Consider the following 72,089-nt stretch of genomic DNA (forward strand, 5'->3'; position numbering starts at 1 on the left):
GCCTCTCCCGCTTGCAAATGACAGCCCAGACACACACCGCTGCAGATTATCACCAGATTCCAACTAAAGTGTTTCAACTGCAGCGGTACAGCCATTCCATTTCCAGCCAGCACAAGCGAGCCTAGCTGCGCTGATGCCCTCCAGCCCTTTGGCAAGCGAGGAAGATTTGCGCCCTTACAGTTCAGTGCAATCAAAGCAAGTGCCCTGGGAGTTATGGCCAGCAACTACCTCAATAGAATAACTACCAGTAACCGCCTAACTGCCCAGCAGTTGGAACTGCCCAACAACTGATTGCAACTGTCCCGTTTCACCTGCTATAAATAGGGCCAGATATCTTTATGTAGAAAAGGGATCGATACTTCGATTGAAACACTCTTAGCAAGTACTTCTCAGCAATTCGTCTTCCTATTTTTGAGAGCTCCAACCCTGTAAGAGAGTTCTCCACAGGAATGGCCAAGTGAGTAGGAGTTTTCCTTCTCCCTTGGCCAAGTCTTTACAGCTTTCTTAGATTAGAATTACCGCTTTCATTTACAGCTTTGTAGCGTTAGTCTTTTCATGCTTTCGTAGTAGATAATGAAATATCATTCAGTTCTTCATCCTAAATCTTCCACCATTTTTACACACTTATATAAAGTTTGAATTTAGAGAATTCCATTTCACTGGTTTAGAGCTAAAGAAGAATTGATTATTTGAGCCTTGTTATGTGCCAAAAGCGGTCTCAAGGTAGTTCAATGTAGTTAAGTACGCGATAGCCTTGTCGACCTGCTTAACTGCTGTTCTGAATTCAATTTTGATTAAAAAGAGGTAACAGAAGGGTAAAGCCACTAATGAGGCAGATTTTGGAAAAATTAACGGGACATAGGCGGTGGTCTATTAGGTCGCAGAGATTCCTAGTGACAGTAGGGTTTCTTTCTTATAATATCTTGAATCTGGGTGTCATTGAAGTCTTGTTGTAAATCCCTTAAGGTCAAAAATTCCAGTGTTATGAATTCTTTATATTCAGTTTATATAATTACACTACTTTCTTCTCACCGCTTCCGTAAAATACATATATTTCTGATAACACAACTGCATCGCTCGTTCATTGCCTCCAGGGAAATCTATCCATTTAGTAACGCACAGTTTAGACACAACATCTCTCCTTCACTCTCGGTCGCTCATTTATATATATAAATATATGTATACATATAATGTGCCGCTCACTCATGTCCCGTTCACTCGGTAACCGCCATTCATCCATGTCCCGTTCATCTGGTCCCCACTTCCGCTCATGTCCCGATCATCTGGTTACCGCTGGCACTTCATTTTCCACCTTCGCTTTGCTCACTTCCGCTCACTCCATCTTTATCGCTTTATTTACCGCTTTTTTATAGATCTTCATCGATGAAATTCATGACTTAAAATCCTTGTGTTCGACCTGGAAACTCACCAGTAAAAAGAGTATAAATAATTGTGATGACTACTCAGGGTCTACAACCACAAAAATTGCTATATCTGATCGTTTTCTATAAACTCCACTCACTGATTTTCAAATATAAATTCCCTGTGAATTGTGCAAACACGTACACATTTTTAGACTCATCATAATTTGGCGCCGTTGCGGGGGAATGCCTGCAAACTGAAAAAGATAAAGTTGTGACTTTCATGGCTAGTGTTGAAGAATACAGTAAAGAAAAAGATATCTTTGTTTCAAAAATTGCTAAAGAGTCAAGAGAATTGGATACAAATGAGTTGATTGAAGCCTATGAGGAAATGGTGGTAGAGCAAAAGAAATCTGTGGTAAAGAACAAAGAGCTACTAGACACCATCTACCGACTGGAAACTCAGAATGAGAAACTGGATGATGAGATCAAAAATTTGAAGAATGATGTTGCTGATAAATCAAATGAATCTGATACTTTGAGGAATGAAAATTTGAAGCTAAAAGATGAGAATGATCTTCTTCGAAAGGGAAAAGAGAAATTGGATGAAGTTCTTTTGATTGGAAAACCTTTCGGAGATTACAAAGGAATAGGTTTTTGTGAATCCTCTAAAAGCAAACCAACAACATTTGTTCATGGTGGACTTATTGCTGATGTCGAAATTCCAGAAAAGAAATATATCCCAGTTGTGAACAAGAACTCGAAAAGAAACATAAATAGAAATTGGGAGAAAATTCGTAGGACACAGGGTGTTAGACAGATGTCTTTACGACATAATAACTGCAGATACTGCATATGTCTTGGACATACGGCTGAAAATTTTTTCAGATTGGCGAAAGATGTAATGAATGGAAGAAATATTCGATGGCCTACAGAAGGATTGAAGCAGATTGTTAAAGTCAGATTGATGTGGATGCCCAAGGAAAATCAAAAGGCGTTGGATGCGAATCGGTTTGAAACATTTCGACGTCATTTGGGTATGCATTCCTAACCCTACTTGATTTTGCATGCATGAACTTAATAAATTCTCCAATATATTTATGGTAGCTGAAACATTCGTGGTGAATATTGCAGAATGAAAATAATTTGGAAATATTTTTTTTGAAAATCCAAAATGAAGTAATATTGAAAGAAAATTGATTGAGCAATGGCGGGAACTAGATTTGGTGCTCATTTTAATGAAGGGGTAAGTGTTCATTGCACAATCCATTGTTGATGTTGTTGCTTGAAGAGTTACTGGTGTGCAACCATTTCTCAGCAAATTGAGGATGTTTTGAAGGATATTGATCTTTTTTGCATATGTTCTTCGAGGGGGAGAGATGTGCACAGTAAGGGAGAGCCCTGGTGATTTGTTGTTGCTGCTGTTAATTAACTTTTATGTGGTTGTGTGCACGATGTTATCACAACCATCTCATTCGAAAAGGCTGTATGTAGCTTTATTTTTTTCGGCCTATAACAAATTGATGAACTTACTGCTGAATTATTGGATTGATTGGTTCGGTGTGGGAGTGATTCTCCTGCACATTGGGCGAAGTCTCATATGCCAAAAATGGGGAGAATGTTGGAACCCCAATTTATTTTGGCATATGGTCTTCCTGCTTTCCTACTGTTGTGTTTTACAGTTTTCATTTGGAGTAATTTGTCTTATCAGGTTACTGCAATAAGTTGATAACAACATTGCTTGTCTTACACTCTCTTGATTGGTGAGCACACAAGACAAAAGAATGGATGTTTTGGGTAGTCAAATTGCATTAGAATTATGTGGGAATACATCATTTCATTTATGTACAAAGGGTTTTAATTGGTTTTGTCTTACATGCAAAGCAAGATGACTTTATAGATAATTGTGATGAGAGAGTGTGGTTGGTGTGGTGGTTTTTTAGAGTGTGTGTAGTGAGAGAAAAAGTGAGTTAAATCCTCTCAACCCCAACATTTCTCTTCTCCATGTATTGAGTGAGTGCTAGACACTTATCTTCGCCGGAGACCTCATCGGAAGAAGGAGAAAATGGAGTTCCGATCAGGGGAGACATCCAAATTCTGAGCAGCTTTGCTCCGTGGTCATTGTCAGCACGAGTTTGTGACAACAAAAGCCCGTTGAGAGAATTTCTAAAGTAAACCATGTTAGGAGGTTGAGTTGAAGGAGTTGTGGTTGTCTTTGTTCTTAATCAGCACTGATTAGTGAACTTCTCTTGGATTGGTATATCCGAACCGGGTAAACAAATCCTTGTCTCATTTACTGCTTTGTATTTTCCACATACATTCAGTTGGCAGTAGGGTGTTACAACTGTTATATAACCACGCTTCGAGAGTTGACCGTTTGAATAAATGTACGAGAATTTATTGGTGCAGTACTTATTCTCTCCCAACATATATATATATACAACGGGTTCAATCATCTATACAAATTTTAGTTAAATAACATTAATTTTTATTTTTTTTATATTATTGCACTATATGTATACATATTTAGTATTTTTAATTTACATAAGTTGTACTTCCTCTGCTAATTAAATATTTTCATTAGTGATATCATTTTTAAAATAATGATGTTTAATTAGTTAATAATAGAAACTTATGATATTATTTTTTATTTTTTCTTACTTAATAATATTAGTAGTTTTAAAATTAATTAAATATATATATGATTAAAAAATAGAATATGTGTTTAAATATTTTTAAAATTATATTGTAATAAAAATATATGCAATATGAATATCATTTTGTAGATAATAAAATTTTCTAAATTAAATAAAAAAATATTTATTTATTTATTTATAATTAATATAAATTAATTTTATAAAAGGGTAGAGTTTTAACTATAAATAAAAATATTTTTTTTTAAGACATAGAAATATAAAGATTTTGAGTGGATGTTATATGATTTATGATATTATATATTATATAGTTAATTAAGTTCATTTATAATTGTTAAATATTTTTTGATTTGGTAAATTTTACCCTAAATAGAGATGTGTCAATTGTCATGGGACCGATAAAAGTAAAAAATATGTCTATTAAAATAGGACGGAGTCAATACATATTAAATTAAAATATAATCGAATTTAATAATTTTATTTGTTTCAATCTTTAAAATTATTCATATTATATAATTTGTATTCATAAATATACTAACACTATAGTTTTCCCACAAGTAATTATCAATTGGAATTTGAATTTAAAATCATCAACATTGTATATTTACTAACGCATAAAGTTTCCATCGTTCAGAACAACTGTGTGGTCACGGCAACGTTGCAAGTTTCTGGTTCTGACAATCAGCCTTTGGAAATTGAATATAGCAGCGTTGATCGATATTGTCATCAATCATGGGAGTTTTAATGTCTGCAAAGCAATTGACACTAAGACTGGAGAAATAGTAGCGATGAAGTATGAATTGGGAGGGATGTCGAAGACGTTTATCAGAGAAATTCGCATTCTTAAGTTTCTTCGCGGTCATCCTTCTTTCGTCGAACTAAAAGGGATCGTCAGAGATAGGAAGGATGGACTTTTTATGGTGATGGAGTTTGTAGAATGTAATCAATAAAACGCACATGACATCTATGATAAGGCCGATATCTACTTGCGAAGTAAAACATTTGATGCAGTTGTTGCTGGTAGGCGTCAAGTTCCTTCACGACAATGGTATAATGCATCGGGACCTAAAACTTTCGAACATTCTAGTTTAAAAAAAAGGCTTGCTGAAAATATGTGACTTTGTGCTTTCCCGACTCTATGATAATAAGAATGGAATGTACACATTGCGAGTCAGAACCGTATACTACACAACACTAGAGATGTTACTCGGACTGAAAAAATAATACGTGCGCAATAGACATATGGTCTATAGGATGCATAATGGCCGAGCTATTTTTTAATTAAATCATATTTGAAGTCCATTTGAGGCTAAACAGTTGATCCAAATCTTCAATATTCTTGGGATGATAAATTTCAATATCCAAGTATAGATGTTTTAAAAATATCAAATTTAATAAATATATTTCATTATAATTTATTTGATTGGTTTTTCTTTTTTAAAAAAAATTCAAACGTAATAAGAAAAAATAAATATACAAATACTCCCTCCGTCCCACTCAATTATGTCACCTTTCATTTCTCAGCCGTCTCATTCAATTATAATTTGTTTTTAGCTGATCACGATGATTCCTCCAAATATGAAGTCGGCTATGCTCCTGGGCTTAACTAAAATGATTCTTCTAAATATGGAGTCGGTTGCGTTATACTTTAACTAAGATTTAACTGGCTCAATGATTTTGTAAGTATTTCAAAGTGGTTGAGTTATTCCTTCACATTGGGTTTAGTAATTTATCCCAATGAATTATGTCTTTCGTGCATTGACCAATCACCTTCCGCATGTATATTTTTAAAATAAACAATTAGTAAAAATAAATAATTTAAATAAAAATAGCAGAAAATGATTTATCGGTACACAAAAAACATAATTCATTGGGAGTAAAACAACTAAATTTTACATCCCAAAAAGTTTCAACTGCCATTGAGTACAATAATATCAAACAATAATATATATACATATATATAACGCGGTTCAATCATCTCTACAAATTTTAGTGAAATAACATTAATAATTTTTTTTTATTATTATTGCACTATATGTATATATAGTTAATATTTTAATTTACATAAGTAGTACTTCCTCCGTTCAATTGAGTATTTTCATTAGTGATACCGTTTTTAAAATAATAATATTTAATTAGTTAATAATATAAACTTATGATATTATTTTTATATTTTTTCACTTAATAATATTAGTAGTTTAAAAATTAATTAAATATATATGATTAAAAAATAGAATACATATTTAAATATTTTAAAAATTATATTGTAATAAAAATATATGCAATATAAATATCATTTTGTAGATAATAAAATTTTTTAAGGTAAATAAAAAAATTATTTATTTATAATTAATATAAACTAATTTTATAAAAAGGGTGGTGCTTTAACTATAAATAAAAATATAATTTTTTAAGAGATAGAAATAAAAAGATTTTGATTGGATCTTATATTATGTATGATATTATATGTTATGTAGTTAATTAAGTTAATTTATATTTGTTAAATATATTTTGATTTAGTAAATTTTACCTTAAATAAAAATGTATCAATTGTCATGGAACCGATAAAAATAGAAAATATATCTATTAAAATGGGACGGAATCAATACATATTAAATATAAAATATAATCGAATTTAATAATTTTATTTGTTTCAATCTTTGAAATTATTCATATTATATAATTTGAATTCATAAATATACTAACACTATAGTTTTCCCACCAATAATTATCATTCAAATTTGAATTTAAAATCATCAACATCATATATTTACTAACACATAAAGTTTCCATTGTTCTGAACAACTATGTGGTCATGGCAACATTGCAAGTTTATGGTTCTCACAATACTTGAACTTGAATATAACAGTGTCGATCAATATCATAGAGTATACGTCATCAATCGTGGGAGTTTTAATGTCTGCAAAAGCAATTAACAATAAGACTGGAGAAATAGTAGCGATGAAGTATGAATTATGAGGGATTTCGAAGACGTCTATTAGAGAAATTCGCATTCTTGAGTTTCTTTGCGGTCATCCTTCTTTCGTCGAACTAAAAGGAATCGTCAGAGATAGGAATGATGGACTTTTGATGGTGATGGAGTTTGTAGAATGTAATCATAAAACGCATTTGACATCTATGACAAGGCCGATATCTACTTGCAAGTAAAAGATTTAATGTAGCTGTTGCTGGTAGGCGTCAAATTCCTTTACGACAATAAAATGATGCATCGGGAACTAAAACCTTCGAACATTCTAGTTTCAAAAGAAGGTTTGCGAAAAATATGCGACTTTGTGTTGTCTCGACTTTATGATTATAAGAATGGAATGCACATATTGCAAGTCAAAACTGTATACTACACAACACTAGAAATGTTCCTCGAACTGAAAAAAATTATACCTGCACAATATTCCTATGGTCCATAAAATGCATAATGAAAGAGCTATTTTTGAATCAAGTCATATTTGAAGTACATCTCAGACTAAACAATTATCCAAATCTTCAATATTCTTGGGATGATAAATTTCAATATTAAGATGTTTTAAAATATCAAATTTAATAGGGTAAATTATATAACACCCCATTGTGTTTTAGTAAAAATGCACAAAACACTATGTATTTTATTTATTGCGTGAAACCCCATTGTATTAATGTAAAATTTGCACGAAACATCTTTCTTGTCAAAATTTGATATTTAGTTCTAAATAAATACCTAAATTAAGCAAGTTTTATAAAAATAAAAAGCGCAAAATATCTTGAATAATTTTTTTTGCATTAAATAAATAAATAAATAATTTATTAATCCTTCATTTTATAGTTTTTGGAGACAAATTGTTGTCTGATTTTTATAAAAATTATAAAAATAAATAACAAAAAAAATTATTTAAAATATTTTACGTTTTTTATTTGTATAAAACTTAAGTAATTTAGGTCTTTATTTCGAACCAAACATCAGTTTTGGACAAAGAATGTGTTTCATACAAATTTTTCATTAACACAAGGGGTTTCACGCAATAAAACATAATGTTTTGTACATTTTTATTAAAACATAAGGATGTGTTATATAATTTACTCAATTTAATAAATGTATTTCATTATAATTTATTTTAGGGAGACTTGGACTAAAATCCTGTCAGTGTATTTTGCTTGCAATTCAGTCCCCATTGTAAATTAATTGATCTGCAGTCCCTACTTTATTGATTAGATATGTTATAACTCCCTTCTTGTATTTTCTACTCAATCACAATTGTATATGCAACATGTACTTACGATTGATTAATAAATACTCCCAATTTTATAATATATACCTACATTACCTCCCGCTCTACCCCCAGTATACGATTAGATAATTCCATTTAAATACTGCGTACCTTATTATTTTGTGATTTTTTTTTAAAAAAAATCACAGAAAATATGCACGATTTAAAAACTGAAACATTCCCTAACTCCCCTCACTCACTCTCCGTTCAAGCCCTAGTTCTTCGAGAAGGAAATCGTCCCTCGCGAACTCGACGATCAGCAGTAAGACATTTTGTTCAGCGAAATGGTGAGAAAAACCGCGAATCCGCCGCGATCCCCCACGAGGAGTTCAAAAAAGTAAGTGTCTGGTCGAAACCCTTTTCGTTTTATGATTTTGTTGACAATCGAATTTTATATCGTAGTTTACTCGATTGTTTGGGGTAGAAGCCTTGGTCCCGTGTTTGTATGCCTCGGTTTAGTGATGAGGAGCCCTGGGTGTTCGGTGTTGTGTTAGTTCAACGGGTGGTTTGAAATTGTTCGAATTTTTGGCCAGGAAACCCGGTTCGGCCGATTTTGGGTGATTTTATCTGTTTTTATCTTTGATTTTGTTAATTTTGGAGATGTATATTTTGTTTAGTTACTCGAAGTTGCATATTTTAGGTTTTTTGGTGGATTGTTCGGTAAATAGTCATATTTGTGGGTTGATAAATGCTGTAATATTAGGCACCAGGAGTTTCATTTGTTTGGTCTAATTTGCCAATTAATATACCTGAACGGCACTGTTGTATACTCGGAATGCGTTTTTACTCCTGCTAAATTGTGAAAAACTTTTAACTAAATTAGAGATTTGGATAACGTGGACTTATGGTTTTTACTTACAGGCCAGGCAAGGAGCACAAATCGGTGATCAGCCGATTTGCATTACCTTTTTTTCATAATGAGCTGGCCAAACTGAAGCAACACATGAGAGACCAACACATCGCAGCTATAAACATGACACCATTCGGGCATTTTCTGGATTGCCCGAAAATGAAGTTTCCATGGCACCGACTTGTTGCCCTCGTCAATAGCTTCAGTTCGGAATCTATGTCCTTCAAGATTGGAAGTGACATTGAGCTTCCGTTTGAAGTTGAAGAATATTCTTTAGTCTTAGGACTACACGCGAAAGGAGTCTACGTGACCGAAAATACATCGGTCGAAAGCGAATGGTTTGTTCGAATTTTTGGGAGCAAGCCACGTTCTGTAACCCGCGGGCAGGTGTTGCAGAAGCTGCGTGAGGCTCTGTTGCAGGGGCTGGAGCCTCTTTCTGTTGCGGATGTTGCTCGTCTTTTTATTTTGTTTGTTTTTGCAAATATTTTATTTTGTTCTGCGAATTATTCTGTACCCCTTTTTTTGTTACCGTATGTGGAAGACCTGAGTGCGATTGGTGACTACGCGTGGGGACCCGCGAGTCACCGTTATCTGTTGAAGTCTATAAGCGACTTCAAGTCCGGGAAAAAATATTTGACAGGCTGCACCGCGGGTTTGTTGGTAAGCAATGTAATATCGGATTTGTTAATTTTTTCTACTTATTTTGGTATATTGCACAATATGTATTATTGTTGGCAGTAATGTCTATTACAATATGTGCAAGCGTGGTTCAATGAGAGGGTCCCAACTCTGGACAAGGCACGGTGCCTTCCGAAGGTACCGCGTCTCTTTCGGTGGCTGAATAGCCTCGGTCCAATGTCCAGGGTTCATGCAGTTGGTGAATTGACATCCCTAAAGCGGTCAGATGTTCAGGAATTCTATCGGATAGGCACGGAAGAAAAGTTCGTTCGTGCAATTTGTCATGCTTCAGAGGTAAATGCATTATTCAATGTTGCTACCGTTGTAAATGGATAAAATAATTTATTATATGACATTATTAACATATGTTGCAGGAAGCAGCGCAGCAAATTGCGGCATTGAAGGTGGAGCTGCGGAAGAAAGACACTGCAATTGCCAGACTTGCTCATAAATTACAAAGATCTAGAGCCGGTGTTGTCGATGACGACAGTGAAGGTGAGGGTGAGGACGAGAGCGATGGCGAGGAGGGTGATGCAAACTATGGGGATGAAGAGACAGCAGACCGGATGGCTGTGGAGTCTGAGAGGAAAGAGAAGCAGGCCGACATGGAGGAGAAGCAAGGTCAGGAGGAGGAGAGTCAGGGTGAAGAGGAGGAGGAGGAGGAGAAGGAGGAAAAAACTGGGGAGGAGGAGAGTCAGACTGAGGAGGATCCCGATGAGGCAGCGGAAGAGCAAGCGAATACCGAGCGCCGAAGCAAAAAAAAAATGGACATCCTTTTGGCCGAAGTTGATCCGATAAACGAGTCAGATGACGAAGGGGTTGGTAGCCTGCTAGAGTTTAACCAATTGATGGCCATTGTTCCTTATGTTGCACCGATAGATGTCAAGGTAAGCTAATTAATACAGTAAGTACAATTTGTAGGTCGTAGTTGTCTATCTGTTGAATGATTATTTGCTTTGTTGAAATTGTAGCAGGGCGATGACTCCGACCGTGAGACTTGTAGCAGGGCCGCAGATTCATCGATTGTACGTGGTGTAATGGCACGTAAGGATCGGAAGAGAAAGAAGAAGCCTGAATTCGTGACACCTGTGTCGACACCGCGAATTGAGAAAGCGAGAAAAACACGGAGGGCGAAAGGAAAGTCAGCGGTCGACGTCAATAATGAGCAGGTACGTAGTTCCATACAAATATAAGTCGTCTGGCTCAAAATACTTCAGATAGATTCTTAAATACCTAGTGTTTCTGCGTCAATACCTGTACAATAAATACAGATACCTACGGAAACATGATTATCTTCATTGTTGGTTCAGGAACCATTTGTCGTCGGCGACGATGGGGACTCGGATGCTAAGGTTGTAGCAGACCCTGGAGCACAAAAGTGGGAGGGATATCGCAATAATGACAGCTACTGTGGAAAGGGTTCCTTATCTGAGGATGAGACGAACACCATTGAACATTTTCTCGCGTCATTCGTTGTCCGGTATTGCTATTCACTATTAAGGCTTTATATATTTTTCTCAATCGATGTTTTTATCCGTTTGCGACTATCATGTTGTAGGGACACTGTATGGCAGCAGGGCGTCGTGTTTGTCTCGTCCGATGCCGTTTTAGAACTACTGTTTGACGAAGTTGTGAAAGGCGAAGTCATCGACGCGTACCTATATCATCTATGCAGCAATGAATATCAGCTCCAACACAATCCGCAGGTGCGGTGTGGTTGTGTGCCATGGTTCGTAGCGGTGAGTATCCTGTTTGGAATTTATACGGTTAGTATTACAAATCACATTGTTATTATTGCGTTGGTTGCTGTGTTCGATTTTCAGAAAGCCGTGAACGACGCGCTATCACGACCAAGCAGGGGAGCGAAAAAGCCGAGCATCAATAAGGGTAATGTACTCGCATTTGCCAACTCGCTGCAAGTGACCGTAGGCCAAGAGATTGCCGGAATCATGGACAAAATCCGGTCTGGGTGCCGGTACATATTTCTACCCGTACACACCCGGTTCCACTGGCATCTCTGCATACTGGATACCGTCAAACGTGTTGTGTTGGAGTGTAACTCAATGCGCGACCCCTTCGGCCAGGGGAATGCAAAGAAATTGGTACGTCTTTCGAATGATCATAATTAATTGCCTATGGGTAGGGTGAATTCCTTAACGAAAGAGTAACGTTATTTGTGCAGACGCGATTTTTATCGTTGTATATGAACGCGTCACGACTATGGCCTATGGTCAGCGACATGCCCGAGTACATTAGATGCCGACACCAGGGTGAAACGTTGGACTGTGGACCTTTAGTCTGCATGTTCGCAGAGTGTTATGCGCGGGCAGGTCCAGATGTCAATCTCGTTGGTGTCCTCGGCGAGGACTTCGGCGATGTCAAGAGCTACCGAGGCACGATTGCGGCGAGGATATTGAAAGGTCCCCCCTTCTGAAACGTAGACCCCGATGGAAAAATAGGGCAGGTTAACACATGTAATGAATTTGGATTGATTTGGGAAGTTTTTGCGTTGTGTGGCGAGGTGATGGATTTGTTGAATGTCTTCAGTTTGGATTGATCTGGGAAGTTATTGTGTTGTGTGGAGGTGATGGATTTGTTTAATGTCTTCAATTTGGATTGATCTGGGAAGTTATTGCATTGTGTATCGAGGTGATGGAATTGGTAAATGTCTTTTATGTGGATTGATTTGTCATCTTCATTATATACCTGCGTTGTGTGGTGATACCCGTTGATAGCTTTTATGTGCCTACGGAAAACTAGTATGTACTTCCATTTATATATTACATGCTCCAGTCATTTGCGTTTGTGGGACTGGTCATTTCTTTTGCACTGATCACTGAAATAGCGTTCACTTTGAATCAGTTCAACCGTGTCGGCGTTTCTCATAAAACCCTACTGGACGCCATGTTTTAATCGACCGGAGATACTGCAAGGGCTTACTCGTTAATTTAAAACAAACAATACTAAAAAAACATGATCATATTACAACAAAATATTTGTGCGGGACATAGGTGTCTGGTAATTGCGTGTGGGCCAACGTCTAGATTACAATCAACTATTTCCTGCGGAATGCTAAGCAACACGTGGTTACAGAGAAGTGCTACTATACCTACAACTAGGATACCTACAACTACAACACAGATGCCCGCATACGCAATCTGTGTACCTCGTTCAGCGAGTCTGGTACTTAGCTCGGATGCATAAGTAACGGAGTCATTATTACAAATACCCTATAGTATCTATTATGTACCTACGGAAATAGCCTTTATACTTCCGTTACCATTTCAAATGCTCTGGTACCCTACGGGTGGGGACTCGGCCTTTTCTCTTAAAATATTCATGAACTGATGGTAAGAGTGTATTGGCTTAACCATGGTAGTGTTGCTCGTCAACCCCATAATCTTGAATGGCGTGTTTTAGGCCACAGATTATACTTACATCGCTTACCCGTTAATTGAATTAGAACACAATAGAATAGACACGATAATATAACCGCAATATAGTTGTGTGGCATATGGAAGTCTGGTACGTAGCTGTGTGCTGAATTTTAATCAATGCTACGCCTCCAAGTTATTACACGGTAATACAATTAGAATACTGTATAAACAAAATAAAATATGGTTTGTACTCGGACCGCAACCCTATATGTTGGAATCATTATTCATATACCCTCTGTAAGCTATTGCGTACTTACAACAACCGTGACATTATACTTCAGTTGCAATTATGTATGCCCTGGTTACCTGTGGCTGGGGAAACGGTCTTTTTTTTTTTTTCTTCAAATAGCATGTATTTACTGCTGATGGTTAAAGAAGGCATCAACAAATACTTAAGTTGTATGACACATGCACTTGGTTAGTATGACGAGTGTAATACAACAACTATACCTCCTAGTAATAACCCAAAAATAGGATAGCATGTACTTTCAAAACAATTAGAGATTACATTAACCATCCGTCCCTACAGAGCTACATCATCAAATGCCTCAGTACATGAAAAATATACCTGCAGAATATAACTATGAACCTTCACAACTTCATCATATACCTGCGTGAGAGGGCTACATACCACTTACTACTGCAAATAAGTCGATGGATCCAACCGGTTACATCCTAGAGACACAAAAAACAATTACAATATAGCTATTGAATATGTACCTACTGTCTTAATATATACTCCTGGAAGCCAAAAAGATGTACAATGAAAAAAAGGTTCGCTAAGCTATTTGTTGCTTGCAACTTCTTCTATTATGTCCAAGACGCCCACAACGACCACATTTCCGTGCATTCTTTACCTGCTGGGACTCGAACCTTCGCTTCTTTGGCCGGCTTGGTTGGACAGACGACGGAGGAGGGTGAATTTGGTCCGCCTGAATTTCAACAATCACGTCCATATCATGCGTCGGTACGGGATTTATTGGCTCCTGGTACGTTTTTCTGTAAGATTCAATGCTATAGTAAAGATCGCAAAAAACATAAATTGACATACTGCATTTTTCAATGCAAGCGCAGGCATGCTTGCAGGGCAATCGGAACATTTGCCATTCTCGACAAGAGCATTTGCGCGCCTCCAAATCGACTGCGTATCTTTCATTACAATCTGTTACCTCGAATACAGTTCTAGAGGATGAACTGCACTGTAGCCGTCGAGACGCCATGTACGATAGTGCCAACTTGCTCTCCTGTTTTGGACAGAGCCTTCCGTGCATTATCTCCGACTTTTCGCGGCGTTCATTCATCATTACCATCACTTGCCTTCTAATGGTATCCAACATCCCAACGAATGGCATTGACCTCGCGGATCTCACCCAACTATTCCATGACTCAGCAATGTTATTATTTATTATTCCCCAACGAGTGCCTCTGAATAGTGAATTTGCCCAACATTCTGGGTGTGATTGGGTAATGAAGTCCCTGGCCAATGGCATTGATTCGACCACAGAACTAATGTGGTTTTCGAAATCTCTCCTCAACGGAGCATAGGCGGCCTTATTGAAGACAGCGGTCCATCGTTTCTTATTATGCATTGGGTATCTCCGCATAACCTAAAAAAAAGACATTTTATGGCTGATCATAACCAGTGATGTTCATTACAGATTAATATTGACGTACATATACCTGGGTACGGAAGTTGTCCACTAAGTGTCGGAGACAGTACGCATGATGTGCTCCGGGAAAGACGCACGAGATTGACTTTAGTAAACCCGAGTGCCGATCCGAGAAGAATGTGTACTGTTTCCAATCCGTACGTCCCTCACATTCTAAAACAGATCGCAGCTTCCAGCAAAACCACTCCCAATTTTCATCATTTTCCGTAGACACAGCTGCAAGTCAACAAATAAGAACACAAATAACTACAAAGGTTTCCAACGTATAAGGGTACATACGTGCCTAAAGAGAGCATGGAAAACAGCATACACGAACAGCTATACCCAGCATTCTAACAAAATGACAACTGTAGCTAATATCAAATTACGTACCAGAAAATGCTAAAGTAAACATCCCATCATCCCCATCCACTGCAATTGCACTTAGCAGACACCCTTTGTGTTTGTTTTTTATATGTGTCCCATCAAGAAAGAGTAGGGGCCTGCAACCCCTCAAAAAACCCAGCCGGCATGCACCTAAACAAACAAAAAGGCGTTGGAAACGTTTGGTTGCCTGCTCAACTTCGCAGTCTATAATACTTCCCGGATTTGACTCCCGAAGTGCATGACAGTACCATGGAAGTTGTGAGAAACTGTCTCTACCTCCACCATTAATTGCCCTTATCGCATTCTCTTTGCCACGCCATGCTTTATGATATTTCACGTCAATCCCATAATCTGTTTGGATATGCTCCCGGATGTCGGATGCCTTATACGCTGGCATAGAACGTATCTTATCTTTGTAGACCTCAGAAATCCAGTTCGCATCGGCTGCTGGATGATCTCTTGATTGCAATAGACTCATAGTACATGTGTGATGTAAATTGCACTTACGAATGCTGAATGATGCATCACGAGCATGGAAGGATGCATAAATACGCCAACCACAGCCTTTGTCGATGCACACCGCAATAATTTTGCTCGAATCATTCTTTTGGTACCTGAAGTGTTTCTGAGTGGCAATAGAATAATTCTTCAGTAACTTTCTAAACTCCTGCGGTCCCTTGAATGTCTGCCCTTCCCCGACAATGCATCTCTGCATTGCAATTAGACTAGTACTTTCGTCGGGAATAAAGATACCATCGGTGCAATCTTCGTTCAATCCAGAACATTCGGCCTCGCCCCTACATTACAAATACAATAATAAGAATGAAAATTATATCAGATGTAAGTAGTTCTAATTTTATATGGTAATAGATATTTTCAGAGTAAATGGAAAAACATGGGTACCCATCTTACTCAACCGAGTATGTCCACGGTGTCTATGGTTACCTACCGTGTCATCCAGGGTATTTAAAAGAACAACTGCATCTATTCACCGCAGCAGGCTACGTGATGCAGTAAATGCCATGGGCTACAGAAATTTCAACGCATCGATCATGGTACACCTACCTAAACCGGATTGCTAGAGGATATTGACAGTGGCGTGTGAAGAAGGAGTGAAAATCGTTAAATACCTTCAAGACGTTATATCCCCACTACATATCTTTACAATCTCTTCAGTGGTTCGTTCTGCACCGCGCTACTACAAAATCGCGGAGGTGGATACTTACTACCTACAAACAACATCGCAACAATATACCACGGTATTGTTGTATGCCAATATCATGAAAGAATTATTACTAACGTAACCTATAAACAATATGTTTTTACATGTGTTGAACATGACATTATAAGCGCTTACAGACTGCATTCTTACATACTGCATTATAAGTGCTTACAGACTGCATTCTTTCATAAGGAACAATTGTGACTGCATTCTATAACAAAGTTTAATAAAGACTACTTAATTACAAATGATGAGTAACGTACCTGCGTCCAACCGTGCTTCGGAGAGGCACGCTCTGGTGCTCGCTTCTGCACCGTGCAATCATATCCACAAACATTACCTTTAACAAGATATGCATTCTCCACATATTGGCGACATCATCGTCACACAATAATGTCACGTAGCTTTTCTGAATAGGTGCAATATATTGGAGTTTTACCGCCTCAATACTCACTTTATTCCATCTTTTCGATATATTCCGGTAAAGATCCTCCAGCGTGGTGCCCTCTTCTAAACGAATTACATGATGCTCACCCTCGTAGGAACATATAATTAATAATTTCAGACTACTTTGCTCCATGTCCATCGGAACCTAGCGATCCAACCGATGAATGTATGAACTATATTAGGTCGTATGGGCGATTAGATAATCTTACACAAAATACACTAAAATCATATGTTCTTACGGAATTCTAGTAATGTCTTGATCCTCAATAGCAACACATTACCCATTTCACAAAATAAATATTACCCTTAAACCCTAAATAGCAACAAAATTTATTATCAAAATCACCCAAAATAATACCCAAACATTTTCTTCCAGATAATAATTTTTCAACTAAGATATCGATACAAAAACACACCTGGTACATCTAATTTCGCCGGAGAACAAGAAAGACGGGCCAGGAAACCGGTGACAGCCTTCGGTAGTTCTTCGACCGAATCAACCGACACAAAAACACACTTGGTACATCTAATTTCACCGGAGACCAAGAAATACGGGCCACGGAACCGGTGACTGCCTTCGGTAGTTCTTCGACCGAATCAACCGACCGCCGACGACAGGGAACCGGAACAGGATTCGGAGAGTGCCCTAGGAAATTTTTCAATCGAACCAGACAAGAAGCGGCGATGTAAAATCGGGCGAACAATTAAGAACCTTACCTGTGCGGGATGTGGCTTTCGAGCTCACGGAAGAGGACAACGGCTTGACAAGAATTTTTTGCGCGAAGAGAAACAGAATGAAGAGAAATACGATTAGGGAGGAAGAAGAAGGAAGAAGGAAAAAGGGGGGAGTGCAGAACAATTTTTTATCATTAGGGACTGAATCCCAAATGATAAATGGACAGAGAGATTTTTGCCCAATTGTCCGTTTATTTTATTGGTTTTTTTTTTAAAAAAAAATTCAACATAGTAAATAAAAAACGAACCGACAAATATATCTTTAATGGCTTGAGGGCCCCCACCCCCACCAAACCAAAATAGACAGAAGAAAGCTTGAGCCCATCAAATACCGCGTGTTGGTAAAGTCGCGTTCTCAATAAGCTTGACCGACCTCTAACGACTTCCAAATTTCATAACGTTTTCATTTTCCCGCCTTATCGCAAACGCCAATAAGGAAGACCTAATCGCACTTCGACTTCCACTTCTACTTATGTTCAGTAGCACGGCCCAACTACATCCTTTGATTTGATTTACTGATTCCGCGTCAGTTTTTTCATCTAATCTAATGTCGTCCTCGTCCCGCCGGAAGAAAGAGCACGCCCCCGGAGGAGCCGGAAAAGTTTCCGCCGAAGACAAAGTCGCCCCAATATCGACGATGTCGAAATCGGCGGGTAAGGAGAATAGCAGGCCCACAACCCGTCGTGCGGCCGCTCAGAAGCGCAGCAACTTGAATCCAATTTCCCAGATCGACGAACTCCAATCGGCGGCCATGGAGGACCCGCGTGTCAATAAGGGCGCTTCGTCGGCGCCCAGAGGTAGGAAATCTGCCCCCCTTCCATTTAGTACAAAGTTACCAGATACAAGAAGAAGTTCTAGGGTTTTGGCGCGCCAGCCTCAGATAAAAGCAAATAATTCGAATGAGAGAACGAATAAAAGGTGTAATCTTGAGAGGATGGGTTCAGAAGATCTGGAAATCGAGGATGGAGAAAAATTGAGTGAATTCCAGGGTGTCTCTCAAGAGAATAAGGAAATCGAAACACAAGAGGGTGAAATTGATGGAAACGGCACTGAAATTGGAGAAGTAAAGGTTACACAAGATTTGGTGAACTATCCAGAGAATGCAAAAAAGAAGATTAGGATTGGGAGTTTTGATGCTGAGAAAACGAATGGGAATTTGAGCACAATTACGTTGAAAAGCAAAGGTTCTGAGGGAATGAAGTTGAGGTCTACTGGAGTTGGAGCCGAGGGCGAATCTAGTTTAAGACATTCGAAATCCGAAAGCAGGGATACTGCAAAGCTTCATCAAAAGCTTGCTTTTTTAGATGAAAAGGTTAAGCGCATTGCATCGTGTATAAAGGAGACAAAAGATATGTTGGACATGGAAAGCATGGAACATTCTGAGGCGATACTTTCAGATGTTCGTCATAGAGTTACAGGGATTGAGAAGGCCATTGGTGCGTTCAGCGATGATGGTGACACTGTAATGGGGACTGCAAAAAGTGATGAGAATGATGATATGGAGAAATTCGATGATAATAAGAGTTTGGTTAAGAATACTGAGGAAGCAGGAGGGCTATTATCTGGTGATTTGATGAACATGGACAAGAGAAGAGTGATTTCTTCAAATGTTGCTGCAGTCCCTGATGCCGATGTTTGTGAAATTCTTGAAGCGGATAATAGTAGGACTATGCTTGGAGAAAAAGATGATTTATATGCTTTTCTGACTGCCGATGAAAAGCTCAGTGATTTCAATGATGAAGATGACGTGCTGGAACCGGAGGAGGAGGAGGAGGAGGAGGAGTTTGAAGAGAATCCTACGTATCAATTGAATGATATTGGTCTCAAGCCTTCAACTGCAGGTTGGTTTGTATCTGAAGGAGAGTCTGTTGTTCTTGCTCACGACGATGGATCTTGTTCATTCTATGACATTGTTAACTGTGAGGTGAATCTTTTGTTATTTTGAAAATTGAAAATGCAGTTCATATGTAGAGCTTTTAGTCGACTCGATTCATTAGATTAGCCGTGGATCCTGTGTAGATATTGTGTTTGTCGAATCTAAAAATTTATTGTAATTTCAGGTGAAGGCTGAGTATAAGCCTCCTCTGGGAGTCTCGTCAAGTACGTGGAGAGATTGTTGGGTAATCCATGCCCCGGGTGGGGATGGATGTGCGGGGAAACATGTGGTGGTAGCATCTGCTGGAAATGCGGTGGATCCCGGGTTCTGCTCGTGGGATTTCTACACGAAAGATGTTAACTGTTTCCATATTGACGATGGAATCTCAACCCCTTCAAGAACAGCTCTTGCTCCTTTGTCGAACGACCCAATTTACCGAACAACTCCTCCATCTGCTGAAAACCATCAATGGTGGTACAAACCTTGCGGGCCGCTTATTGCATCCGCAGCTAGTTGGCAAAAGACGGCGCAAATTTATGATATTCGCGATGGCGAGCGGTTAGTAAAATGGGAGCTGTCGAAACCTGTGGTGCCTATGGATTATTCGAGCCCTTTGCACTGGAAAAGCAATGGAAAGGTAGCGACAGCGGGGTCGGATGGCATCTCTCTCTGGGATGTTTGTTCTCCGACGTCTCTTGCGTTGCAGACTGTTTCTTCTTCTGGTCAGAAAATTTCGGCTCTCCACATTAACAACTCCGACTCCGGATATGGAGGAGGAGTTCGGAGGCGGTATGATGAAATATTAACTACAAAACCAATTAGCTTAGCCAACTTTTTGAGATTGTTTATCTCTGAGTTTTTGATTAACTTGACTGACTGTGTACATCTTGCAGCATTAGCGCAGCGGAAGCAGAAGGGAACGACGGGGTATTCTGCACGCCTAATTCGATTGTGGTACTGGATTTCAGACAATCATCGGGCGTAGGTCTTAGGATAGCGAAACCGAGACAGAGCGTGCAATCCGTTATGTCTTATGGGGATTCTGTATACGTCGGATGCAGTTCGAGCACGGCGGGGAAGCATGAAATCCAAGTTTACTCGGTGCGGAAACATAAGCTTGTAAGCACATACCAATTGCCGGAAACAAATGCTCACGACAGCTTCTCGGCATTGACACAAGTTTGGGGGAATTCGAGCGTCGTGATGGGCGCTTGTGGACTCGGTTTGTTCGTTTTCGACGCTTTAAAGGATGAGAAAGCGAAGGAAGTGATGGGAGGGGATGACATGTACTGCCCTTCCTTCGACTACGCGGGCTCCCGAGTTCTGCTGGTGTCCAGAGATCATCGCCCGGCTTGCTGGAGGTACTTGTTTGTTTGAAGCTTGGATTGTTAGATAGATGAATAGATATTAGTTTTTGTGGCTGTCTAAAACCCGATTAATTTTGCAGTATTGTACATACAGGCACGCGGGCTATGAGTGACTGTGTTTGTTTGTTTGATTGCTGTTGTGAATGCATTTGAATATGGTCTTGTGTGTTTTTTTAATTGACGTGGTTGGAAAATTATCACTAATAATGTTTTGGTAAATTAGATTGGGTTTGTTGGTATGGTAAGATAATTTGAATAAATATTTTTTGATACAAAAAATAAAAAGGAAAATATAAAAATAATAAATATATAAATTTAAATTACTTTGATCGGGTCAAATCAATACACCCATCAACATATGATATATATATGGGAAAGTTGGTCTGTTCATCATGTCAGTCCTATTAAGGGTGGGTGTAATACACCCATCAACATATGATATATATATGGGAAAGTTGGTCTGTTCATCATGTCAGTCCTATTAAGGGTGGGTGTGTTTGTTTGGGGGATTGGGTTGGATTTATATTATTTATTCAATTTTTTTCTCCAAAAATATCAAATCAAACACCTATTTTTTATTTTTTATATTATACTAAAAATTAATTTTACATTCAAAACATCACATCAACACCTACTTATATCACATCATACAACTATTCAAATTCAAATCCCCAAACAAACACACCCTAAGTTATAATTCGGTTTCTGTTATAAAAAAATTGATCTCCACTCCCTCATTTACCTATTTAATTTAATAGTAGTCCTTATTTTATATTTTTCCTTTTATCTATATAGTATAAATTTGATGTACTCCTAAAGTATATCTAAATACTCTTAATGTTATATTATATACTTATAATTGTCCCGCTCTACTTATATTATTTTTCACTTTACTTAAGTATCTCACTTATATATCTCTATTTATATTATGTCGTACCTTTATTTATGTATCTTTAAACAATAAATAAATAAAAATAATAAGTAGAATCATATTTTATTGTGGGGTGAGCTAGAAAATTAAAAAAAAAATTGCAAAATATATTCTTTATATATCAATTATCAAGTTTGTCTATTATTTATTTGACTGACAAAATATATCATGTATATTCTAAAATATTATATATTTTTATATATTTTTATATCCTAGTCACGATTAACGAGTGCAGACAATTGTTCTATATTAAACACTCTATATGCAATTTATATTTTATACTTATTTTTTCTTCTATTTTTGTATTCTTTATATTTTTTTTTACTCTTTTTTTTTTCTATCAAAATTAATTATCTTATTCAAAAAAATTTAATAATTTAAAATTTAAAATTTTCCCAGAATGATTTATGTTTATATTTTATTTATTATATTTTTATATGAGTATATATTATTTCTTACCGGTATTTATAAATGTGATTATTTATATTTTAAATTTTTTTTCATATTAATAGTTAAGAAATTATCTTATTATTGATTAAAATCAAATTGTATAATTTTTTAGAAGTATTACTCCTTTCAGCAATTTTTTTTCCGTAAACCTTATCTATAATTTATTTATACTAAACAATTTTATTCATTCAAAATTTTATTATCTCACTTTAAGAAATAACAATCAATTTGGCACAGGAGTGGACACAAAGAAATAACAATCAATTTGGCACAGGAGTGGACACAATTAGGATATTTGTAGATATAGGCATTAAAAATTAAATGCCTAAATTAAATTAAATATCGTGTATTTTAGAAGAAAATAAAATTCCAATAAAATAAATATATGGTATTTAATTATGCACATATGTTAATTTTTGTACAATAAATATCAACCATTAATGCAAAAATTTGCTTAAAATGGAAGATATCGTACAAATATTACATGCATAAATAGAGCCATAATAAATTTGGCATAAAAATAAATTAATCTTGTCAATAAATGAAGTATATAAATTAATATATTCCGAAAAAGATAATGATATAAAAATGTTGGCAAAAAAAAAAAAAAGTGCACAATCAACCATAATTATATATTTTATTTTATCAATATTAGTTTACTTACTCTTTTAATTCTACTTATAAAATGAGAAATTTGATATTAATAATTTATATTATTTTTGTACAAAATTCATAATTATATTTAATATAATATAAAATATTACGTAAATATTATATATAATATAAACTTTATTATATGAGTCACTATAATATTAGCAAAATATCTATTTATCCATATATATAATTATTCTATTAAATATTTAAAATCGTATATATAAGATACAATTTTTTAAAATATTAATATTAGTAATAAAATTTATTTATAGTATTCTATACATTTTAAATACGTACTATGTATATATATATAAAAATGTGTAGATAATATAAATATAATGAGTGCGTGTAATATATTATTTTTGTAGAAAAATATGTTGAAATTTTTTCAAAAAATAAACAAACTCTTATTCTATAGAAAATAAAATTTACAAGAAAATAAAATTAAATAATTTTTCCTATCAAAATATTTATATTAATTATATATGTCACAATTTTGTATAATTTTTTTTTTAAATCTTTACTAATATTTTTATTTTTTTATTTTAAAACGTGAAAATAAAATAAATATAAATATAATTTTATTAAAAAAATAAATTTAATTTTTTAAAAGAACCAATAAAAATAAATAGAGTCAATTTTTTTTTATTCAATAATTCTAATTATAACAACACACCTAAAAAGTAAATATATAAAAAAAATAAATTATTCAAACACACATCCTAAACACTTATGCATATACCAATTTTTATGTACCTGCAATATAAAGTCATATGCTCCGCTAATGCGTATCTATGCTCTGGTTATATATGGTTGGAAAAATTGGCCGTGTTTGGTTCAACATATTCAATTGCTCGTAGTAACCAGAGATAAATTCATCATTATTGTGTTCTCATGACTCCCTGATATGTAAGTAAAGAAAAGAATACATGTTTACTACAGATGGCTAAACAAGTAAGAAATGACGTTAATAAGTTTGTTGGTTGTTACTCATGCGTCACTACTCTCACAAATTGATTGTTTTTTAGACATATTACGTAGTAATCCACACCATAGCACACACAACAACATTTAGTTCACCAAGGCTGAGAGGGAGGTGTTCTCACCGAATACGCGAATTGACTCATTTCCATGGAAATGACTGAAATTAACTACACTTGAAGATACCCGATAATACACAAATAATACCTAAGAAACCATTATTTATGCCTTGCATATAGGTGTTTGTACCCAAATCACATTCTTATGTACCTACATAATATATCTACATACCCTAAGGTGGATCTTAACTACTTATAATAATAGTCTCATGTGCTTCAATAAAGAATATATATGCTCTGATAACATGTGGTTGGAGAACAATCGTTTTTTGTTCAAAATATTCAATTATTGACGGTAACTAAAGATGCGTTCATTATGATAGTTTTCCCGTGACACCCCAAATTGTCAGAAAAGGTAAACAACACATATTTATTATGAATGGTTAACCAAGTAAAAAATGACTTAGATAGGTTGTATGATATATGTACTATTATAGTCCAACTTCAACTAGTAGATGTCTAACAAAGTCATAAGTGACTAAGTTGAATTATATTGGTTGTTAGATTACATGATTGCTACCACAAATTGAAAATCTTTAAATCTATTACATATTAATTCACACCGTAGCGCATATAACAACTTTTGATCAAGGGCATCTAAGCATAGGGTCTAACTCGGCTAAGCAGGTGAGTACTCTAAAGCAGCTAAATCGTACCCCCAACCTGATTTCGTGTACGAAATTCTACTAATTGTGTACCTATTGCAGTCTTTTATGTAACTGAACATCATAATATCGTGACAGAGTTATCTAACTGTGTAACTTCATAGCTTATGCTAATACTTGTTATGATTTATCATATGACCAAAAGTGACCTTGATAGATTGGAACTTACGCTACCACGCGCATGTGCTTCGATACATCAATTGTAAACTCTAAAATATAATTCATATGGCTCTGATACGTTTTTAGAAATCTATTACTTTAAAGTATCATAGAAAAATGAACACTATCACATATTTGTTGTTCGTGTCTATATACGTTAGTTCATTCTCCCGTGTGTCTTAGTGTATTATTTACAATCAATTATGTATGTGTCTAATGGATACAACAGAATAAGCTCCGATTACTTTATACCAATTCGGTTATTATTTTTCGAAACTTCATTGACATTGATAGCACAATAATACCATACTATGACATTGTGGTTCAAGAGATCAACTATATACCTAACTGATAATTTGTGTGCCTCTATTACGTTTTCTGATATATATGTAATTAAATTATTATACACAAAAGGAGATTGTGAAATACTCATTGTTGGTGTTCATGTACCACAATACATCCAAGTGTGGTTTTGTTGTTGTATATTTACAAACACTATTACATTATATCAAGTATGCAAAAACGGTTTAAACCGTACGTTTTATCAAAATATTAAACCGAAACCGAACCTTTTGAATGACAGTTTCGATTACGGTTTGAACCGCCGATTTATGTATATTCATTTTTAATATTTTTTTTTTTCGTTTTGAAGTTTTTCTAAATTTAAAATTTATTCAAAAATAATTATTTTTTATTTTAATTCCATTCAAATATATTTATTATGTAAAATCATATAAATAATAATTGCTAAGATTGTTACAATATAAAAGTAATTAAAATAATAAATTTACTAAGTAATTAAATTAAATTAAATTTTAAATTAAAATAAAAAAAATTAAATTTTAAGAAATTGATGTGTATTAGATAATAAGATAGTTTAACTTAAATATAATTGTATGATAAGAAATACAAAATCTAAAATATAAATATACAAAATAATGTATATTATTATTATTATATAATTAATAATTATTTATTTTTATTAATATTATTATTTCTTTATTTTTATAACAATTTAATTATATATATAGTAATTTTAATTACAAGTATATTGTAATATACAATCTTAGTTCTAAACATCCAGTCTCCACATTCTACAAATACTAGACAAGCTGCAGTTGCAAATGCTCATTTTTAGTTTTTTTTTTTTTTTCATTTTTAATTTTTTTTTTCTTCTTTCTTCCCGCTTCTTTTTCACTTTCGTCGCCTAGGGGTGAGCATTCGGATTCTGGATTTTTCCAAATCCGAACAGATCCAAAAGTCCAAAATTTTTGAAAAAGTCAATCCGAACCGAACCGAAATAACCGATCTTCGAAATTCGAAAATCCAAAATCCGAACTAAAAAATTCGAACCAAACCGAAAAATCCAAAATTTTAAATATTTTTAATTTTTAAATTTCTTTTATATTTTATTATTATTTTATAATATTAAATATATATATAATATAAAAGTAAATATATTAAAATATAATTAATAATTTTGAATTTTTTTATATTAAAATATAATATTTTCTATAAAATATTAAATATATATAATAAAAAAATATATTAAAATATTATATTTCGGATTGATTCGGATTTTAAGTATACTGATTCAATTCGATCCGAAAATCCGAAATTTGTCAAAAATTCAATCTGAACCAAATTTTAAATTTCGGTTTGGTTTAGATCGAATTTTTAGATTTTGGATATTTTGCTCACCTCTATCGTCGCCCCCCCCCCCCCCCCCCAATAACATTTCATAATCTACAGTCGTCAATCAACCGTCGCAGCCGGCGTACAAGTTCAAATTTTAAAAAAAAAAAGAAAAATGGACGAAAATTGGTAAACCAGAGATTCGGAACTATATGGACAAATTTAAGCCGAATGTATTATAAGTATATAAAATAAATTTGGAAGCATTTAAAAATATTCTAGAGTCACATTTAATTTTTACCAGAAAAAATATAAAAGAGGGACTAATATTAAATTAAATAAATAAAAAAGGGAGTGCAGACCAATTGTTTTAAAATATGGATTGAATTATAACTCTACATTACCTGTAGGGAGGAATCAAATATAATAATATAATATACTATCATTCCGTGTTCATCTTTTTACTTCACTCTTCTCATTTATTTTTTTATTTTTTTAAAGAATTATATACTTTAATTTTATTTTAAAAATTTTAATTATAATTAAATTAATTGATTATTTGATCTTAATTTAAAATTATTTTTATTATAATAAAACATTAATAATATAATAATTTTTTTCAATTTTTCTCTTTAATTTTTACTATGATATAATAATTAATATTAAAATAAACACACAAAATATAATATGGCAGGAGTATAACAAGAAGAATATTTATTAAATTATCAATTGTAAATATATTTAAGGCAAAACAGTAAAAAAAATCCTCCCGTGGTTTACCAAATCTGCTGAAAATTCCCCCACACTCACCTCCCCTTTTAAATCACACTGACGTTGTTTTAACCTTATCATACCGTTATGCCTGTGGTTTCTCTCTCTTATGTTCTTTCTTCTTCTCTTCTCCACAACTTCTTTTTTCCATCTTGTTTTCTTCCCCAAATTCTTCTTCACACATATTTTTTCTCAATTTTTCTCTTCTTCTTCTCTAATTCTTTTTCAGACCATATCAGTTCATATCAGTTTCACCCGTATCAGTTTCACCCGTTTCTTTCTTTTCTTTTTTTCCTCAATTTTTTTCTCTTCTTCTCCAATTCTTTTTCAGACCATAGCAGTTTCACCCGTTTCTTTCTTTTCTCTTATTTTCCAATTTCTTTTTCTTCTTCTTCATCTTCAATTGTTCTTTTAAGAACGAAGAATTGCAAAAGAATAAGAAGAGAAAGAAGATGACAGGCTAGTGCAGGGAAGAAGAAAGGAAGAAAAGAAAGAGAATAAACAAGAGAAAGGAAAGAAGAAGAGGAGAAAGAAGGGGCTGGACATCAGATTTTTTTTTTCCAATTTTATTTTTCTTTCTCTATCTCTTTTTCTCCAATTTTCTTTCTTCTTTATTTTTTCTCCCTGATTCTTTTGCAACCACCAGCAAGTTCTTTCTTTCTTTTTAAATTGATTTCAAATCTTGATGTGAAATTGAATTTTTAGATTTCTAGGTTTGGTAAAAACATAAGAAGTATTTCTGGGTTTGGTAAAACATAAGAAGAAGTATGTATGGGTTTGATAAAACAGACGAAGAAATCGACGGTGAATAATAACTTACGCATTCTCATCTTCATCTCCATGTCCGGTCAATTAATTGTGATAAATTTGGTAAAATTTATTTTGTGTTTAGCGGATTTAAAATAAAAAAAATGAATGAGGAAGAAGAAGAACGAGGAAGAAGAAGAACGAGGAAGAAGAAGTGCTTGTAAAGACGTAGCAGTAGAAAGGGTATTTTAGTAATTTTATACAGAAATATATCACTCTATGGACCAAAAATCGCATTTTAGGCGTGTGATATACAACCTCCGTCGCGCCTAAAATGCGATTTTAGGATTTTTCAAACCACAAGTAGGGTTTTTTGGAGTTTTAGGACTATAGGGTTTTCAGCAAATTTGGTAAACCATACGGAATTTTATGCTATTTTGCCTATATTTAATAAATATAAATTAATTAAATCAAATTTTTAACGTTTTAGTTTATTTAAAATCTTTTTTTTTTATCTAGTTTTAATGAATAAATATTTTTTTACATTTAAAACTTTTTATTTTTCTATCAAATTAATTTATATTAATTAAAAATAAATATATATTATTTTGTATTATATAAAATTTTATTCACTTCAAAATTACTTTCTAAGTATAAATTAAAATTAACATGGCTAAATAATCTAATTAAAATAAAAAAATTATAAATGATAACTTTTAAAATATAATTAAAATATATAATTATATTTAAAAAAATAACAAATTATGTGAGACGAACATAAATAGAAAGAATAGACAAATTATATGGGACGAGAGAGTAATATCTATATGATATATATTTTATTGATATATAATATTTGAATATATATTTAAATTTATTCTAATAATATATTAATTTTTATTTTCAAATTATAAAATAATTTAAAAAGGTATTTTATACCTAAACTATAAAGAAGTAGAGCAAAAATCAAAATTTGTCCCAATCAAATTTATTTTATTTTTAAATTTTTAGTCTTATTCAAAAATAATTATCAAAATTAGTCTAACATAAAAAATAAATTATTATTTTTAGTCAAAGCATTAAAATTTTAACTGAATATGCTGACATGACTGTAACATAAGCTAAAGTAACCTTTGATTCGGATCGAACACAATCATATTATGTAAAACACAGCCTTGTTCAAACAGTCAAACTTACCTGATTATTTTCATGTATAAACACAGCCGTGTTTTATTTCTAACACGTCCTTGTTTAATTACAGAATCTTTGAAATTTCAATTTTTTTTTTTTTTTTTTTTTTTTACGCCCCCTAAAATAAAATTCGGGCTAAAACAGACACGATCAATCAACAAGACAAATTCGACATTAGTAGGGAGAGCTATGACGAAATCAACCACCCGAAATCAAAGTAGGGATTCAGAGAATTTCTCAGCAATCAAAATTGCTACCGATAAATAAATAGAATTTGATTTATCGAATTTTGCCGAAGAAGCAAGATCAGACAAAGGAATTCGTTATGCAATTTGCGCCCAAAAATCTTACTAAAAAATCACAGTCAAATTAAATGTCCAACACAATCATCCATAGATACCAAGATGCAGTAGTAACAAAAAATGGCAAACCCTAAGTGAAGCATAGAAATATATAGATAGAGAAAATAATGAATTTGGATCAAACCATTCACCACTACTTCACACCCAGGCACAAGATTCAATTGCGAATGTCCAGCCGAGCTTGGCCGTGGTCATCGGGATGCTGTTGATCATGCCCTTACCTTCGTCCTCCTCCTCGATGCCAAATTCTCCCACCGCGCCTCCTCCGTCGACAGCCTCACCCACCAAATCCAGGACAGTTTCGTCCGGCATCGACAAGACCGTTGTCGAGTCGCTACCCTTCTTCCGATTCTCCTCCCTCAAAGGCTCCCGCGACAGCCTGAAATGAGCCGTCTGCCTTGCCAAGTTCAGGAGATTGAGGTGCCTTCCACATCGATTGCATCAATAAGTGGCTTGAGAAGCACTCCATCTGCCCCCTCTGCTGCCACAAGGTCACCATTCACGACGTCTCCCACCTATACCATCTGCTCGTGTTTCATTTGTGTATTCCAACACCGGCGTGTTGAAATAAAACACGGTCCTGTATTCAAAAGTAAACATGTAAGTTTGATTGTTCGAACACGGGTCGTGTTATAAAACACGGCCGTGTTCGATTTAAATCAGACGTCGCTTCAGCTTTCGTTACAGTCACATCAGCATATTCGATTAAAATTTTAACGATTGGATTAAAAATAATAATTTATTTTTTGTGTGAAACTAATTTTAATAATTATTTTTGAATGAAATTAAAAATAAAAAAAAATTTAATTGGACTAATATTGATTTTTGCTAAAAACAAAAATTATATAGATAATATAAAAATAATAATTTGTTTATATACTATAATAATGAATAAATAAATAAAATAATAAATTGGGATCTAGCTGGATTTGTTTAGGCCATTCAATCAGAGTTGTTTGTTCGCATCTACGACTTTAGCTCCCTTCCTTGCTCTTCTATTTCGCTTCTATTCCTATGCCGTCGCCCGGATTCCTCCTGCCATGGGGGATGTCGAATCCTCCAACAATCAGTCCTTTTGTAATGTGCTGCTATTGATCGTTTTATTCGCTCAGATTTCATTTTAGTTGACTCTTTTTACTCAAGTTTCATTCTAAATCAATTTTGATATTGTTCGTGCTCGATCATGTAGTAATGAATATGTGAGTATATAGATTCTGTGGATTTCAATTTGGCCGGACGGGATTGTTGGTTGTTCTTAAGTTTTCGTCGAAATGGTTGCATTACAAGAAAATAGTATATTTGTAACGGAATTTCGTTACTAAAGTTCACGTAGCTAACGTAATTCCATCTCTAATTCCGTCTCTAATATCGTTAGTAACGAAAAAAATGAATTTAGTAGCGAAAAAACTTCGTTACAAAATTGATAATTTCTTGTAGTGTTGGCTAAGGTTAGGTTAGGGTATTTGATTTGATTTTAGCAAGAAATGTAACTGTTATTGTGTCCTGAAGAATTTCGATTTTAGGAACATAATGTTGAATTGAATTGCGGAATCGAACTTTTATTTCCCCAATTATGTTCGAGGTTTAAGATTGTGTATAAACCTAATTAGGTTTTTATGTATAACTTTGCAACAATCAATAAAGGGCAATTATTGATTCCTCAAAAATTTTGATAGCAAAACCTGCCTCCGTATGACCGAAGAGTAGGCCGATGCAAGATGTTACTTTTAACTATGAGTTTTTTTGGTCCTTTAATTTTTCACAATTTATTCTTAAAATGGCTTCGATTGGTATTAGTCTGAGTATTCAAACTTGTGAGAGGATATACACATTTGGTTTCTTAATAGAAAAATGAGAGATGTTTCTTATTTTGTTTATGTTGTTTTGAGCATTCTTGCTCGCTGATATTGTATAATAAAAATGATACTATGATTCACATTCCAAACAGTAATGATATGTTCTTATTGAAATCTAGTTGTTCTTATTATGATAATGGGGAATGACATTTAATGTTGCTTTTAGTGAAAAACCTTGGTTGCGTGTCTGAAGGTTAGTTTATCAACCAACGTGGTTTACATTATGACGCTAAGGCTAAAAACATCTAACACAAGCAAAAAGATAGAAATTTAAAATTAAAGCGCACTAGCTTATCATTTAAATTAAATAAAGTCCGAGTCAAAAGTATAAGCCGATGAATCATAATAGATTTCAAAAGCATCTTAGAAGATAAGGTAGTTCTAATTCCCCCGATGAATCATGTGAAGTGGATGCATCATTTAGGCATAACAAAAGCACCATCACTTACAAAGAGGATCAACACAATGGTTGAGTAAGCACAATTAATCAAAAATAAATTAATACGGTATAAGTCATGATTCACGTGTAAATGTCACAAAATTACTTGAAGAAGGTAATTTGAATAAAATTTCATATGTCACATAAAGATAACTTACACACAAGTCTCTTAACGTTTCCATTATGTCTCCCTTTAATTCTCAAGTAATTGTGATAAATATATCACGAAGAAAACTTCACTAGGCCTTAATTAGGATCGGTTCGATCCGATTTTCCAACCTTATTACTTCTTATGACACGTTACATAATTACACATAATAAACATAGGTCACAACCCTAAAAAAAAGCTCTACAATAGGTACTTGATAGCCAAAAATTGCATGTGTTAAGTATTTATATTATATGCGATATTTGATTGATTTTGATTGGATTATACCTAATTTATATGCATATTATTTATTTGTGATATGAAGATGACAAATATCAAATTTGACATAATTGGTAGAAAAAATAAAGAAAAATTCAGACTTGCACCCCTTGGTTACTCATGGCTATTACTAACTCCACCATTTTGACATTGAAAATTAATTAAAAACTCAAAAGTCCAATTGTTACAAAATTAGGACAAATATAAAAGAAAGAACAATATGGGATGTGCCACATACAGATTTAATGAGGAGAACACAGTGCATAACGGTCACAGAGAAAAATCGCACAAGGGCAAGAAGGAGAAAGATTCTTTGAAGAAGATCTCAAGTTCTTCCCATCAATCCGATCTATCTAAGGCGATGTTTATATTTATATTCTTTGTTCTTCCTCTTATGATTAGCAAGTAGTTTACTTTTCTAGTTTAAGAGTGAAAAAACCAACTTGGTATGGATTTGTGAGATTAGATTTTGTTTTGATTTTATAATATTTCTTGGTTCTAAATATTTATATGATTTCTGATTTTAATGTTTAATAATTTTTTATTTGGTTGGATATTGTGACCAGATATTTCAATTAGATTAAAGATTAATTGCTAAACTAAATTAGGCATCCGTAATTGTATTTTAATTTGGTTTAAGTAGCAATTAGGGGCAAAAACCACTAGGAAATCACGGAATCAATTTTAAACAGTTCTGTGTAGGTAATTGCTAAATTGAATTAGACTCTTCTAATTCGTAGGACGGTTAGGCTAGTAAATTTTTTGCGGCGCGCGTGTCGGTAACTATAACTAATTTATTTAGAAACCAATGAAATTAAATATTTATCGATGATCAAATCCACTATCCAAGTTGTCAATTTCATTCATAAACTGGAAGCTTAATTTTATTGAATTTATGTTTTAGTTGTAAATTTCTAGTTATTTTTAATTTTTATTTCTATCTTCCAAAACCCCCCATTTATTATATCTATATATTAAACAATTGAATATAAAATATTTTTTATTTCCTTAGGAGACGACCCTACTTCAATTATACTACGTTATTTTTATTTTGGAAGTAGGTTTATTATATTTAATTTTGCAGCGTGTGACGAACGCTTGTCAATTCTCCTCGTCATTACTCCCTCCTCAGTGCTCCTCCGCATTACTCTCTTCTCGACGCTCCTCGGCATTCTCCTCTGTATTGTTCCCTCTTCGGTGCTCCTCGGCATTCTCCTCGGTATTGCTCGGCCAATATTTCGATGCAGGACATCAGGATGGGTGACATAGCTTTTGTTTCCTACGTGGGATACATTCCATATATTTCTACTTCTTCTCTTTCAAAATCACACACCAACATCTATAATATACGGCGGCCAGATCTTCCGAAGTGTGACATCTTTGTTGAGCTTCACTCGGCCGGGTTTGATTTCTAATGTTTTTTCTTCCCTTCATTTCTCTAATCAAACAAAAAATACTAATTTTTTCTCGTCTCATCTTCATTTCTTTCCGTATTAACAAAATATGTTCTTAAAATTTTAATATTATCTCCACTCCTCTCCTCTTCTGTATTAAAATCTCTTTCCTTCCCTATGTTGAACCAAATGTACTCTTAAAAAAATATGTTGAAACTAAGGGTGTGTTTATTTGGATTTTGAAATGTAGAATTTTGAATTTCAATAATAGTATTTGATATTCTCATTATTTAAATATATGTTGATTTTTTTTTTTAAATTAGTAATAAAAGATATATATTTTTTTTATTATTTTTTTTCTTATTTTTTCACCCTATAGTGCTCTGTGGGAGGGTTTTACCGGTGAGACTTAAAAAAAAATAAAAATAAAAAATGAAGAAAATGAAAGAAAAAAAAAACCTAAATTGCAATTTTATAAAAATTCTAAATTTTATTCAAAATTAATAATAATAAAATTTAAATAAACATTGCCATACGTCAACCGCTCATTGGGTGGGGCAGTGGGCTGGTGTATCGTGACTGTGTGATGTTGTATAAATATGCTGATTGATTCAAATTAATAAGACATGAATTCACTTCATTTTCTATCATTGTATTCGACCCATCTCTTCTTACCCCCATCTCTATGTTCATTTAATATACTTTATATATATATGTTTTTTTTTTTTCGCCAAAAATCCAAGTTTCTACTATTTAGACTATGTGTTTTTCGAAAAAAATATACTTTTTTTCTCTCACAGAATATTCCATCATATATTATTTTAGTACCAAACTCAAATCAAAATTTTTCCAAACCTATAAAAAGAAACACACCCTAAATTTTATTACTTACATATATATCTATTAATCTATCTATATAACTATACATATATATACTTTTTTATATATTAAATAACAATTTAATATATAGTTTTGTCAAAAAAACGTTATAATTTTATTTATCCAAATAAATGTTAAAGGAAATAATGAGTGAAAATCAAGATAAAAAAATTTAAATCAAAATTAAATAATAGATTTGAACTAAGAACGTATTTTGAAGTAAATTTAATTCTGCCATCTTGCTATCCCGAATAAAACAAATGAATTGGAGTCAAGAACTCCATTTCGGATAAAACGAATAGATTTGAATTAAGAATTCTATAGCTAGCCAAACTAAGAAAAATTTGAAAATTTCAAAGATAAGAATTGAAGAACTAAAATTTAATAGATTAAGTGGGTGTTTGACAAACAATTTTTTCAAAGATTTTTAGCTTATTTAAAAGTTTTTAACTGTTTGACCAATCAACGTTTTGAAAGAATTTTTTCATTTTAATTTTATTTATTCCTTATGTTATTATTTATTTCACATATATATAAATATATTTTATACTGCACTAATTATAAATGATAATTAATATAGTAAATATATATATATATATCAAAATTTTATTATTTTATAGTTTACATCATTCTTAATAAAAAATATTCATATTTCTTAATAAAAATATATACTATTATTTTTTTAATCTAAAATTAATTAAAAAATATTTTATAACACATTCGTAATTTTAAATAACTAATAATAAAAATTTAAAAATTTTTAAAACTAAAAAAACACAATTAAAACTTTTTTAAAGTTAAAATATAAATGTCATCAATTGTCATTTTACATATAAACAGCAAATATCAAACAGTTATTTTACCAAACACTTTAATATAAACCGTTAATTGAATCAGCTAATCAAACCAGCTATCAGCTGATTGCCAAACACACCTTAAGAGGGTGTTTGGGTGTTTGGGCAAGAGCGTTTTGAAAGAGTTTTTAGCTTATTGAACAACTTTTAGTTGTTTGACCAGTCAAACAACTAATTTAAGTGTTTGATAAATTAGCTTTTTGAAATAGATTTTTGAACCCAAAAAGCTAATTTATGAAAAACGAACTTATCCAACGTTTTGAAATATCTTTTTCATTCCTTATTTGCCCTTAAAAATTTATTATGCATTTTACACAAATAATTATATTTTGATTATTTATTAATTATATTAGAATATTTTATTATATTATAGTTACTTTTATAAATTTAAAATAATTAATTTTTATATATAAATTATTTTAATTGTGTAAAATATATAAATTTATTAAAATCAACACAAATAGAAAATATAAATATTGATAATTTATTTTTATATTAAAATTACATTATATACATTTTATACTAAAAATAAATTAAATTTATTGAAAATTATAAATATAATGAACTAATCGATTATTAACATAATAAATATATACACAAAAAATTTATTATTTTATATTTTACACCATTTTCAATAGAAAAAATTATTTTTAATTTTTCAATAAAAAAGATTATTTTTTAAATCTAACTATAATAAAAATAAATATTATTTTATAACACTTTTACAATTTCAATAACTAATAAAAATTTTCAAACATTCTAAATTCAAAATAATACAATTGAATATATTATAAAAAAATAAAATAGAAATATCTTTGATTGTCATTTTATGTATAAACAGCTAATATCAAACAAATTGTTTTATCAAACAAACATTTAATCGAATAAGCTAGTCAAACCAGTTAATTGAATAAGCTAATAGTTATCAACTAATTGAATCAGCTAATTGCCAAATACAGAAAAATAAAAAATAAAAAATTAATTGTTTCACGTCGAGTAAAAACCACCGAATAAATTATTTTTCTATAATTGGGCCTAGCCCATGAACCTTACAGTTCTAAAGCCCAATTTTGTATATATATATATATGTAAACTGAGGCTAATATCAAAGTAAGTTCATACTTAATTGAGTTCAATCCAATTAATTCTTTAAAATCACCTTGCATTTAAAGAGATGAAATTTCTTTGAATTTTTGGAACAAAATTCATCACATTTTTCTTTTTCCTCTGGTGTGTTTGTTTGGAGATTGGATTGAATTTACATTATTCACCCAATTTTTTTCTTCCCAAAACATCAAATCAAACACCTATTTTTTATTTTTTATATTATACTAAAAATTAATTTTACATTCAAAATATCACATGATCACATATTTATATCACATCATACAACTATTCAAATTCAAAATTTTTACTATTCAAATCCTAACTCAAAATCCAAACCCCAGAACAAACACACCCTAATTAGTACAAATTTCAAACCCCACGACGGATAGACCTAAGTCCTAATAAAAAATTTAAAAAAAATGAAAATAAAAAAGTAAAAAATCGTAAGTGGAAAAGTCTGGGTTTGGAATGGAGCTGAAGCTTTAATCTGGAGTGCATTTAAAAGAGGATGGGGCAGAGGCAATCAATTATAACAGGGACACGTGTAGGGCAGAGATTTTCCGAAGATGGGCCCCATTTTACTATACACCACGTCTTCGCCATGCAATGCAAGAGCAACACAAATATTAATAATTAGATTTTAAAAATAAATGAACTCCGCCGCTCCAACTGCGCGCATTTATAGCCGTTACCGGTCTTCTCGTTCTCCTCCTCCCTAATCTCCATCCATTCCTCCATGGGGAACGACGCCGTTTTGAGGACCTGCCTCGTCGGATTAGCGGCGGCGACCTTCTTAACAGCACTCTGCACTCACTCCTGGAGGAAAACTGCCGCCACTTACTGGATCGGAATGCTCGCTATCTGCGGCGTCGTTTTGCCTGACTGGAAGTTCTTCGACCGTCCTGTCTCTCAGTGGCACACTCTCGTCGCCGACGACGCCGATCCTCCGCCTCTGATGAGGTAATTTAAGCTAACTGCTCATTCCGATTAATTGAATTGCAGTTTTCCCAATTTCCAATTTGATTTTGACCTAATTTTGGAGCAGGTTGAGATTATATCCAATCCGAGTGTTGTTATATGCCGCAGTGTACGGATTTGGTTTGCGCAAGTGGTGGAGCTTCATTTCCAGCTAAGTATAAATCAACCAATGTTGTTCGAGCTGCTCTGAGCTTAAACACCACACTGCTAGCTTCGTCAAGCCTGGAGCAACCTAGCTACGCAATACCTGCAGATATTACACGCGCACACACACACATATATATACATATATATATATATTTAGAGAGAGAGAGAGGGAAAGCGAGAGCGAGAGAGAGAGGTGTTTGTGTTTGTTTGCTCTTGTAACAGAACATAGTTTCCATAGTCATCATCTCTGCTTCGTTCCAAAATTGTGTTCATCTCTGTTTTTTCTTCTCTGTATAAGCAACATAAATAACAGTGTACTTCTCAAATTTCGCATTAGGCATATGGTGCGAGACATTCAGATTCTTTCAAAATATCTTTTCACTTCCTGACATAGTTAATTGATAGGTGAGAATCAGGCCCAGGAGGAGCGCAGATGATTTGAATTTGAGTCGGGTCGAGCGAGCAATAAGTAAGAATTTCTTGTGTGTTGTTGTTGGTTCATCATTGATCATCCTTATATGATCTCTGTTTCTTGTTCTAAGATTTTGATTCTTCCATATTGGTTCTTTCTGTTCTAGTTTAGATCACTAAAGTTACATATTTTCTGATTTCTGTTCTTGTTTAGATCACTAAAGTCATAGTTTCTGATTTCTGTTTCTGTTTAGAGATCACTAAAATGATATTTGGTTTGGATCGTCAAGAACATGCTGTGCTGGTTCATCGTTATAGATTTTGATTCTTCCATATTGGTGATTTTTGTTCTTGTTTAGATCACTAGAACTAAATATTTTCTGATTTCTGTTTCTGTTCAGAGATCAAGAACATCGGTTTCTCTTTTCAGTTTTGTAGAGATTAGGGAAAAATATTGTATTGATTAAAAGAAGATGATACAACTTAATATATATACAAAAAAAACAGAACATAACAACGAATACAACCTACTAATTATTGGGCTTCTGAGCTAATAATTTGAATAAAAAGAATAGACTAAGGCCCATAAAGAATAGGCCCAAGAAAGGGAAACACATTAGCCTGCTGGAGCTATCTTCTTCTTCATGGTTGTATCACCTTCACATTCTTCATCAGCTTCTGAAATTGAGGAGGAGCTGTCACCAATCCAGCGAGGATCAATTGCTTGACACTCTCCCCTCGGACCCAACGTGTCCATACGAAGTCTGGTCCAAATATTTTTAAAAGCCGGTCCACATAGAGCTTTAGTGAAAATATAGGCAGTTTGAAGCTTGCTCCTCACATGAACCAAAGAGATGAATCCATGCAGATAGTGATGTCGTACTAGATGACATGCTATTTCAATGTGCTTCGTTTTCTCATGAAAGATTGGATTTTTTGCAATATCAAGTACAAATTGATTGTCTCAATGAAGCGGGATAGGTAATAGAACAAGTACCTTCAAAGCATCAAGTATGTAAGAAATCCAAAGCAATTCACACATTGTAATGCATATAATTCTGTATTTTGTTTCAGTAGAGGAAGTGCTCACGGTTGGTTGTTTATTAGCTTTCTATGATATGAGATTAGACCTAATATATATAAGATAACTAGTTATAGACTTCCAGGAGTCAGGGCAGGTGCCCCAATCAGCATCACTTAATGCTTCTAGTTGCAATCCTGAGCTGGAATCAAATATGAGTCCATAATTCATAGTCCCTCTGAGATATCAAAGCAGATGGAGGGCTGCTTTCTAGTGTGAGGATGAGGGTCTGTCCATGAATTGACTTAACTGTTGTGTTGCGAAAGCAATATCAGGCATGGAAAAATTCAAGTACAATAAGACTTGAGTATTAATAATGCTTTTCTCCATGGCACATTAGAAGAAGAATTGGATATTCCAACATTTTGAAACAGCTATGGAAAGCACAAGTCTTATTGTCACACTCTTGGTCATGGGTACAAAATACTCATCATAATCGATCATATGCACTTGTAGATAACCCTTTGCAACTAATCTAGCTTTGAATCTACTTATGGATCCATCTTTGTTCCGTTTTATCCTGTAAACCCATTTGCTTCCTATTGCCTTCATTCCTTTGGGTAGATAGGATAGTTCCCAAGTGTCATTAGTTTCCATAGCTTTAATTTCTTCAATCATAGTTTCTATCCATTTTCTTTTCTTTACTGCTTCTGAATAAGTGAAAGGTTATTCTACTCCAGCTTCAATGGTGGCACAAAAACAAACATAATCTTTCATCCAACATGGCCTTTTTATTGTTTTGTGAGCTCTACTTAGCAGCTCATCACGAGTAACAGAAATGTTTTTACCATCATTTGCAACATCTTGTGAGATGATACCGTTGGATGAGCTTGAACATTCAATAGGAAGGTCAGCATTACCATTTGTTGCCCCCTCCTCAGTACTTGGAGTGGAAGTTGAAATTGCAGATTCTGGCATAGGAAGATCAACATCACCATCTGTTGCCCCTTCCTCAGTACTTGGAATGGAAGTTTGGAATTGCACTGGCAAAGGAGTATCTCTGCTTTGATCTTCTTCAAGTAGCACTTTTGACATAGGCAAAAGCTCACTCTTATATGAATTAGGATGAGAGGTAGAGTTCTAAATCAAGCATGGAAACAAATGTTCATAAAAGATGACATCTCTGCTGATTAGTATCTTCTTTGTTTCAAGGTTAAGCACCTCGTAACCTCTTGTACCAGGTTCATATCCCACAAAAATTCCCTTAACAACCCATTTTCCTAATTTTGTCATTGAAGGATTTGTATTGGAAGCATAACACAAGCATCCAAACACCCGTAAGTGTTCAAGGTTGCGATTAGAACCATGCAGTACCTGGCAAAGTGATTTCGAGTTTATCACAGGAGTAGGGAGTAAGTTGACGATGTAAGAAGAGCCTCTCCCCACAAGTTATCTGGTAAGTGTGCATGAAACAACAAAGATCTCATCATTTCCAAGACGTGCTGATGTTTCCGTTCAACTCTTCCATTCTGTTGGGGTCGATAAACACATGTCATTTGGTGGGAGATTCCATTTTCATGAATTAAATTTTAGAAGGTATGACTTAAGAACTCAGATCCATTATCTGTTCTGACAATATTTTATGCAATAATAGAAATAAATAGTTCATCTCTCTCTCGCTCTCTTTCTAGATATATTCCATCATAGTGTTGTTACAGCCAACTCACGTCCTAACCTCCAATGTGAGAAGTTCAGACAGGTTCCGATTTCTACTGCATGAATTTGTAGTTAGGACCCGCAGGGTGAGCCTTGGATGTCATCACCAACATGTCACACCTCCCGCGGCTCTCCGTAACCACATAGTGCCGGCAGTTGCCTGTAAGTTCAGCCGGAGCCCCATGCTCCTGGTGGCGGGAGGTACATTGAGATTTTGTGCATCAACCCTCTGGTTAGTCCTCGTGTTGTGGAAGTATAATTTTCCTGACTGTGTGCGTGAATATCACATACATATCTATTAACTTGCATTATATAACAAATTTCGCGCGCATGTGTATATATATATATATTCAATGACCTTGATGTTGTGCCATTGTTGAAACTATAACGGGAGACAGGATTGGTAGTGATCAAATAGCGGCGGCGGCGGAAGACTTTTCGGAGATGGCTTGATCATCCCATTTCCTCTTCTTGGATAGAGATTCAGTAGTTAAGATCATTTTTTTGTTTTGTTGTTGATGGTTACGATGAGATGAGTAGGTCTAAGCAATTTAAGGATGTTAAAGAATGGATATAGTTAGACGATGGTAGTAAGAATTCCGTGAAAATCTTTGTTGGGTATGTGGATATGTATATATATAGACGCATGTATCTATATACTAGTGCTCGTACTCATGCGCGGTGCATAACATAAAATATTTGTATTTTATTTTGTAAGACTGTTATATTTATATTATATTTTGTTGAACAATTGATAACTATTTTTATCAATCCAAATATTAATAATTATATTTTGAACAATTAGAATATTCATAACATCAGAGTGGAAAACATTGATAGCTAAAGAGGAATCTTCATACAAAGAATGGATACGTGAAAATATTGAATTTACCTTAACGGATGTCATCCGTTAAGACTGAAATCCCGATAGATGAGAAAATTTGTTAGAATAAAAATTTGAGTTTTTATGCACATCAGTACAATAGAATTTCTCAAAACATAATCCATCACCGCATTGAAAAAATAGTGGTGCAGCTAAGGAGGAAAGGGAAACTGAGAAGAATGAAGGGAATGACATAGTTTGGGAAGGAAGAAGAAAATGAACACGGAAGACAGTTGACTTTGGATTTATACCAAAGAGTGGGTGAAAAGATTAGTGAGCCGGAGAATACTATTCTCATATCATAAATGCGATCAGATCCAACACACAATCGGCCATCTCGATTTTTGGGCATCGGTGAATCCTATTAGAAATAGATCACATAAGATCATAGCAGTGTATCTAGAGAGGTGAATCCTATTATAAATACAATATATAAAATAACAACACATACTATTGTCTTATACAACATATGCAAGAATTGATTTTAACGCACACACATATTCTTGTACAATACACTAGTAATTACAATAAAATATATATGTTTTTATTACACACATATGTTGTGTGTACTAAGAATGTGTGTTTGTGTACATTACGCATGTTGATAATCAATCCTATAACTATCTCAAAAACCCATAAATTCTATTGTTTCTTAATTTTATTTTTATTTTTATTTTAATTAAAAACAAAGCCAACATATTTGTCTCTCTTAAGTTCTTTTGACCTCTTAACAAAATTAATATGTAATTTTTGTTATGTAATAATAATATAATATAATAGTAAGTATAATATATATATTAACATATGTGTGATATATATATTGGATGCAAAATGGTAGGTATATATATGTATATATATATATGTATACCAAGTATAGGAAACAAGAGAGAGATAAGAGAAAATTTATAATGTTTTATTGAAAATGAATGTCCCATTCAAGAATGCCTTCACATACATATTTATAGATATTGAGTGGGTCAAACAAAGGTGTATATTTAGCCACCATTCTATGACGCGTTCTGTTATTGAGCATCCACATTAGTGTAAACGTAGTATCTATGCAGCTACTTCGTTTACAATACTCTGTTTTGGACTTCATTTGATGTCTTTCATCCGACGTATTCCAATTCCTTGCACCAGTTTGTTGAATGTAGCAGTCGGTAGCGCCTTCATAAATAACTCTGCAAAATTTTAAGATGATCGAATTTGTTGCACATTAATTTCAACACTTTTATGAAGATTCTATATAGGCCCTTTATTTGAATGATCTATAATACAATCTTATTATTTTCCCCAAAAATTTCTAACAATATGCTTTATGATCATCTACTGTACACAAACGATAGCTGAGTATTTGAAGATTGACAAAAGAAAAATCAGGTTGGGACGACCGTGAAATTCGAGAGCGCCAAGAAAAATAAATATGAAGACAAGAACCACCGAGTGCGAATCGATGATAAATGTTGGATGAGAAGTAAGTTTGATAATGTGAAGCAGAATATCATAGAGGAAAAAAAGAAAGAAAGAACCAACGTCTGTAATTTTTATGGAACGTGCAGAGAAAGAAGAATGACGGACTAAAATAAAAAATGAAGAATTTGTTTAAAATTAAATAAAAAAGCATTGCCAAACGTCGCCCTCCCATATGATGGACAGGACGACAAGCAGGCCTTCCGGACAGGTAATTCCATGCCCTTTTACCACCTACCCTATTTGTTGGGTTATTACATTCATTATTTTTTTGGTAAAGAATTTGTGGTCAGAACTTGTATACCAAAATTACATTCAAGGTACGGACGGGTTAAAATCAAACCATATTCTATCAAAAACATTTTCCTCTCGATCCGTACCACAAAAAAAAAATTACAATATTAATAGTACAAAAAGTAAGAGTAAGAACAAAAAGTTGAATGATCCACATGTCCTGCCTTCTTGGAAGAAATTTTTCGAAACTAACCCACACCTTCTGATCGAATGTCTTTGTCTATCCTGCACGTTATAAAATATTAGGTTATATTGAAAAAATATAATTATTTAATATAAAAATTATATATTTAAAAACAATTATGGAAAAATTTATTATAATTCTTATTATATTATAACATTGCATTTTTTATTAATTGTTGTTATTACGAATAATTTTAAAAGTAGTATAATAAAAAGTTAATATAGTAATAATACATCACTAAACCCTACCAGCTACCATCCTTAGCCGGAATAGCACCCGTGACCCATCCCTAAACTACCAAGCCATCTCTAAAAATATTGCCATCCTTATTATTAAGTGCATGTACTTAATGAACGACTTCCTATATAATATTATTTCAAACAAACAATTAATACTATGTATAATTATTATATATGGTTTATATATAACAATTAATAAAAATATTTTAGTTACATTTTTTTATTAAGTATAAATAGGAGTAAATGAAAAACGAAAAAAGAAAAATTATATAGTAATGCTACAGATAGATAAAATCTATTGATTAAATTGTTTCATAATTAATTAATAAAAATATTTTTATAATTCTACCCCCTCCGTCCCATCTTAATGTATACATATTCTATTTTGATTCGTCTCGCGTAATGTATATTTTTCTCTTTTTAATAATTATTATTGCATCATTTTACATAAATATCCAAGTAAATTATGTTTATGCTAGTTTAACTATTATTTTAATTAAAATATTATTATTATTTTTTAACACTGCATTTGAAATAAATTTATATCTTATAACAGGATATAAAGAATATATTTTAAGCGGACACTATTCAAATATATATAACAACAATTAGAAAAATATTAAAATTAGAATTGTATTTATGATCCCAATCGGATAAAAAAAAAAAAACTCTTAAATTTTACAAAAAAGTAAATTATAATTCTTAATACATATATATATATATAGTAAATATTTTATCTCACACTATTAGAAAAAAAAAGGAATTTGGTCTCGGGAATTGTTCAAAAATCTGCTTAAAATGGAAGATATCGTACAAATATTATGTGTATAAATAGAGCCATAAAAAATTTGGCAGCAAACTAAATTAATCTTGTCAATAAATGAAGCATATAAATTAATATCTTCCAAAAAAACAATGATATAAAGATTTTGGCGAGAAAGGAAGGTGCACAATCAAATCCGTCAATAATGGAAAACGGCATCTGATGGAAAAGGAAAGATTATAAAATCATCATATTGGCTAATCAGGACGCGCTACGTGGCATTATCTGAAAAAGGAAGCCAATGCCACCATTCCCTATAAATAGGAGCCTTGGCCAATTCATTCAACACCGAAGTTCATTTGAAGACTCACACAAGGGTAAGTCTCTCTAGACTCTCTGCAATGTTCTTCATTGTTCTTCCTGTCCTTCGAAGTGTTCTTCGTCGAAAAGTCACCGATTTGGACAAATGATCTAATATTGGTTGACGAATCGATGAAGTTAACGTTCTTCGTCGTATGCCCGAGCGGGAGGAAGAATCAAAGCTCCCAAAGCCATTTAGGGATCCATCAAAGCCAAGGAAGAGCCTCTAAAGTCGCTTCCAAAGCTTCAAGATGTTCATCACGTTCTTCATCAAAAGCGCAAACTCGGTTCTCTTTGACCAAAAAGTCAAAGGGACACGCCGCCAAAAGTGTTATGGAGCACCAAATCCCCCATCTCAAAGATCAAATTCCGTCGGATCATCCAAATGAGGCATCAATCCAAAATCGACGATCAAAATCGCCAATACAGATACCAAAATCCTCCAAAAGCCGGCAAAGCCAAACCGAAGACCAAAATCCCTTCGGATCAAAGAAGCCACCCAAATCCAAGTTGAAAAAATGGATCGACCCAGGAAGAGAATCAAAGGATCCGAATAGAGAATAGGACCCGCATTAAATTGAAATCAAATATAATTTGTACAAATTTTTGTGTTTATTAAAAATAACACAATTTTTTGTCTACAAATTTTTGGCACGCCCAGTGGGACGACTCTACCTTTCATCTCTCTTTCCGTCGAATTCTCAACAATCAATGATTTCCTACAAGATCAAGACTTCCAACGATATGTCGGAAGCTACGGCTCTAGCTGCCGCCGCCAAAGGAGTCGCTGCTACTACATCAAGAACCTCAAGTACTTCGACGAATGCTGGAGTGATGACATGAAGCATGGCTAAAAGAGCACTGTCATTTTCCGAGGACGCACATCCAAAAATCACTGAGCAAAACTCACTCTATGAGGAAGACGAAAGCTTCAAGAGTACCTCCACACCGGTCACCCCTCAAGAAGTTGCAACTCGTTTGATTGCATCAAGTTATGCCCCGGTGATGACCACAAACGCTTCAAACATAGAAGACCAACTCGTTGCACTGGTCAAAGTCGTTGAAGGGATGTCTCAACATATGCAACAACAAGACAATATCATCGCAAAGCTGCTTGCAAAACTAGGCAAGCCAGAACCAACCAGCCATAATGCTCTAGAGGCCCAAGACAAAGCGGAAGCATCCACGGATCAACGCCATGGTAAAGAAAAAATGGCGGGACCAATTCCGTTTCAAGCATCATCCGACACCTTCATCCATCTATCCCAGCTTGACGAGTATATCAAAGGAGCTCTCAAAAGGGAGTTTGAAGGAAGTTCAAGGCCAACAAATATTTATGCCAAGCCTTACACTTCAAGGATCGACACCCTCAAGATGTCGTTGGGATATCAACCACCGAAGTTCCAACAATTTGATGGCAAAGGCAACCCAAAGCAGCATGTGGCACACTTCATGGAAACATGCAACAACGCTGGGACATACGACGATCTCTTGGTGAAGCAGTTCGTATGGTTATTAAAAGGCAATGCCTTCGACTGGTACATCGACCTGGAGGCTGGTTCCATCGACAGTTGGGAGCAGTTGGAGTACGATTTCTTGAACCGATTCTACAGCATGAAAAGAACCGTTAGTATGACAGAACTCACCAATACTCGTCAATGGAAAGATGAACCAGCAATCGACTACATCAACCGCTGGAGGAGTCTGAGCTTGAACTGCAAAGACCGGTTGTCCGAGGCATCCGGTATAGAGATGTGCGTCCAAGGAATGCACTGGGGGTTGAAATATATTTTGCAAGGGATCCGACCCCGCACTTTCGAAGAACTTGCTACCCGCGCTCATGACATGGAGTTAAGTATGGCTTCAAGCGGGATGCACGGACCAACAGTTCAAGAATCTTCAAAAGCAAAATGATACGAAAGATATGATGCTGCAAAGAAGGGGAACAACGCCCCTATCAAGTCTTTCGGAAAAGAAGCCTTAGCCATAAAAGCGACAACCAAAGCACCAGTGAAGATCCAAAATAAAGAAAAAAAAGTTGCAAGGAAAAGACAGTCAACTCAGACAGACAGACCTCAAAGGCCAACCCTTAAAGAGTTGCAGTCCAAAACTTATCTTTTCCTGGATTCTGACTTCTCGGGCATCTTTGACGATCTACTAAGAGAAAACCTCATTGAACTTTCGAATTTAAAAAGACCGTAGGAAGCTGGAAAGGTTGATGACCCAAGATACTGCAGATACCATCCTGTCGTAGGACATCCCATCCATAACTATTTTGTCTTTAAAGACAAAGTCATAGAGTTGGCTCACGAAGGAAAGATCACCCTCGAAGACGATTCTGCTGCTTTTAATGTCACTTCAATCATGTTCGGGTCTCTCGAAGTTGACATAAAAGACTAAGAATCATATTGCCTTACTACCGAGAAAGATGGCAAGGCGATCATAGACGAATCGAGTGAAGAATGTGCCACGATAAATTTCACTGATGAAGATTTGATTTTAGGATCCAAACCCCATAATCGTCCATTACTGGTCGTGGGTTATATCCATGAGCAAAGGATTAGCCGGATATTCTTAGACAGAGGAGCCGCAGTCAATGTCTTTCCTTTATACACATTGCAAAAATTGGGAATCCCAGTAGATCAATTGTTCGAGAGTCGTATGACAATACATGGATACAATCAAAAAGGGCAAAAAGCACTTGGCACCATAAGATTGAGATTGCTAATCGATGAAATGGAAACTATCCCTTTGTTCTACGTTATAGATGCAAAGACATCTTTCAATGTTCTTTTGGAAAGACCATGGATACATGAGAATGGTGTAGTTCTATCAACGTGGCACCAATGCTTCAAATACACTCAAAATAGAGTGACAAAAAAAGTTCTCAGAGACACAACATATACAGAAGCTGAGTCACACTTTGCGGATGCCAAATATTTCTCTACAGAAGCAAAAGAATCCAAGGTACATGAAGATGTCAAAGCACCACAGCCAAACTTGGGCGCAAAGTCAAGAGATAAAGAAAAAACACCCGCCCCAGGTTCTGCAGACTCATTAATTGAGCCTCTGAAAAATTTGACTCTTCCGAAGACCCCACTCAATCCAATCTCTCCCTCACAGACAAGGAACGGAAAATAAGAAAAAATAGAGGCTATGCAGTTGAAAAAGGATAAAAGCTTTGGCCCAAAAGCCTACAAACTTCTCACAAAAGCTGGATATAATCCAAATGAGGAGTCACTGATGGGAAAGTTACCACCACAGACAACCCAAGGTTCGAGGGCTGGTCTTGGATATATGCCACAAGCTCCCATACGCATCGCTATCAAAAGAGCTGCAAACCATCATATCACCGAAAACGAGAGCTTGTCTTCCAATTCACCTCAAAAGGGTAAGAATACAAGAGTATCGGTCTTCAAGAGGCTAAGACCTTCTGTCTTCACAAGGTTAGGACCAAAGATGAATAAAGAGAAAAACAAGACAAATTCCACATCAACAAAATATATGGAGATGGATGACAAAATGAAAAGCCGCTTTCCATCCCGCATGACGCGTCAAACAAAAATGACGATACATTGCGTTAAAGTTTTAAAGGCTAAATGGCAAACCATTGTCTTCACCAAACCCAAAGAAGATAATGAAGAAAGTGTTGCATCATCTTGCTACATCACTGAATGGGGTGAAGAGACAACGATTGAAGAAGATGTAGAAAATTGCACCCGTTGCGCTTGAAGAAGGGGTCAAAGCTGCAGTGGACGAGTTAGAAGAAATCAACATGGGGATTGAAGATCACCGAAGACCCATCTATGTCAACAAAGAGTTGGGTGAGGATGATATGAATGCCTACACCCGACTTCTCAACGAATTCCAAGATGTCTTCGCTTGGTCATATAAAGAAATCCCCAGCTTAGACCCGAAAGTTGCGGTCCACCATCTAGGTGTGAGGAAGGGAGCTTGCTCTGTACAGCAAGCGCAACGAAGATTCCATCCTGAACTCATCCCTCAAATTAAAAATGAAGTCAACAAACTCATTGAAGTGGGATTCATCCGTGAAGTCAAATACCCCCAATGGATTTCCAACATTGTGCCTGTAATGAAGAAGAATAGACAAATCCGAGTTTGTGTGTATTTCCGGGACTTAAACGAAGCATGCCCAAAATGTGATTTTCCTTTACCCATAACTGAATTGATGATTGATGCGATGACAAGACATGAAACGCTTTCTTTCATGGATGGGTCATCTGAATATAACCAAATTCGCATGGCACCTGAAGACGAAGAGTTAACCGCCTTTCGTACACCGAAAGGTATCTACTGTTACAAAGTTATGCCTTTCGGACTGAAAAATACGGGGGCAACCTATCAAAGAGCAACGCAAAAGATCTTTGATGACATGCTACACAAAAATGTAAAGTGCTATGTTGATGACTTGGTTGTCAAATCCAATAGAAAATAAGATCACCTGCAAGACTTAAGAAAGGTTTTTGAAAGGTTTGAGGTGCTACCAATTAAAAATGAATCCTCTCAAGTGCGCTTTTGGAGTCACCTCCGGAAAATTTCTCGGATTCATTGTCCATAGTCGTGGAATTGAGATTGAACAGGCAAAGATAGACGCCATCACAAAAATGCCTGAGCCTCGCAACATCCACGAGCTGAAAAGCTTGTAAGGGAAATTAGCATATATAAGAAGATTTATCTCTAATCTCGCTGGACGATGTCAACCTTTCAGCCGAATCATGAAGAAAGAAGTTCCCTTCAATTGGGATGAAGCATGCAAGAAGGCATTCCAAAGTATCAAAGACTACTTGACAAAGCCACCAGTGCTGACAACGCCAATTCCTAGACATCCGTTGACACTTTACATCGCTGCACAAGAACGTTCAATTGGAGCCTTGTTAGCACAGGAAGCCAATAAAGGGAAAGAAAATGCCCTCTACTACCTCAGTAAATGATGACACCAAATGAACTAAATTATTCACCGGTGGAAAAGATATGCTTGGCGCTCATCTTTGCCATAAAAAGTTGAAGCATTACTTCCAAGCGCACACTATCCGGCTGGTGTCCAAAGCAAATCCCTTAAAATATGTCATGTCAAAACCTATCCTTTTTGATCAACTCGCAAGATGGTAACTGCAGTTGCAACAATTTGAAATAATTTATGTACCACAAAAAGCTATAAAACGACAAATATTAGCTGACTTCCTTGTTGATCATCTCATCCCCGCTGAGTGGGAGTTGTTTGAAGACTTCCCTGATGAAGACGTATTTTTTTTAAATCACCCTACCGTGGAAAATGTATTTTGATGACTCATCACACAAAAATGGAGCTGGAGCCGAAGTAATATTTGTCACATCACAAGGAGAAGTCCTTCCATACTCTTTTGCCTTAAAAGAAAAGTGTTCATATGTGGCTAAGTATTAAGCACTCATCCTCGGCCTAAAAATGGCGGTAGACTTCAAGCAACGCCAACTTTAAGTATACGGGGACTTCAAGCTGGTTATAAATCAAATCACTGGAGAGTTTGAAGTGAAGAAACCAGAACTGATGCCTTACTTAAAGTATGCTAAGGCACTCATTGAGTTGCTCGGGGATGTCTCTATTGAATATGTCCCGAGGAAAGGGAACGGGCAAGCTGATGCTCTGGCTAAACTGGCATCGACTCTATCTATCCCGATCAACAGGTGTATATTCCGATACACAAAGTTTGGGTGGATTCTTGCAAGTATGAAGAAGAAGAATGTGTTGATAAAGAAGTAAATCACCTCATCGAGGTGTTTGAAATTGAAGAAGAAGAAGAAGATTGGCGGCAACCAATATTAGATTTCTTAAAATATGGCAAGCTCCCGAGTGACCCGCGCAAACGAGCAGATATCCGAAGAAGAGCTGCACGCTATGCCTACTTCAACGGCATACTCTATCGCCGGTCGTTCGACAACATGTTCCTTTGATGCCTTGGGAAAGCTATGTAGGAAACTTATGCCGGAATCTGTGGAGCTCATCAAGCAGGCCCAAAGTTACACTTCCGAATAAAAATGATGGGGTATTATTGGCCAACCATGGTTAAAGACTGTATAGAGTTTGCACGGAGATGCCAACCGTGTCAATTTCATACTAACTTTATCAATCAACCACCGAAACCATTGCACCCAACTATTTCTTCGTGGCCATTCGATACCTGGGGCATAGACGTCGTAGGACCACTCACAAAGTCATCCACTGGACATCTCTATATCTTGGCCGCAATAAACTACTTCTCCAAATGGGCAAAAACAGTTCCTTTGAAAGAAGTAAAAAAGGAGACGATAGCTGACTTCATACGAATCAACATCATTTACCATTATTGGGTTCCTCGGTGTATCATCGCCAATACTTATATTGAAAAACTTTGCGAAAAGTTTGGCTTCCAACAAAAGAAGTCCTCGATGTATTATGCACCGGCAAATGGACTCGCAGAGGCATTCCATAAAATACTTTGTAACTTACTGAAAAAGGTTGTCTCCAAATAAAAAAGAGATTGGCATGACCGTATTGGTGAAGCTTTGTGGGCCTATCATACTACATTCCGTACTCCAACACAAGCGACAACATACTTACTTGTATATGGAGTCGAAGCTGTCCTCCCATTGGAAAGATAAATTCCTTCACTAAGGATTGCTCTTCAAAAGAGAATTGACGACCGAATAAAATGTCCGATTGAGACTCGAAGAGCTAGAGGCTCTCGACGAGAAAAGACTACAAGCTCAACAGAGACTGGAGTGTTATCAAGCACGATTGTCTCGAGCTTACAATAAAAAAGTAAAATCACGATCCTTTCAAATCGGGGACTTGGTTCTTGCTGTGAGAAGGCCCATTGTGATCAACTTTTGTTTAGGAAATAAATTTTTATCCAAGTGGGATGGACCCTATATCGTCACTCAGGTCTACACAAATGGTGCATACAAGTTGACATCTCAAGACGGACTCCGGATAGGGCCAATCAACGGGAGGTTCCTCAAAAGATATTATGCGTGAAACCTTCAAATCAAATCAAGACTCCTTAGCATAAGAATAAACTGCATAATAAGAATAAAAGCAAATTCAAGTTGCTTTTATCGGTTACGTAGGCAGCTTGAGATATACCTTCAAGTTCAGTCAAATAAATAAATAAAAATAATAATAAAGGATTTGGGTAAAAAAAATACCCGAGAGAAAAAAAAAGAATTTAAATTTATTGATTGGCAATCAAAATAAAGAGTACAAATTGATCTTAAACATTAAGATTATACAACTCTTCTTTGATAATATCCAACAACTCTTCTAAGCTTTTTAAGTATTTTTCATCTTGCGCGGGGACATTCTCTATAGCGTCGAGTTCATCATTGACTTCAGCAATTTGAATGATGATATTCTCATTAACTCCTTTACGTCGCTTAATAAGGGAAACATTCTCTTCTTTTTGCTCTTGTAAAGAGTGAAGCTTCGCGTCAATATTCTCCACACACCCCTCTAACTCTTTGATAGCTTCGCAGTCCTTAATATGCCTCGTCTCAAGGTGCGATAAGTGATCTTTGATCTCGTAAGAAAGAGGTTGGCTACTAAGGAAGAAATCAAAGGGAGACCATACTGTAAGTGGCATAACTCTTTCACACATAATAATATTCTCCACACACCCCTCTAATTCCTTGATAGCTTCGCACTCCTCAATATGCCTCGTCTCAAGCTGCGACAAGTGATCTTTGATCTCGTAAGAAAGAAGTTGGCTACTAAGGAAGAAATCAAAGGGAGACCATACTGTAAGTGGCATAACTCTTTCACACATAATACAAGTCAATGCACTCATTTTCGAAATGAGATCCAAAAGGCTATTAAGGCAGGTCGGCTCAAATATAATACTTTGGGAGTGGAGCAACAACCATTTCCAAAAGTAACCACAACAATGGTTAATATACGAGCAAGTTCCAGATCAGAAAAAGGGAATTCATCAAACAGTGGCCGACCAGAGGAGAAACTCAAGGTCTGTGAAAAAATAGTGGCTGAAAAATGGGATAACCAAGATGGTTCTTTTAATGTGGAATTGAAGGAGCAAGCGTTGGTCCGGGACCACCCGACTAGGAGGACGGTTCAGTCGGAAGCAAATGGACTCGAAATAAGAAACCTTTACCAATTGATGTGGATCCTTGCTTCCTAGGCATGAATCGTACTCAGATTCGGAATGCCAAGCGCAGGTACACTGCGAGATACAGAGACAAGGTCGCTTCCTCAAGGCAACCAAGTATGCAAGGCACTAACAATTCTTCGGAAGGAGGTCGGTACATACGGGGCGCCTCATCAAAGCAACAGAACGACAACCGAGGCGTTGCTAAGTATACTGAAAGAGGTCGGTCCATCAGGGTCGTTTCGTTTGAGCAGCCGAATAAGGTAGAGGAAGGTCGGCTCATTAGGGTTGCCTCGTCAAAGCAGCCGACCAGCATACGAGACACTGCTAATTACAATGAGGGAGGTCGGTCCATGCAAAAAAAGGGTAAAGGCTTGTCTGATGAAAGAGTTGAGGGTTTCAGATGTCAGTATTGCGAGAAGATTAACATTAACCCATCTCTAGAGGAATTTCGTTTGGAATCTCTGACTGTTCAACCCGAAATTGAAGTCAGAGATGAAAATCCAGAGAATGTTTCAAGGTCTGTCAAATCTCGACTAGGGCCACGTATCCCCTGCCAAATGACGGAAATTAATTGGGTTGAGGAAGAGCCTTTATAGGCAAGTCTGGTAGATGAGTTTATAGAAGAGCCAAAATGGGCAAATATTTCGGATCCTGATTTTCAATCAGAGGTCCCTCCAATAGTCTTCCCTCCCATTCCAAAAGACATAGTGTCTCATTTGAAGCCTCTGTATGTTAATGCTCATATTTGTGGGAAACCAATCACAAAGGTTTTCATAGATAATGGGGCCGTCTTCAATGTAATGCCATTAAAGACTCTCAAGAAGTTAGGAAAGGGAATTCATGATCTATCTCCTGTGGATTTTGAGATGACTTAGCTTTACAGGGCAACCGACCAGACCGGAAGGCATGATGGTCGCCTCAATTGAAGTCGGTCCAAAAAAGATTTTTCTGTTTTCTTTGTGGTGGACGCAGACACTACATATTCAATTTTACTTGGACGCGATTGGATTCATGCATCTAAATGTGTACCATCAACACTGCATCAACAATTAATGTTCTGGGAAGGCAATCGGGTCTTCAAAATGGAGGCCAATGACAACCCGTTTGGAGCATCAGAACAAGTTGAAGAATCAGTTTTTTATTCTGGTCATGTACCTTCAATGTTTCAATTTTTTATGGCTAATGAAAACCCAAAGAAGGGTTTTAAGTTTAGTGGCCATAATTCAATGTTCTTTTAAAAGAACAATTGTATTATATAGCTCTTGAGTAAGCCAGACCCACTTTTAATAGTATATTTCTTATGGAAGGTGCAGATTTACAAGATTGTAGTGTATTTATTAATCAGTATTATTTAGACCAGTTTTTGAAAAAAGTAGAAAAAAATAGAAAGATATATGATGTTCATTTCCAAGAAAATGAGCAATTTCATTGGCCTGATTTATTAGAGAAAACAGAGCCAGCTTTCTCAGCGCAAGATCCTTTATTGGATTTCAACTTAGGAACCGAGCTTGTTAAAAAAATAATCAGGATGAGTGGTTATTTGTCTGAAGAGCAACAAAAATTGATGCTCGAGGTTATAAGAAACCACTACAAAAAAAAAAATATTTTTAACGGAATTTCGTCCATAAAGTTCACGTAGCTAACGTAATTTCATTACCATTTCCTTCTCTAATGTCATTAGTAACGGAAAAAATAGATTTAGAGACAAAAAAGTTCTGTTATAAAAATAATTTTTGCTTGTAGTGAACAATATTGATTGTTTAGCTTGGGACTATTCAGAAATGTCTGGTTTAGAGCGAAGTCTGATAGAACATTGATTGCCCATTAAGAAGGATTTCAAGCCTTGTAAGCAATCTCCAAGACGTATGAGTCCTGACTAGATGCCTCAGATCAAAGAAGAGATTCAGAAGCTTCTTAAAGTAGGTTTCATCTGACCTTGCCGTTATGCGGATTGGTTGGCCAATATTGTACCAGTGGTTAAAAATAATGGTAAAATCAGGATATGCATCGATTTTAGAGATCTTAATATGGCCACTCCTAAAGATGAGTATGTGATGCCTATGACCGACATGTTAATTGACTCAGCAGCAGGGCACAGAATTCTCAGTTTGATGGATGGTTATGCAGGATATAACCAAATCTTTTTGGCAGAGGAAGATATTCACAAGACAACATTAAGATTTCCAGGAGCATTAGGTATTTATGAGTGGACAGTTATGCCTTTTGGCTTGAAGAATGCTGGGGCGACTTATCAAAGGGCCATGAACTCAATTTTTCATGATCTCATTGGTAAGTCTATGGAAGTATATATTGATGATGTTATCGTCAAATCTTCTAGTTTTGAGGAACATGTGAGGGATCTTAAAGATGCTTTCAGTCGGATGAAGAAGTACAAATTGAAAATGAACCCGACTTAGTGTGCTTTCGGTATATTAGCCGGGAGTTTTTTGGGGTTTTTGGTTCATGAAAGAGGAATTGAGATTGATGCTAATAAAGCCAAGGCAATTCTTGCCAGCCGACCACCCAAGACGGTTAAGGAAATTCAAATTCTTTTGGGAAAGATAAATTATCTCAGGCGGTTCATTTCCAATGCTGCTGGCAAGGTCAGACCAATCACCAAATTATTGAAGGCAGGAGGAAGCGCCTTTGAGTGGGGACCAGACCAACTGACAGCTTTAGAGGCTATAAAGCAAGCACTGGCCCAACCACCTATGTTGATGCCTCCCAAGGAAGGTCGGCCCCTCAAACTTTATTTGGCAAATACCTATGAAGTGGTCAGTTGCTTATTGGCTCAAGATGGTGATGATGGAAAGGAAATGACAATTTATTATTTTTGCAAGACTCTCACAGGACCAGAATTAAACTATACAATGCCAGAGAAGATGTGTTATTCATTGGTGTTTGCATGCACCAAACTTGAACATTATATGTTGCGCAGAAGAGTTGAGGTTATTTCAAAGATGGATCTTATCAAGTTAATTTTACAAAAACCTACGATGCAGGGTAGACTCATGAAGTGGATCATTAAATTAGCACCTTTTGATTTGTATCATTCCCCTTTGAGGGCGGTCAAAGGCCAAGCAATAGCAGACTTTTTGGTAGACTTCGCAGGTCATGAGCAGCAACCGACCAGGGGCATGTCCTATGTTAGTACCCGAAATTGGCTAATGTTTTTTGATAGTTCTACCTCAGGAAACAGATCGGGCGCAAGAGTTTTGTTAGAAGGGCCAGATGGCCAAAGGATTAATCTGCAGTTGCAATTAGAAGCCATGACCCATAATTCAGCGGAATATGAGGCTTTAATCTTGGGATTTGAGGCTTTGATAGCTAGGAAAGTTCAGTCGGTTATTATAAAAGGAGATTCTCAGTTGGTGATTAACCAAGTAAACAAACAGTATGTTTTCAATTATCCCCACCTACGCAGATACAGAGATTTGGTAGGTCGGTTGCTATCGAAGATCTCCGAAGTGATAATTGAGTTCATCCCTAGAAAGAAGAATCAATTTTCAGACGATTTAGCTCAAAAAGCTTGAAAGGGAATCCTAAAAGATATATGTGCAGAGGTCGGCCCAGAGACAGAAACAAGAACCGACTGGAGGACAGAACTTGTCATGTATTTACAAGATCCAGAAGCAAATGTACCGATTGGAATTCGACTGAAAGCTTTGCGATTCCAATTGGTAGAAGGAGTGCTATATAAAAGAACATTCGAAGGATTGCTCTTGAAATGTTTGGGGCCCTAGCAGGCTTTGGAGGTAATGACAGAAGTGCACAGTGGAATTTGTAGAGCTCATTGGGCAGTTCTGAATATGAGATGGGCTATTCATTGTTTAGGTTTCTTTTGGCCAAAGATTTTTGAAAACTGCATACAATTTGCCAATGGCTGCCAAGAATGTCAGAGGCATGGGCAGTTAATTCATTTACCAGTCACAGAATTGCAAGCTATGGTAAAACCATGGCCTTTTAAATCTTGGGCTATGGATATCATTGGTAAAATTCATCTTCCCTCATCCAAGAATCATTGTCTTATTCTGGTTGCAACAGACTATTTCACCAAATGGGTGGAGGCGGTTGCTTTGAAAAATGTGGATCAGAAGGAGGTGATCGATTTTGTGCTTAATCAGATCATGTATAGGTATGGTATTCCTTATTCAGTAACAACCGACCAAGGTTTGGTCTTTACTGGGGAGAAGCTTTTAAGCTTCTTGGCAGAGTTTGGTATTCGTCTGAATCATTCTTCTCCTTATCATCCCCAAGCTAATGGGCAGGCAGAAGCAGCTAACAAGATTATTATTGGGATAATCAAGAAAACGATTGAAGGGAACCCAAAGAAATGGAATTTGTTGTTATCTCGACCTTATGGGCACATAGGAATAACAGAAGTTCTGCTACAGGGTTTTCACCATATCAACTCACCTTTGGACAAGACGCTGTGTTGCCAGCCAAAGTGCAAGTCTCATCTGGACGCGCAAGTTTTACCAATGATGAATTTACTGAGGAATATCAACGATTGATGTTGCAGCAATTGGAAAGTCTAGATGTCAACCGACTTCATGCAATTGATCAGATTGTGAAGCAAAATGAGATCAGGGCTAAGACTTATGGAAAGAAAATCTTTTACAGAAGATTCAAAGAAGGAGACCTGGTCTGGAAGACTATTCTTCCAACATATAAGAAGATTGATCAATTAGGAAAGTGGTCCCCGAATTGGGAGGGGCCATTCATAATTCAAAAGGAAATCAGAAATGGTGCCTTTATTATTATAAATCGAGAAGGTAAAATGGTACACAACTATATTAATGCTAGATATCTGAAGAGGTATTTTCCTATCTTTTCAGATAACAAGAAAGCATGAAACAGTAAGTTTTTTCAGAACCCATTTGCCAAGGGTTCGAACCTAACAAGGGTTCATTCATTATCAAATGTTGAATCATGGAGAGGATTACTTTCTCCTGAGTCAGAATCTTCATTCCAGTGATTAAGGATTAGTTATGGCTCTTCATCAACAAGGTCCTCTAAGCTAGGTCGATACTTCTCCCACTGATCTTGCATCTTCTCAAGATCATAGTCAGTTCGGGCTTTCATATCTGTCACGGCTTGGCATTTACGATCAACAAGAGTGCGTAATCTTGAAAAGACTACGCGTTTATTGGAGAAGGTATGATCCCAACCAAGGTCTAGGAGTATGGCTGTCACATGGTGTTCAATCAAATCTATGTGATGATCAATGTCGGGAAGACGATTTTGTATATCCCGAAGAGTTTCATATCCTTATAGCACGTTTTCCATCAGGCGAATAACGCGATGAATGATTTTTCTGCCTCGTTGGGAAAATCTGAATTTGAAATCTAATTGCTTGAGGATGCATAGCAGGTCTTAGGCATTACCTCCAACTGGATGATTACCCACAAAAAAGGGTTGAATAACACCTTGCCAATTGTTTACAGGAACATGAGGACGGTGGGGTGGCATTTTAATATCTGTTAGCAGGTGTGTTCAGGGTTTGATTTATGGATAAACGCTTGTTTGCTGGTTTGCATAGACTGCAAGTGTTTATAAAGGAGATGAATTGATTGGTTCCCCGGAGGGTTGGAAATTTGGAAAGTGATCATTAACAATAGGATAAAATTTTATTTACCAGGTCAAATTTTCCAAAAGTTTACAAAAAAGATCCTAAAAGAAGTTTAATCTGGGACCATTTGTCTTCTGTTCTTGAAAGTCGCCTGTTATTGGCAGCCGACTGATATTGCCTTATGAATTGGGATCGGGCGTGAATCTTTAACTCCTGGTCTAGGTCGGCTGCATTGTTTTGGTATCGATCAATCAGGCACTGCTCGTCATTTATATGGCCTTCCAGGACTGACTTTTCTTGATGAAGCACCCTCAGTTCTGCTTCTTTTTGCTGGATTGATCCCTCTATTTGTGCCTTGGCATTATTAAGGCCTTCTAGTCGGCCAATCGTATGTTGAATGGATTCTTTGGTTTTGGTCAAGGAAGCCTCCAGACTTATTTGGTCCAAGTTGGGCAAAGGCGTTTCAGTTGTCAGAACACGAGCGAACAAAACTTCATTTCGGAGTTCAGATAGTCGCTCCATCAACTGGTGAAGAATGGAGGTAGCAGCCGACTCTGAAGATATTTAAAACAAAAGACCACCAATGGCTTGAAGAAGGCTGTCAAGCAAGTCTGATCCCAGGTCGGGGAAAGACTGGTCAACAGCCTGTGCAATTATAGTTCGGACGTCCGTCGGAATGGGGACAACCGACAAGAGGGCTAGATCAGAACATCCATGAAATAAAAGATGTTTATTTCAGACTGAATGGAGCATAAATATTGAGAATTGATTGTAGAAATTGTTCTTACCTCTGGACGGATGGTGGTCACTGAAGGTGCCAGAATAGCCATAGGTCTGGATGGATGAGCGACTGGCACTTTTATAACCGATTCGTCGGCTGCTTCAAATGGACGTTGAGGTTTGGATCTGGGTCCCTGAATGATGGAGATATAGTGATTTAAGGATCATGTAAACATTAACTTACAATTTGGAAGAGGGAATCACAAATGTCTACCAGGTTAACAGAGATCTCTGATTCAGATGAGGGAATCTCTTGTAACTCTTGTAAGAGTCCCCTCGGTTGAACAAGTATAGGTTCTTCTGCCTGTCTGTCCGCTTCTGGAGGAGGGTTCGCTACCCTTGGGTCGGCTGCCTCCAGGACGGCTGCCCTCACATCGGCTGCTCCTTGGTCGGGCGCTTCTGGGGCGGCCACAGCTGGTTCGTCAGGAGTGATTTGAATGACCGCATCAGTGACATTTCTGTCTTTTGAAGCGACCACATCAGAGGCGTCTGCAGTAGAGGCGGATGCAGGCGTGGCCATTGATGCCATATGAGACAGAGATGGGTCTGAAGCGACATAAGGTAATCTACCCATCTCTGAAGCAGTCGCCTCACTGGAAGATGAGACCCTTGTTCTTGCTGTTCGGCGGATGAAGGCGTTTTCTTCGAGGCCTGGCATTTGGTTGGGGGTTCAGGTTCGTGTAGTTGGTCGGTTGGTGGCTCTGCTGCTTTATTTGAGTTGAAAGCAGGTTGGGCGGTCGCCTTGGCTGAAGTCAGACCTGAATATAAAAATAAGGATTAATACCATGGTAAGGAAAGGATCAAGTTAAGTTGAGAATATGAGATTATACCTGGACAAGGTCGGGTCTTTATAGGGGCCCGACCTAATGGGCGGTTTTTTAAGGTCAGTTGGTTGTCTCCAGAAAGGGGAATAGCTTGAGTCTGAGAGGCTCTTCTTTTCCTATGTGGAGTGCCCGACCCAGTGCCCTGAGTAATTAATTTCCTTCGGATATTAGTCAGTGGGGTCGTCCCTAATGTCAACGCAGGTAGGGGAAGGAGAATGCCCAGCAAGCGATCCTTGTCAGGGGCAATTAAGGCCCAAGTAACCGACCACCATTCACAAAAGGATTCGGCTGAAGCTGGAGAGGTCCGGAAAGGAATGTAAGAGTTGGAAGTTATATAACTGGTAAGTTGGGATACATAAGGGGCGATCAATTCAGGAATGACTCTTCCATCCGGACTTTGAATTATTAAATGCGGATGAGCAATGGGACCAGGCAAGCCTTGTTGGCATCCGAATTGGCGTGCCAAAAACTGAGGTTGATAGCTGAAGGTATAAAACGCTTTGTGACCCTTCTTATCGATTTTCTTGCCGACAAATAAGGACCTGGGCTTAAGAGCAGCATCCCAGGAGAAGGAGTAAGTGGGATGAGGAAGTGGGTCTGGTTCGGACAAAGGTGAGAACACAGGGAATGGCCAAAACAGGCCGGATGCATAACCAATATACCTTCTATGTATGTAGAAATGGGTGTTATTACGATTATCAGCAAGAATGGCAGTTATGATAGGGTCGGACGCTTGGAGGTTGCTGCAACCTAAGCAAAGTCGGTTAAGGGCTATTCCTAGAGACTTCTCAGATGTGGGGGCAACGGGAGGATGACCGAGTTGGAAAGCGTCGGGAAAATAGAGACGGAACCATAGTTCCAGGAACCAAAAAGGACCCGACGCAGCGGTGTCTAATTTTTTACCGTCTTTATCTGTAAGGCGGGTGCTAACCTTGGATAACCCTTCAAAAAGATTGGCAAGGAAAAGAGTACCCAGAGAAAAGAAACGGCCAGAGGCTATATGTATGGCCAAATCAAGGTGAGTAGGAAGAACACACTTCGAAGGAGAAATGATGACATACTTACAGAGCCAAAAGAGCAGGAAGGCAATATGCTCGCGGTCGGTGACAGGGGTACCATCTGCTCCTTGTTGATCATTTAAAAATTTGGTCCAGCCCCATTGCTTAATGCTAGCCAGGGATCAACCTGTATGGTCTGCTCTGGGCTCTTGTCCGTCTAGGGTACCCATTATAGGGTCTTCCCCTACGATTGGCAGATGAGCGATCATGGCCACATCCATGAGGGTGGGGCCGATGGGGGCTGTTGGAAGAAGGAAGGCGCAAATCTCAGGGTGCCAAAACGCCGCCATTGCTAGAAGAACTTTCTCATGTAAATGACATGGGAGAGTAGACAGACGTATGGCTTGATCGATCTGTTGATTTTTCCATTGATCCTGGAAATGTTCTGCTACTCTTTGGTACCAGGTACGGTATGGATCCTTGGGGTCCGTCAAATGAGTTTTGATGTTGTCATGGAGGCGGACTACATTGTACTTAGGATTGTTGACAGCTAGTAGGTTTCGGGCTTCCAAGACTTCTCTCATTTGGTTGGAGTCTTCAGAAGTAGTGCAATATGGACGAATGATTGGAGTGAGCATTTTCGTCGACAAAAGAGTGGTTTCAGGGATTGATCCGTCGAAGGGGAGTGCGGGGATGTATTGATTCGTCATGGTTTGGAGTTGCAGAGATTTCAATTAACATGAGTAGTTTTGAAGAAATGGGGAGTCTTGTGACACAATGTGTTGAAAAAAACTGATTGTAGTTGCAGAGGCAATTCCTCAATGGGGCTGTGGTTTATGAACTTCCAAACGGTGATTGATAAATGGCGTTTGAAAGTCCAATGGCGCGGGCAAGTTGTTACGGATGAAATTTAGAATTAGGTTAAAAAGCCCAAGGTAAAAAGAAAAAATGGGCCTAACAATTGAGATGATTAAACTGGTCGAGGGGCATTGCGGGGAACTCAGGTAACGTAGATGTATTTCTAAGGAAATAGCGGGTCGGAAGGTCCGCAGGTCGGAAAGTCCGCAGGTCGGAAGGTCCGTAGGTCGGAAGGTCCGTGAGTCAGACGATGTGTAAGTCGGGAGGTTTGCGGCTGGACCAGCAAGTCGGATGGTCTGTAAGTCGGGAGGTTTGCGGCTGGACCAACAAGTTGGATGGTCTGTAAGTCGGGAGGTTTGCGGCTGGACCAACATGTCGGTGGTCTGTAAGTCGGGAGGTTCGCCGCTGGACCAAACAAGTCGGGTGGTCTGAAAGGCGGAAGGTTTGCAGTCGGGCCAATAAGGCGTGAGGACTGCAGTCGGTCCATAAATGGCGGAAGATTTGCGGTCGGACCAATAGTGCGGAAGAGTTGCGTTTGGGCCAAAAGGGTGGAAGGTCTGCGGTCGGTCCAAAGAGTTGGATATTGTTGAGAGTGAGTGAGAATGATAATTTGGTCGGCTGAGGGCACGTGTCAGTAGGAGAAGGGTTAGCAGACGGTTGAAAAAGAGGCGTTTTAACCGTTTAGGTGACGGTTTCCAGTACCGTTTCTGAAGAGTATTTAAGGATTAAAATTTTCAACTGACAAGGTATCTTCAATCAACTTTAAACGACGACAAAGTCAATGATTCGGGGATCATCATTTAAATTTTCAGCATTTTAATTTCCAGTTAATTTTCTGTACCGTACAGTGTTTAGAGATTTCTAATCTCAGATGCTAAATATATCAAGTTCGAAAATAATTTCCTATTTTCGGATTTTACTTTTTGTTTGTTGAAAAAATACATCAACAGATATACTCTTTCTTTCGTCAAATTTATTCTTATTACTAAGTTTGGCAAAGCCAATTAAATAATATTTAACTATTATCCTTCATATAATACTTATTTACACATCCAATATCACTACTTTTATTACATTCTCTCTTTTATTTAATTTATACTTAAATTTTGAAGAATATCCCCAACTATATTATATACTTTTATCACCTTTTTGATGTTGTAAATTTATCGGAATGAGAGAGTATTAATTTATCGGTTAAAATATAAAGAACTGTCTTCTAGTTAAAGGAAACCGTAGAATTACGTACTTTATATACTTGCACTCCACACGTTAAGTCTCATTTTTCTTGAAATGTAATCAGTCACTCACTACGCCTTCTCTCAAGAATCCAACTCATATTCTCCCATGGCTGCTGGAAAGAAGAAATCAGAAGCAGGAACTTCACTGACGACACTCTTTAGTTTTTATCTTCCTAACTAACGCCGCCAATTATCAAATCATCGATCAACTCAGGAATGGTAATGTCATTGGATTAAACCTTTGACGAAATGAGAAATATACACAATTCACCCATAGGGTTATAGTTTCCAATCCCTTTCGTCATCCCCAGTTTTCTTAAAAACCCTAGCCAACCACTCATCTTCCACCTCCAGACAACTGCAATGGGAGATAACCAAAACTCCCTAAATCCAAATCCAAATAAGAAGAATCTGCAGGAGAAGCCATCCGTAGCCCCTACCTTACCACCCAGGATGCCTATAATCTTCTCGAACAACTCTGCGATGGAACCATAAACTACGTCTGCAGAGCCTTTTGCATCGCTAAGAAAGAGCACGTCGCCGTCAAGATCATCATCAACAGCTTCATCCTCAACAAACCTGAGGTTTAGGGTTTGTTGAGGGTGAAGCTATTGATGATGATCTTGACGGCGACGTGCTCTTTTTTGGGATGTAAAAAGCCATGGATGGAACTAAGCAAGCACGGAAAGCGATGACGGTTGTGCAAAAAGCGATGACGGCCGTGCGCAAAGCGATTGCAACTGCATAGAAAGTGGAGCAAAGCGGAATTCTATGTCCACTAATTCGTGAGTGGCGGCTGCATTTATGAGCGTGGAAGGCCATGCATGGAAGTGAGCGAAGCGACGGCTGGCGCGGAATCTAAGCGACGGATACATGAAAAGCAAGCGCCGGCCGCGCGGAATCCATGAGCGGCGGCTGCATTAATTCTGTACCGCAATTATTGTACCATTTATTGCCCAGGCTCCCTCAGCTCCTACATTTACTGCACTCTCCCAGCTCCCTTAATTAAATTCCTGGCACTACTTTTTAGCCAATTTTTGGCTATATTGTGTATTTTTTTTTATCCTAGATCCTTCTAGAAAATAAATAGTTATTAGTAAGTTAATAATTAATTATTAATAGTTATTTTTAGAGGTAGTTATTTATGGGCGGTTGTGACCGCGAAGCTTCTCGAAGATTTTTTCTCCCTATAAATGTCTTCTCTAATTGTATATTAAATACACCATATATACACCCATATACACACAACTCATCATTCCATACACTCCAGTCTTCTCCAAAAATATTTTTCTCCATATTTTTGTCTAGTTTAATAATACGAGATTTTCGATTTTGTGTCGCGAGCAAATTGATTTTCTCCTTATTTTCTTTTAATTCCAACATATTATTTTAGCTAGTAAAATTTATATCATATTTATCCACCTCACCTTCACCCAAAAATTCTATGTTTGATTTGAATTGTTTAAGTTAGATTCGACAAGGTTGCGAAAGGGCGATAGAAGAATCGACTATTTCAGCCCTGTCTCATGTCACAAACATATTCCGGATAGTTCAACGTAGCTAAGTATGCGGGAGCTTTATCGACCTGCTTAGTTGTTATTTTGAATTCAATTCCGATTAAAGAGAGGTATCAGAGGGGTAGAGCCACTAGCGGAACGGTTGAAAGGATAATTCATGGGGCATAGGCGATGGTCTATTGGGTTACAAAAATTTCTAGTGACAATACAGTTTCTTGCTTATAATGTTCTTCGCCGGATATCGCTGAAGCCTCGTTGTAAATCCCCTAAGGTGAAGTACCAACCTAGTCGAGAATCGGCTTAAGCAAGCAAAAGCGATCACACTCATTCCTTCGAGCCGCCCTGGAATTATACATATAAATTTCTCTACCACGCCATCGTCATCCCACTAATTTCATTCATGAAAATTTAGCCATTAAGGAACACAAAGTCAGACACAAACGCCTCGCTTCATCACTTTCGAGATACGTATATTCTATAGCTTGTTAATTGGATTTAATTTTTGTAATTTATTTTTTCATTTTTCGTATCTGAAAAGATATTTTTAAATCTCCTAAAATCTTCGATCATTATTCCTTTTAAAAATTTATTAATTTTATCAAAAAATACCACATTGAAATTACTATTTAAAGTCTGGTTAACATTTATTTTTTTTAAGAAGATTAAAAATTCCAAAAGATCAACTACGAATATCATTTTAATGACTTATACTATTGAAGTTAGTATTGCGAAAAATAGAAATTTAAAAAAATAGATAAGAACACAAGAATTTGGTAATTCAATTATACGAGAATGATATAAGTTTGGGACAACCAAGCCAAATACCAAGTAATTTGAGAATGGAAAATTGAAAGAATACATAAGTATATATAGATACATAAATCAAACTCTAGGATGCTAGAAGCTCATGTTTTTTTTTCTTACTAAATATATTTAGGAAAAAAAGTTTGGAAGCATAATCTCACTAAGACATAAAATGGCAAGAAAAGAACTGCCTCATTTTCTTGAAACCCTAATTAATCACTGCACCTTCTATCAACAACCCAACTTATATTCTCCCTGGTGGAAAAGAAGAAACCTAAAAGCAAAAATTTGACTGACGACACTCTGTATTATATTGGCACCGGCGCCGACGATTATCAAATCCTCAATCAACTCAGCAATGGCATCTATGTAGATTTTTGCCTTCCAATGAAATCAGTGGTTGAATGTCGACAACGACCACGTCATGATCAACATTTACAGATGTAAGCCATAACCACCCAAAAATGGTTCTCGTCTTCATTGGAGCTTTGAAGAATGGATGTTAGAAAAAGATGATGTTTCTATTTAGGCCATTAGAAACTTGACCTTCGTCTCAGTGATATTAAAGTTGATGATCTTGATTGCAACCACCAATATTTTGGGAAGGTGTGCCATGCTGAGTTGATCGATGATTTGATAATCTTCGGCGTTAGTTAGCAAGATAAGGAGTAAGGAGCATCGGCAGTGAAGCTTCTGTTTCTGATTTCTTCTTTCCAGCAGCCATGGGAGAATATGAGTTGGATTCTGAAGATATTGATGTTGGAAAATAAAATCAGAGAGTGGTAGAAAATCATAAAATCAGAGAGTGGTAGAAAATCCTATAAAGACACTAGGCTGTGGAAAGGAGAAATCGTATATCTTTTCTTTCTCTTTTGCAATATAACAGGCTTACACTATAATTAAAAAAAATAAAAGTAAATGCATTTTAATGCCTACAAATGCATAGAAACCTGCATACCATAATCGCTTCTTTGAACACACTAAATGCAAAATTAAAAAATAAAATTAAAATAGTGATTATGGGATAACTTCCATGAAGGAATTAATTTGAACTGTTCCAACATGCTCCCCCTTAATTCTGACATGGTCCAAGATCACGTGCGCCTAGTAGGTACTGCTTTTCTTCAAACTTTACTCTTGGCAAGGCTTTCGTTAGCGCATCAGCTCGTTGCTTTTCCGTTTGAATATGCTCCAATACAATTTGTCTCCCTTCAACACATTCTCGAATTAAATGATACTGTGTATTGATGTGCTTACTCCGTCCATGAAACACGGGATTTTTCATTAAAGAAATAACGGACTAATTATCAACGAACAATTTTACCAGCTTTTGCTCTTGCTTTGTTAGCTTTCCTAACAAGTTCCTCAACCATAAAGCTTGACATGTTGCTGCCGTTGATGCCATGAATTCAGCATCACACGATGACAAGGCCACAGTTTTTTGTTTTTGAGAGTTTCATGATAGAAGACTGTCATTGATATATGTTGATATATATATATTGTATATATTTATATATATATATCCTACCTAATATATCTCTTGTATAAATATAATATTGTACCCTAATTGTGAATTAATGAAAATAAAGTTTATTCCATTAATCGTAACATGGTATCAAAGCCATGTTTTTTCCCGACCAAATCGAAACAACCCACGCATTCCAGATAGCATATTTCCGACCACTTCCGACTGTCACCGCCACCACCATCGTCTTCGCCGCCATGAGACCAGCCGGACTCCGGAACAGTTCGGCGAACGGTGGCGCGTGAGCCTCACACGCGCCTGACGAGTTTTCCGGCCGAACGCCTCGCCGGCGCGTGGAGGCGCATTGCGGCGGCCGTTGGCGGCGATCTTTGCACCATCATATTCAGAATTTGATTTCCTCTGCGATGGTATCTTCACTTCTTCCATTTGAGCAGTGTTTGTATCCGGTTGACTTTTAGTGTTTCGGGTTCGATTCGATTTTCTTGTGTTTCTGTCATTTCGGCTTTCGGCTTGAGGTTTGAGATATTGTCTTCTCTTGAATTTCTATGGAAAAGATGGATGTACATATTCGGATCAATGTTGTTCTGTCCAGAAATAATTACAGTTTGTGGGCACAATCGATAAAAAATTTTTTGATAGGTCGGAAATTGTGGCGAATTGTTACGGGAGATATAGTTGCTCCCATTGCTCCGGATTCTATAGGAGAAGTTACGCCTACCACCACAGTTGTTGAATCCTATATTGAAAAATTGGAGGATTAGGATAGTAAGAACCATCAAATTCTCACTTGGTTGCGCAATACTTCCACTCCGGCGATCCATGTTCAGCTTGCCCAATTTGACTCTGCCAAGGCAGCGTGGGATTTCTTGGCAGTCCGCTTCCGTGCTACTGGTTTGGCACACTATTATCAGTTATGGAGCACTCTCCATGATCTAAAACAGGAACCAGGACAATCTATCAACGACTTCCTTGCCCAAGTGCAACCCCTTTGGCATCGATTGGATCAAGCAAAGATCAGTCCTGATCAGCCTCATTCAGGTCTTGATGGCTTTGCATCCAGAGTATGAGGAAGTTCGTGCCTCTTTGTTACATCGGCATCCACTTCCTACCTTGGATGCAGCTATTCAGGAGATTCTGTTTGAGGAAACTCGTCTCCACCTAGCTAAGGCTCTTCAGCTTGATTCTGCTCTTGCGGTCACCGCCCGAACTCCTACTCAGAGTCGTTCTCATCACTGCAAAAGATGTCAGTCTTCTGATCATGACTTCGGTCATTGCCCAAAGGTGGAGTGTCACTACTATCATTTTTTAGGCCATACCATACAGTATTGCCCCACTAGGCCGTCTCGCTCTGGCAGTAGTAACTACAAGCCTCGGCATTCTCGTGGACCTCAGTCTGGTACCTCATTTGTCACAGCCTCTGTCACGCCTGCGGCTGCGCCTGCGCCTCCTACAATTCAAGACCTGGAAGCTCTTCTTAAACAGGTTCTATCTTCCAATACCGCCATGTCTACCACATCAGGTAACTCCCCTTAGTATTTTGATTCTACTTGCAGTAATCATATGACCTTTGATATACGCCTTATGACCTCCACATCCACCGCACCATCCTTACCTCATATCCTTACTGCAAATAGTACCCATATGCGCATCACCCATACCGGACATACATCCACCTCATCCTTATCCCTCCCCGACACATACTGTATCCCTCAATTAACCTTAAATTTGATTTCCGTTGGTCAATTAGTTGATCAAGGTCTCACAGTGATTTTTTCTTCTACTGGTGTGCAGGTTCAGGACGCGCAAACCGGGCGGACTCTTGGGAAAGGCCGGAAGACGGGCCGCTTATTTGAACTTACGTCACTCCAGGTCCCTCGTCCCTCTATCTCGGCTGCCACCACCTCTACACTATCCTGCCTTCAGTGGCATCATCGTCTCAGTCATGCGTCCTCCAATAAAGTCAGGTCTTTGATTAGTCAAGGTAGTTTGGGTTCTGTCAAGTTTGAGTCTTTTCATTGTGTGGATTGTTCATTGGGAAAACAACCTGCCTTGTCATTTCCTCATAGTACTTCTATTGCGGATACACCGTTTTCCTTAGTTCACTCGGATATTTGGGGACCTTCGCCCACTGTGTCTATGAATGGTTCTCATTATTTTGTGATTTTTATTGATGACTATTCTCGCTTTACATGGATTTACCTTCTGCGGCATCGTTCTGAACTTCCATCTATTTATAAGACCTTTGCTAAAATGATACATACCCAATTTTCCTCTACCATAAAAACTCTCCGCACAGATAATGCTCTTGAGTATACTGATTCATCATTTCTTCGTTTCTTATCTGATCAAGGTACTGTTGTCCAACGCTCCTGCCCATACACCTCTCCACAAAATAGTCGCGCCGAACGTAAACACCGACATATCCTCGATACAGTCTGCACCCTTCTCTTATCTGCCTCTTGTCCGGATCGTTTTTGGGGGGAAGCCGCACTCACCGCTGTCCATATTATAAATCGTGTCCCTTCCTCTGTCCTAGGTAATGTTAGTCCTTTTGAAAGACTATTTAATCATACCCCTGATTATAGTCTTCTCTGCCCTTTCGGTTGTGCCAGTTTTGTCCTCCTCCCTCCTCATGAGCGCACTAAGTTAGAACCTCGCGCGCGTCTGTGTTGCTTCTTGGGATACGGGTTAGAGCATAAGGGTTATCTTTGTTGGGATCCCATTTCCAATAGGCTACGTATTTTTTGTCATGTCATATTTTGGGAGGATACCAAATTCTCTTCCTTGTCCCACTTTCAAGTCCCCTTTGATAGTTCGTCTCCGTTCTTTGCTTTGTCCTCTCCACCTCTATTCCCCTCCGGTGACACGGCTCCGTCTCCCGCTCCTGACGCTGTCCTGGTTGCGCCTCCTGAACCGACGCTGATCCCCGAGCCTACTTCTACTCTCGACTCCAATACATCACCATCACCAGAGCCCAACACGATTTTGATCTCAGCCCCTGATCCTGGCCCTCGTCGTTCCACTCGGTTTAGTCACCTTTCTACTTACTTACTTGATTATCACTGCTTCTCTGCCATCTTGTCCCATCATGAGCCCAGGTCCTTTCGTGAGGCGTATGCAGATCCATTATGGCGGCAGGGTATGTCTGAGGAGTTGCAGGCTTTGGAGAAAACCCATACGTGGGATATGGTTGATCTTCCCTCTGGCAAGAAACCTATTGGCTGCAAGTGGGTATTCAGAATCAAAACTCACTCTGATGGATCCATCGAGCGCTACAAGGCGCGTTTGGTAGCCAAAGGCTACACCCAACAGTATGGTATCGACTATGAGGAGACATTTGCCCCGGTTGCTCGTCTCACCTCTGTCCGCTGTCTTATCGCCATTGCTGCCGCTCGTCGGTGGCCCCTGCATCAGCTTGATGTCAAGAATGCGTTCTTGCATGGTGATTTATCCGAGGACATCTACATGTCTCCTCCTCCTGGTTTTCCTACCTCTTCCAAGGTATGCAAACTTCGCCGTGCCCTATATGGTTTGAAACAGGCACCTCGAGCTTGGTTTTCGAAATTTAGCTCTGTTCTACTCCAGCTTGGCTTTACTTCTAGCGATCATGATTCGGTTCTCTTCCTTCGACGTGGGTTAGCTGGAATTACTATTTTATTGCTTTATATGGATGACATGATCATTACGGGAGATGATGCATCAGGTATCTCTGAGTTGCAGGCTCATCTACACCGCTACTTTGAGATGAAGAGTTTAGGGCCTCTTCGGTACTTCCTAGGACTTGAGATCTCCGACACCTCCGACGGATATTATCTCTCTCAAGCCAATTATGCCTCCGACCTCCTATCTAGTGCCGGTCTCACTGACTCCAAGACTGCTCCTACACCTCTTGATTCTAATTGTCCTCTTACTCCGATGGACGGCGTTCCCCTTGGTGATCCTACTTTGTATCGTCAGCTGGTGGGAAGTCTGATCTACCTGACTGTCACTCGACCGGATATTGCTTATGCCGTCCATATCGTCAGTCAGTTTATGTCTGCTCCTCGTAAGACTCATCATTCTGCTGTCCTACGGATTCTCCGGTACGTCAAAGGTACTCTTCTTTATGGGCTTCATTATTCCGCTCGTTTTTCCTTAGTTTTGACCGGGTATTCTGACGCTGATTGGGCAGGAGATCCCTCTGATCGCCGCTTGACCACCAGGTTTTGCTTCTTCCTTGGCGACTCGCTCATTTCGTGGCGCTGCAAAAAACAGACGGTTGTCTCCCGGTCCGGCGCAGAGTCCGAATATAGAGCCCTTGCCGATACCGCTGTCGAGCTTCTATGGCTTCGCTGGCTGCTGGCTGATCTCGGAGTGCCTCAGCCCTCTGCCACTATTATCCATTGCGACAGTCAGAGCGCCATGAAGATTTCAACGAATGATGTATTCCACGAGCGTACGAAGCACATTGATATCGACTGTCACCTTGTAAGTCATCACGTTGCTCGTGGAAGCATCTCCTTGTCTCCCATTTCCTCTGTTGATCAGACGGCCGACGGATTCACCAAACCTCACCTTCCAGGCCGTTTTCAGTCATTTTTTAGCAAACTCAAGTTGGGTTCCACCGTTCCACCTTGAGTTTGAGGGGGATGTTGATATATATATTGTATATATTTATATATATCCTACCTAATATATCTCTTGTATAAATATAATATTGTACCCTAATTGTGAATTAACGAAAATAAAGTTTATTCCATTAATCGTAACAATATAAAATGTCATTCCTCCGGTGCTCTTTCTATCCATCGCATCCCCAGAAAAATCATTGTCTATGTATCCGGTGATTATTTCCTCAGCTCCACCTCTTCCATACACAAGTCCAA

At 36.7% G+C, this 72,089-nt stretch overlaps 4 protein-coding genes across 5 annotated transcripts in view; 2 read left to right on the plus strand and 2 right to left on the minus strand.

The window, feature by feature from the left end:
- Positions 1–13,762: 13,762 nt before the first annotated feature.
- On the minus strand, positions 13,763–17,083 carry LOC127249245 (uncharacterized). The gene is made up of 7 exons (XM_051271970.1): positions 16,761–17,083; positions 15,282–16,072; positions 14,920–15,125; positions 14,344–14,846; positions 14,097–14,253; positions 13,912–13,914; positions 13,763–13,807 (listed from the first exon to the last, which is right to left on the minus strand). Exons 1-7 carry the CDS (start codon positions 17,081–17,083, stop codon positions 13,763–13,765), a joined length of 2,028 nt encoding a protein of 675 aa, XP_051127927.1.
- A 1,088-nt stretch (positions 17,084–18,171) lies between these two features.
- LOC127247799 (KIN14B-interacting protein At4g14310-like) lies at positions 18,172–21,075 on the plus strand. The gene is made up of 3 exons (XM_051269832.1): positions 18,172–19,603; positions 19,740–20,344; positions 20,449–21,075. The coding sequence occupies exons 1-3, from the start codon at positions 18,227–18,229 to the stop codon at positions 20,930–20,932; spliced, it is 2,466 nt and encodes an 821-aa protein (XP_051125789.1). The 5' UTR covers positions 18,172–18,226; the 3' UTR covers positions 20,933–21,075.
- A 16,124-nt stretch (positions 21,076–37,199) lies between these two features.
- Positions 37,200–38,004, plus strand: LOC127249921 (signal peptidase complex-like protein DTM1). 2 transcript variants are annotated; one of them, XM_051273007.1, is made up of 2 exons: positions 37,200–37,503; positions 37,630–38,004. In XM_051273007.1, exons 1-2 carry the CDS (start codon positions 37,280–37,282, stop codon positions 37,709–37,711), a joined length of 306 nt encoding a protein of 101 aa, XP_051128964.1. In that variant the 5' UTR covers positions 37,200–37,279; the 3' UTR covers positions 37,712–38,004. The 2 variants fall into 2 exon arrangements, with proteins under 2 accessions (XP_051128964.1, XP_051128955.1); XM_051272998.1 differs by having other exon boundaries at positions 37,206–37,503; positions 37,589–38,004.
- A 34,046-nt stretch (positions 38,005–72,050) lies between these two features.
- LOC127249261 (uncharacterized mitochondrial protein AtMg00810-like) overlaps positions 72,051–72,089 on the minus strand; it is an 840-nt gene continuing 801 nt past the window's right edge. Inside the window, exon 2 of the mRNA XM_051271993.1 lies at positions 72,051–72,089. This exon is cut by the window's right edge and continues 462 nt beyond it. Coding sequence (XP_051127950.1) covers positions 72,051–72,089 — 39 coding nt within the window.

This window comes from Andrographis paniculata, unplaced genomic scaffold, assembly GCF_009805555.1.
Source record: "Andrographis paniculata isolate CXL003 unplaced genomic scaffold, ASM980555v1 Contig11END, whole genome shotgun sequence".
Classification (NCBI taxonomy): Eukaryota; Viridiplantae; Streptophyta; class Magnoliopsida; order Lamiales; family Acanthaceae; genus Andrographis; species Andrographis paniculata.

What these genes read in the sequence shown, in the direction of transcription:
- LOC127249245 (XM_051271970.1), bottom strand. Translation starts at nt 17,083, where the DNA reads ATGGACATGGAGCAAAGTAGTCTGAAATTATTAATTATATGTTCCTAC. An exon ending in GTTTACTTTAGCATTTTCTG is followed by an intron (nt 15,126 to 15,281) that starts GTACGTAATTTG and finishes GTTGACTTGCAG; the next exon opens with CTGTGTCTACGGAAAATGAT. An exon ending in AAATGCTCTTGTCGAGAATG is followed by an intron (nt 14,254 to 14,343) that starts GCAAATGTTCCG and finishes TCTTTACTATAG; the next exon opens with CATTGAATCTTACAGAAAAA.
- LOC127247799 (XM_051269832.1), top strand. Translation starts at nt 18,227, where the DNA reads ATGTCGTCCTCGTCCCGCCGGAAGAAAGAGCACGCCCCCGGAGGAGCC. An exon ending in ATGACATTGTTAACTGTGAG is followed by an intron (nt 19,604 to 19,739) that starts GTGAATCTTTTG and finishes TTGTAATTTCAG; the next exon opens with GTGAAGGCTGAGTATAAGCC. An exon ending in GGAGGAGGAGTTCGGAGGCG is followed by an intron (nt 20,345 to 20,448) that starts GTATGATGAAAT and finishes TACATCTTGCAG; the next exon opens with CATTAGCGCAGCGGAAGCAG.
- LOC127249921 (XM_051272998.1), top strand. Translation starts at nt 37,280, where the DNA reads ATGGGGAACGACGCCGTTTTGAGGACCTGCCTCGTCGGATTAGCGGCG. An exon ending in GATCCTCCGCCTCTGATGAG is followed by an intron (nt 37,504 to 37,588) that starts GTAATTTAAGCT and finishes ATTTTGGAGCAG; the next exon opens with GTTGAGATTATATCCAATCC.